At 33.2% G+C, this 72089-nt stretch overlaps 1 long non-coding RNA gene and 1 pseudogene across 1 annotated transcript; both read right to left on the reverse strand.

Annotated features, from left to right (window-relative positions):
* Nucleotides 1-10639: 10639 nt before the first annotated feature.
* Nucleotides 10640-12111, reverse strand: LOC120203605 (annotated as a pseudogene).
* Nucleotides 12112-13659: 1548 nt separating this feature from the next.
* LOC120203606 lies at nucleotides 13660-30789 on the reverse strand. The gene is made up of 7 exons (XR_005523845.1): nucleotides 30659-30789; nucleotides 29624-29868; nucleotides 29468-29542; nucleotides 20436-20486; nucleotides 15569-15994; nucleotides 15139-15360; nucleotides 13660-15044 (listed from the first exon to the last, which is right to left on the reverse strand). It is a non-coding gene; the product is annotated as an uncharacterized LOC120203606 (long non-coding RNA).
* Nucleotides 30790-72089: the final 41300 nt, after the last annotated feature.

Raw genomic sequence — 72089 nt, forward strand, 5'->3', positions numbered from 1 at the left:
TGAGTTAAACCGGTGCTTGAGATTTGATAATGAACTCAAGTATGAGATCAGAAGTCGAGTTGCTACCTATCGGGAGAGTAACTTTGATACCTTCGTTGAGATAGCCAAGACTGTTGAGGAGATAGAGCGAGTGCGTATGGAGCGTATGAGAGATAGAGATTGAGACTGAGACCGATTCAGGAGACCTTTTGATTCTGTTGACTCTCATGCACGCCCCATCAATAGAGGCAGAGGTGAGTCTTTTTAGAGACGCGATGTGAAGTCCAGGCTTGTGGTGTTAGGTTCGTTAGCTGTATCACCTTTTTATCAGGGTGATTCTTCTGGGTTGCAACCTTTGTCGTCACATGAGTATAGTGGGAGACGTCATTTTGGTGAATGGAGGAAAAATTAGGTAATTGTTTTAGATGTGGTTTCGGTTACCATCTCTTGAAGGATTGTCTAGAGCCATCTCGTACTCAGAGTACAATTCAAACTCTAGCAGGGGGTCATAGTCAGGAGTAAATATAAGGATCGACTAGCAGAGGTTGCACTTCTCAGAGTAGGGGTCCAACCAGATCTGAGGCCAGACAGCCTGGGTTGGTTTACACTGTTAGGTGTCGGTAGGACCGCAATAAGCCTGATGTGATTGCAGGTACTGTTACTATTCATTCAGTTCTTTACTTTGTATTATTTGATAATGGATCTACCCATTTCTACGCTTAGAATTGCATTTTTGGGGGCGTTTATATTTCGGTTGAGAATATTGAGAGTTCCTTGACAATTCAGAGTCCTATAGGTCAGTTCATAGAGTTAGATCGTATTTTTAGAGGATGTTCTATAGAGATCAATAGGGAGATCTTTTTGGTCGACCTAATGGTTTACCTTTGGAGAAGTCTGACTTGATTCTTGGCATGGATTGGTTGAATAAGTATCGAGTTAATCTCGATTATAAGACTAAGAGAGTTGTTCTAAAGACTCATAATAACTGGAAGATTGTTATGATTGGGGAACGTCGTGGATTCCTAGAGAATATTGTGTCTGTTTTGGTAGTTGAGAGGATGATCAAGAATGGTTTCGAGGCATTTTTTGTTGATATTCTATATATTAGGAATTCCTGATTTGACATTGAAGACATCTAGACCGTTAAGGAATTTCCCAATGTTTTCTTTGAAGAGTTGTCTGGATTTCCACCGAATAGAGAAGTTGAGTTTGATATTGAAGTCTATTTCAGTTCTACCTCGGTTTCGATGGCTCTTTTCCGTATGGCCCAAAGGGAGCTTAAGGAACTGAAAGTCCAACTCTAGTAGCTATTGGATAGGGGATTTATTCGACTCGGTGTTTCGGAGTTCTACTTCTCTTTGTCAAGAAGAAAGATGGGAAATTGAGACTCTGTATTGATTACAGGAAACTAAATAAGCTTACTGTTAAAAACAAATATCCTCTACCTATGATCGATGATTTGTTTGACCAATTTTAGGGGGTTTCTATCTTCTCGAAGATAGACTTAAGGTCTGGTTTATTACCAACTCAAGGTGAAAGATTTTGATGTATGAAAGACTGCTTTTTGTACTCGATATGGGCATTACGAATTTTTAGTGATGCCATTTGGGTTAACTAATTCCCCTAGTACTTTTATGGATCAGATAAATTGGGTATTTTGACCATAACTGGACCAGTTTATGGTTATGTCAATTGATGTCATATTGGTGTATTCTCGAACTGAAGTAGAACATGATGAGAACTTGAACATTGTTATACAGACTCTGAGGGAACACAAGTTATATGCCAAGTTGAGTAAGTGTGAGTTCTAGCTCAGCGAAATGACTTTTCTGGGGCATGTCATTTCTACTGAGGGTATCTGAGTGGATCCGAGTAAAGTGGAGGTTATTATGAACTGGAAGCAACCCAATAACGTCTCGGAGATCCATAGGGATTTAGCTGGTTATTACCGTCATTTTGTCGAGGGGTTCCCTATTATTGCAAATCCTCTGATGAAACAATTAAGGAAATATGTTCCATTTATCTGGTTTGAGGATCAACAAGCTAGCTTTGAGAAACTAAAGACTATTCTAACTCAAGCCCTTGTGTTGATTCAGCCTGAATGTGAGAATGAGTTTTCTAACTACAATGATGTTTCTCACTCGGGATTAGGATATGTTTTGATGTAAGGTGGGAAGATTGTCGCTTATGTGTCATGTTAGTCAAAGTTTCATGAGAATAACTATCCCACTCATGATCTAAAGTTAGATGTTGTGGTCTTCGTTTTGAAGATCTTGGGGAACTATCTTTCCGGATAACAGTGTTATATCTTGTAACACCCCCAACCCGTATCCGACCCAGATCCGAGTCCGAGGTGTCACATTGTCTTTTCAAAACTCTATTCTTTACAAATTCTGTAAAATCTTAAATTATCATTTAAGAAAATGGGTACTTCATATAATAATTACAATCAAATTGTTTCTTCAAAACCGATAAGAGCATATTCAATTTAAATCTTGTGACTACATGCCACTAAACTCTATAAACAAAATACATATGTTCAATATGTTTCTGATCTGATCATCATAAGGAAGATACTAACATGTCTTGCTCCACGCTACATCCATTCTCACTTCTCAAACCTACGTGTGAAACATTCACATGCTAAGTCGATGACTTAGTGAGACATATAAAACATATAATGAAACTATTCACATATTCATGCAAAAACAATTAGTATTTTTATCGCATACAAAAGCATATATCCTTTCATATAACCAATACACACATATACATATATGATTTCACAAAGAGTACACGTAGCATCATATCAAATTATACATATTATGTACAATCATTTCCATTAATACCAATCTGTACGTTAGTTCTTATTATTTTATACGCTTATCTGCTAACATCATATCATAGCACATATATCACTTTATATTGAAAAAACACATATACTCTGATTATTATTATCCTCATTCCCATTATCATATGATTCCAAAATTATCATTATACATGTCACATAACACAGATTTCAATTCACAAAAGAACACACATATCCTCATAACAATTATTGTTTCTCTTTAAAGCCATGCACTCTTTTGAGAACTTAAGGTATGTGAGTACATAGAGGTTATGCACTATGCTGTCACCACAGCTCGTATAATTCCCACTAGGGGCACGTAGAATTTGTCCCGTATGACCACTATGTCCCGTAGGACTATGTAGAACACATATGTCCCAGAGGACCACTATGTCCCGTAGGACCACGTAGAACCCTCGACTCTTGGCATGCCAACTATACCTATAGCTCTCATAACACATTACATGGGTGTTAACACATTACATGGGTGTTACCTTTTATATCTTTTCACATATTCACGTAGACACATAGTTTACTTTCACGTAGCATAGTTCCATGTAATTCACATTCAATTATCACATAGCTTCTCACTTTTACTTGTATTCTTTTTAACATAACACATGTTTGCATATAAATGCTCTCATACAATCCCTTCATTCAGTTATAACATTTAACCTAGCTTATTACACTATCATGTATTCACATCATTCATTTAGCATACATAGCATATCATGTAACATTCTAGTAGAAACACATATAAGTCATATCACTTTCACATATATATTTCATCTCATGGGATCACATAACCTATTGTCATACATACATACATTTAAATAGGTCACATATAAAGATAAATTCAATCAATTAAACATATGCATTTACTCATATACAATACATTTAGCACCATATCACTACATATTTATGCTTCAGTTATCCCTACATGTTTATGCTTCAGTACCCCTAATCACATAATTTTGGAATTAGACTCATCGCAACTCTTAATTCCCTATACATAACGTACACTTAATATCATGTACTCACATGGTCTCAATGAATACTCATGAGCTCTTGTTCTTCCTTGCGTATTTTACTTTGTCGACCTATCCGAACTTTGCTTTCGATCGATGTCTACACAATCATGTATTGATACTATCAGTATCCAATTAATATACTATAATCTATCATTTCTTAGACTTAAATAAAGATTTATTCCATTTCCATTGAAGTGTATCGGTACATTCTACAGTGTATCGATACATCCTTTTACATGTGTTTCGATGCACTACCCCTGTATCGGTACACAATTTACATTCGATGTTTGTATTTTAATGGGGTGCATCGATGCACTCCTTATGCATCGATGCACAAATTGCATTCGATGTTCATTTATTTGAGAGTGCATCGATACACATTGAAGATGCATCGATGCACACTACCCAGAAATTACATCTTGAGCATGAAATTCACTCTCTTTTCAGCTCAAATCTTCATATTTTGCCTCCTTTATTATTCCTAACTTTCATACACATACTTGCACTCATTTCTACTCAATAATCACTTCTTTAACCTCTATATCCTCTCCTCCTTATGAAATTCAAGAATCATACCCAAATTTTAACATGTTACAAATCACATTCTAACACTTCATACATGTTAATTAGATTGAGGACAAGTTAAATTCACTCTTAAACCTCATTAAAGAACCCTTTTTCAAGATTTCACTTATTCCTCTATTTTATTTAATTCCCTCTATTCTCTTCATCTTATTGTTTCAAAATAATTTAAGCTCTCCTTAAGCTTAATTATCACTTAATAATCAAAACTCAACCTTAAATTTAACCAGAAACTCAAAAATAATAAAAACTCACCTTTAGCTCTTGGTTTTCACGCGTGAAGGAAGAAGAAAGATGAAGAGAACTTTAGAAACCACTTTGTTTCCTCTTCTCTTCCACGTGTTTAATATATAACAATCTTTAATTATTTTTCCTGCAAATGACCATTTTTCCCTTTAATTCATCTAATAATTACTAACATCTTTCAAGTAATATTTCCAAATAATCATTAAATTATTCCATTCTTCTACTTTAGTCATCAAATTCTGAAACTTTACGATTTAGTCACTAACCCATAGTTTAGGATGTTACATATCTATACCGATCATAAGAGTCTGAAGTTTCTGTTTACTCAAAAAGAGTTGAATTTGAGACAGCGCTGGTTGGAACTTCTGTAAGACTATGATTATGAGATAGAGTATCATCAGGGTAAGGCCAATGTGGTGGTTGATGCCTTAAGCCGTAAGGTGATATCTGATTTGAGAGCCTTGTTTACCAGTTTGAGTTTGTTTGATGACTGTGGTATGTTAGCAGAATTACAAGTTAAAACAACTTTTATCGAGGAGATTAATGTCAAACAGCTCCTTACTTTCCATTATTGAGTAGGTTGAGTAGGGAACAAGTTCAGAGTATAATTTTAATCAGAATGGTATTCTGTACTTTCATTGTCATTATTGCGTCCCTAAAGATAATGAGTTAAGATGGGCTATTCTTGAGGAGGCTCATAGTAATCCTTAGGCTATACATCCTCAAGGGGAAAAATTGTACTAAAATCTCAAGAAACGTTAATATTGGGTTGGCATGAAGAAGGATATTTTGGATTTTGTGGCGAGGTTTCTGACTTGTCAGTAGGTTAAGACAGAGCGTCAACATCCGTCTGGGTTGTTACAGTCTATCAATATTCCTGAGTGGAAGTGAGAGCGTATTACGATGGACTTTGTTATTGGTCTTCCTTTAACTCATTACAAAAAGGATTTTGTTTGGGTAATTGTGGATTGACTCACCAAAGCAGCTCATTTTATTCCTATTTAGGTTAATTATTATCCAGACAAGTTGGTTAGATTGTATATATCTGAGATTATTAGACTCCATGGTGTTCCATTATCCATCATCTCCGATCGAAATCTGAGGTTCACTTCTAGGTTTTGGAAGGCTTTTCACGAGGCTTTGGGTACTCATTTGAATTTCAGTACAACTTTTCACCCACAGACTGATAATCAGTATGAGCAAGTTATTCAAGTACTTGAGGATCTATTACGGGGCTGTGTGATTGAGTTATGTGGTAGTTGGGAAGATTTATTGCCCTTAGCCGAGTTTCCTTATAATAATAGTTATCAAACAAGTATTCACATGACATCGTATAAGGTTCTATATGGACGTCGATATCATACACCTATATGTTGATAGAGTTGCATGATAGAAAGACTTTGGGTCCAGCGTTAGTTTGAGAGACTGAGGATATTGTCATATTAATCCATGGTCACCTGAGAAAAGTGTCTGATGGGCAGAAATCATATGCAGATCAACGATGGAAGGATATCAAGTTTGAGGTTGGGTATCAGGTATTTTTAAAGGTATCTCCATAGAAGAAGGTGCTGAGATTTGAACATGAGAGTGAGTTGAGTCCAAGATTTATTGGGTCGTGTCATATTCTGAAGAGAATTGGACCTGTTGCTTATCAGCTTGCGTTGCCTCCCCAGCTCAGTCACATTCATGATGTTTTTCATTTATCCATGTTGACGCGATATCGTCTAGATCTAGGTCACATCATTCAGGTTTGAGAAGGTAAAGTTGAGACATGATTTGTCTTATGAGGAGGAGCCCATTCAGATTTAGATTGGGATGATAGAGTTCTTCGTAATAGGTGTATTATGATGGTCAAAGTTCGATGGAGTAACCGTGGCCCCTCATATTCTACCTGTGAGAAATTAGAGTCGATGGAGGCTCAATTTCTGCATCTATTTCCATCACGTAAATTTTGAGGATGAAATTTCTTTTAAGGGGAGAGTTGTCATGCCCCAAATTAGGGCATAAATTTTTCTTAAAATTTATTTCGACGGCTAAATTAAAATTTTAATTAAATTTGGAGACCATAGTGAAATTTTGATTAAATTTGGATCGAAATTAATAAAGCAACTAAAATTAAAGGACCTACAATATAATTATACCAATTTTCCTAAATGTGGATTTAAAAGCCGCAAATATTAGAAACTTTCTAGCCTTCTCCTCTCTCTCTTTAACATTTCCTCTTTTAGTAGAAAATCTTTAATAAACATTTTGTCGCTGACTATTGTTCCATTTATAACACTCACTCCCCTACCATCGTGTTCCATGAGTCGTCCCAAGTCTACTGGTGTCCATCTTGTTTCCGTTGTTGCGGCGTGTGAGGGGGTGAGGAAGATCAAGTTTTCGACATTATGAAATCAAGATCTCACCTTCATCATTGTGAACCGAGCTTGGTAAGTGTCTCAAAACCCCTTAAAATGTATATAAGATTTTTTTTGTTATTTTTTAATCCACGAAGTCCCCGCACGTGCTCCCACGCACCGCTGCTTCACGTGGGGAAAGTTTATCGCCGGGTGGTCTTCTAGAAATGGGCTGACCCAATCCGACCCACCACATACCCTACCTGATCAGATTTGATCCGAATTGGTGAACTATTGATCGACCGTTAAATGTTGACCGACCGTTGACTATTGACTTCTATTGATTTTTCAGAAAACCTCCATCTTAACATTTTTAGATGTCCTGAATCAAATTTTGTGATATGTTTTGCCAAATTCTAATTGAAATCCCCGAATCGAGCCTGTTAACCCGAAAATACTTAGTATTATTAGTAATTTTGCTTATTTATTTGAGGTTTGAATATAAAATTAATTCGAGAATATATTTTTATGAAGGTGCTAGTGTTTTTCCCAACTGAGGGTCGATTAGATCTGGTGCTTCCCATCTGTCAGATCTGCATTCTTCGAGAGTTACTCGTAGCTTCCCGTAAACTATTTTAATAGAGGTTATTATGATATAAAATTTTCAAATTATAGGATATAGCGTTGTCGTTGATCGTGATCGGCAGACTCGATAGTAGGCTTCCTTATCAGACTACTCAGACTGGTACAAGTGTGTTTCCTGATGGTGTTACATTACTGCTTTAAACTATTTATTTGAACTGTTTTAGATTTTTTATTATACTGAATAATTTTATGACACCATACTTGATTTTTTGAATACTGTTTATCTGATATCTTATTTATTGTATATTTCTAATATTATCTCTGGTTACCTTATTTTTGTATCTGATTTCTGAGTATGGAATAATTTCATGTTTTAATGGATTAAACTACTATTTTCACTCGAATATATACATGTTTATTACTTTCATTATGGGTATTACAAGAGGAAGTATATCAGGCCTAGTCTATGACTTGTAAGACCTTACCGCAGGCTCCTCTGCTTTGTACACAAGGTAAGTCTTTACTGCATATCTTTATGCTATATGTATAAGGTCCTTACCGGGTGTATAGGTGGGTGTATGGTTCTGGGAAACCTACACATTATGGTGATCAGATGGGGGTAGTGTTTATATTTTTAAAGCATGTTTGATGAACTATTTTTTATTGAAGTATTTTATCTGTATGTTTTTATACACCGTAAGGAGCACACTGGGCTTTTAAGCTCATTCTGTAAATTTTAACATTTTCATATAGTAGCAGACCGTATACTAGCAAACTTAGCATCAGGAGGACCGACTACTCCTATTTTTGTACCTCTGTATATCTCTATATGCCTTTTTTATACTTTGGTGACACGTGTTTTTTATGTTTTATATAATTTTCTTTATATATGTGTGTGTGTGTTTATCGTATCAATATTTCTTATGGCTAATTTCATATTATACTATTATATGGATTTTAATATTGTTTTAAATATGAAAAAAATTCTGATACGATATGTAACCGCCTAGGTTTGGTCATAACGTCTAGGCCGGGTCTAAGGGGTTATAAGATACATGTTCCCTTCAGAGCTGATACTGATGTCTGTTTGTAGTTTCCTACCATGTTATGCTAACTCTGAAATTCCAAATTACTTTATTATATCAATGTCTATGGAGTTCCTACATGTTGTCTCAACAATTCTAATTAGAGTAACATTATAGCTTAAACATTCGGTTAAGCTAACAAACCATATTTTTAATCTCTTTGACTGATTCATAATCAAAGATTAAAGATGTCTATCAAACAAGTTAAAATACTCTCAATCCTAGGCTATAATTTTGGTGTTTCGATCGTAAAAACAAGAGGGGGAGATTTTGGTGTTTATTTGAATCGAGAAAAAAATTGATGAATAACGGGGAAGAAAAGGTTTAAGGTGCGTTTGGTTCACGGAATGTAAGATTACCAGTGGGAATAAAAGATTACAAGGGAATAGGATTACTGGGAATGTTACATTACTGTGTTTGGTTGGTTTGGCAGGAATGTAAGATTACAGTGTTTGGTTGAAAGAATAAAAGATTACTGGAATGTATATTTTACCAAATTATCCTTGTTCTATATTTGTTTTTTTAACAAGTGAAATTCTAAATATTTAAATAAAAATTATTTATATAAAAATTCTATTTGTTGATAATATATTACTTGAGTTTTTAAATATATCATGTATGATTTTAATTTTAATTAATATTAAATTTTATATAATTTATGTAAAAATATATTAAAATTTTACATCAACATTTAACTAAATGTTTATATTGTGGAAATTCTTCATAGATATTCATAATAATAAAAAGATGTAAATTATTTTTGTTATCTAAGATATAATATATATTATAACAATAATTTATACAATAATTTATTTATTTATCTTTTATATTTATACTTAATTTTGCATACTTTATCATTATTATTTATCTCATTAATTTATATTACAAAAACATAATTCAAATAAGTAAGAAAATATAACACTAAAAATCATATTGTCTATAATTTTATATTTCACCGTCATTCATCATTTTCTTTGCTAATATTTTAATAAAATTATTAATACTCAGTCCAAATCTGATTTGTACTTAACTCTTGATTACGAAAAGCAAGCAACCCAATAATACTCAATCCTAATATGATTTGTACTTAACTCAGCCATAAAATAACTTGTTCATCCGTCTTTTTTATTTCAATTTTTGGTTTTTAAGTACAGTTTTTCGGATTTCTAATTTTATAACCACTAGATCAGTCGACTCTCAATTGAATTGGTTAGATTGATTGAATTAAAGACCTCGAGACCTCGTTTGGATGTGCGAAACAGAGAAGTGCAAGCTTTGAGGAGGCCGGGGAATGTGTGGGAATCTAGGTGTGTTGGATTTGAGCGTGGATATGCAGGTGGCGAGGACTTCATTGTGGGATCCTTGTGAGGAGAAACTGATTTAACGAAAGACTCAAACTCGTGTACTTGAGGTTAATTTTCCAACCGAACAATAAGAATCGAATTTCAGATCAAACAATTACAATTTTATTAGCATTATTTAGAAGGAATAAACAAGTTCAATGGATTCTACTATCAGTCAGTGTATTTTTTCTCTCGGATCAAACCACATCAACCCAGTGTAACAAAATAACAACCCGATGATTATGTTTAATAACAATGCAGCGTTTCATTTCCTCTTTGGATATTCCCTTGCCCCAAAGATGGTTGATCCAACTCTGACATTGGTACTGCCCATTTCAATAAGCGGAAACAATGAGACAATCCATTAGACAGTCGTTCTCTCATAAGCTTTAAAAGAATTGAATGCTACTTTTATGGGGTTTGGTTAGGGAATATGACACAATAGGTACATGAATATAAAGGTACAAACCTACAAGAGTTCTCAAAATATATGAGAAAATTCGAAAAAAATTAAGTATACTCATATCTAACACAACCAAATTTGAGTAACATAGCATGGTTTTGTGCACGGTATGTGGCAGGAGCACAGACATTGTACAACAATGTTTTAGTACTAAAGCATAGACAAAGCCAATTGCATACAAATCTAAAGTTTTCCTTATCTAGATGGTAATGGGAAAACAATCCTTACAGCTAGCTCAAAGTCGCCAGACATTCCCATTGACAGTTCACATTGTTCTTCTGGTAATCCAAGAGCCTTGCAGACTTCACTTCGACAATTTGTTAATGTCTAGGTATCAAATAAATATTGTTAGAAAAATAAAGAATCAATTGAAAAGGACGGAAAAACCGAGATAAGAAGTTCAACCACCTTGAAATTCTCCGGAGTTGTTGTATAATCAGGCATCCCGATTGTCATCAATCCACAAAATTAAAGATTCGGGCAATTTAGACTAACATGTTTTGCAAGTTTCACACAACCTGAAGGCTCAACACCATATTTTGCTGCAATAACATGATGCAGGAAAATACTATTAAAACGATCTCCAAGTGTTGATAAAAGCAGCTTCTTTGTCAGCAAATATACTTGACCTAATCTAACTAGGTACTTAGCCCCAATGAACTAGGTTCCAATAGCCATGTTGATAGAGCATAGTACGGAACTAGAAGCTAAAGAAACAAGACCAGTTCTATCTAGCAAACTTAAAGACAAATACATGGCAACACGCTTGAACGTGCAAAGCCTTGACACAACTCAACGAAAAGCAATATATTTTCATTGTAATAAAAATAAATTTACTTACATTCCTCTCCACTGGTGTTCACCTGGACTAAGACTTTCAAAGGCTTTCTTTCAAAGTTTCCAACCGCACGATTAAGATGATTTGTAATCTGACCCAAAATGAAGTAAACACAGACATTTTAATCAAAAGTTCCTAAAAACACGTAGCTTTGCTTACCAATCAAAGGCTTCAATTTATTGCTCTGCAAATTCCCAATAAAATGCCACTCTATGTCATCCGGAAGCTGCGATTGCAAGCACGAAAATGATTATTACTTCGGTACTTTATCATTTTCAAAATAGAAATGATTTTTTTGACTAGTTCGATGCTTTTTCTTTTGAATGAAGTGGAGGAAGAACCTGAGGGGCTTTCTCGACAAGTTCTTGGACGTAGTTTTCGCCGAAACATCGATGACTGGCGTCGTAAACTTGGCGAATGAGGGAGACGGGTTTCGTTTTACTGACGGCAACGACGCGGATCCGCTGCGATTCATGACCACATCGCTCGGTGACCTGTTGGACTCTCTGGAGAACTGACCGGAGAGCCGACGCTGCTATTCCGTCAATCGCCGTCGACGAGGCTGCCATCTCTTGTTCTTGTTGATGTTGTGGGTAGAGATCCGGTTTGGACTCTTCCAGATTGTCCATCAGTATTTGTGATTCTTATTTCCTTCGCTATTGACTGTATTGTCCAAACCAAATTAATCTCAAGGAAATGGGTTTTCCATGAAAGAGGTTTATAGAGCATCTCAAGAAGAACCGAAAAGATGAAAATGAAGAGAGGGAAGAAAATAACAAAGAGAGCGCGAAGGCAAAAACAATGCTTGGGAGAAAATGAAGGGTATTTTAGTCGAGCACATGGGAATAAAAGAATACCTAATAAAAGTAAGAGATTAACATTCCGGTAAAAAGAGAAAATTTTTTACTGTTGGGAATATATCATTACTCCCTATTGGAAATATTTCCCATCCAAATATGGGAATTTGAATCTGGAAAAAAAATTCTCATCAGGAATCTTGAATTTCATGATCCAATTATCTCCTTAAGGTTTTGGATTTTGATAAAAAAAATACAAAAAGAATGATTTTTTTGTGTTTTTATCGAATATGATGTTTTCAGATGAATATAGAAGAACAGAGGCTGATATTTTGATTTGATCGAAATTTTTGAAGTTTTCTAGGTTATTAGTGTTTGTGTATAAGAAATCTAGAGAGATGGTAGAGAATGCATGATAAGTAAATGCTAATAATTACTAATCATCTGTAAGGAGACGTGAGCAATATATACTTCTCAATTTGTAGTCGTTGGAGGATGTTTGGAGCCGTTGGGTGTTATGAACTCGGGCATTTATTGCTCACCTGAAACATTTTTTTAATTACCACTGTTAAACTTGAAAATTTTAACTTGAAATATGTTACGAAAAGAAGGTTGCAACTTGATTTGTTTTCAAAAGTTATAAAATTTCGTTTTGCAGTGCCATATTTTAGGTTGCGCCGTTTGCTCAGATTTTAAGTTGAGCCCTTATTAGGATAAATTTTCTTTGAAAAAGAGGTTGTGAATGGATTTGTTAGTGAGTGCGCTATAAAAATTTCGATTTCAGGTTCATATTTTAAGTTACGTTGTTTAATCATATTTTAGGTTGCGGCTTGAATAAATTATGATTTTTTTCAGCATTTTTTTAAATCAAAGTATCAAACCTCGAAGAATAAGTATGAATTTTTAAAATTTCAAATTCTATTTCCAGAAAATTTTCCTAAAATATCGACCTAAGGTCAATATTAGTTCAAGTCAAATATGAACTTAAGTAAATATTAGTTCAAGTAGGTTGGGCTAATAACAAGTCGAGTTAACAAAAATCATGTCAATTACATGTCAGATTAATAACAAGTCGAGTAAAATCGGATCTCAAGTCGTTTCAAATCGGGTTATATTATATATTTACCAGTTTCACGTCAGAATTCTTAACCAACTCACGAGAAAAACACTCGACGAATTGGCCTCGCCTTTATTCCAATCAAAAACCTAGTTTGCATTTTATTCCTCGTTTGTGACCAGTGCCAAAATATGAGATCATAACAATGAAATTAAATGAAGTGCAGAGAAGACACTTATAACTATACGCCAAAGACTCTTCTCAACTAGAAAGAAGCATCTCTAGCAATGCCAGCACACAGAATAGAATCAAATTGAAAGTTACTTAAAGTTGATAAAAGCACATCCTATACCATGTGCTGCTCTCACTGGTGTGAATATGTGTCATAACATTAGAAGTTACTCAAAGTTGATGTTAAATGTTTGAAATTTATAAGAAAACAAAAAGCGCAGCCTAGACCATGTTATCATCCAAAGAAAAAGAATAAAACAGGGGCTCATCAATTATGCTGTTAATAGGTGTTTGTATGATTCCACCAGCTGCAACAGTCACCCAATGAAGATATTCCTTAGCTTCACGACTAGCACAGAAAATGTCAACATCTTCAAATACTGTCACTAAATCACCAATAATTAGAAAACAACTTACTAATAACCATAGGCAGAACAAGAAATTCAACCTTTATAAGCAACAGCAAAAAAATATTCTACCTTTACAACCACACAGAAGAATCAAATAGTGACCCAATTCTTCTTCTTCTATGGATTTAACACAATAAATTTCATTAATCAACATGGAGGTCATCTTTTTCTTTTTTGGTTATTGGGAAGGATATTTTCTTGAGAGACATTACCAGTATGCTTCTTAGATATGCAGCCTCGATGACTCTCCATGGGGACATCATGACCCGGAGGTGCATAATGATTCATCTGTTCCTCCAGACCCTCCTCCCCTATTAGCATGTCATCCCTTGTATCCTCCGGCTCCATGGGGACATTATGTTCCAGAGGTGAACTGGGCTAATCCTAGCCCAAACCCTCCTCTTCCATGAGCACATCATCACCCGGATCCTCATGCTCCTTGGGGACATTATGTTCTAGAGGTGAAATGGGTTCATCCTGCCTCAGAACCTCCTCCCCCATGAGCTCATCATCCCCCGAACCCTCTTGCTCAATGGTAACATCAAGTCTCAGAGGTGAAATGGGCTTATCCTGCCTCAGACCCTCCTCTCCCATGAGCTCATCATCACCTGGATCCTCCCGCTCCTTGGGGACATTATGTTCCAGAGGTGAAATGGGCTCATCCAGCCCTAGACCCTCCTCCCCTATGAGCTCATCATCCCCTAGATCGTTCGGCTCCATGTGGATATCATGTGCTGCAGGTGCATTCGACTCATCCTGCCCCAGATGTTGCAACTGTCCCTGACCTTACTACTCATCTTTTCTATATATGAACTTTCCAAAAAAATAAAAAAAAGAATATAAAGGAAGAAATAAACAAGAAAAAAGGAAGCCATAGGGGACACAAGATTACCTTTAAGATACAAAGATATCCAACGATTCTCCCAGTATGATTTGAATTGCTTGCAAACATCGTTCCAATTTTGCTTACGTCTTTTCCTAGATCTTTTACTTTGACGATCATTATATATTTTGTGGAGAGAAATGGAAGCCTTCTTAAAGACTCGAATATTATGAGATGCATGCAGTTGCTTTTGTATCGAGACAGCAGGATCATGGAAGACTGCCTTCTCCATAAATATAATAGATGTGAAAGCACATTCTAGGGGGGATCACGATATATGAGAGACAAGAATTCTATGGGTAGCCTAGCATATGGTGTCCATTCAACCTGTTTTAAACATTATTAGGAAAGACTGAAAAATTAAAGGCATTTGAAAAGATTAAAATTAAATCATTAACAAGGGAAAATTGATATCACTTACAGCATTTTCCGTTAACCTTCTAAAATATTTACGAAATAGAGAACAAGGCCGTCGGTTTCTTTTATCCATGGATGCATTATACAGCTTATCATGCCAACCAACCATCAAAATGAAGTTATCTGGACGATTTTGCATATCTCGGTCTATTTCATCTGTAGATACTTCTCCCATGTGTTTTAGCAACCAAGTTGCAACCTTCGGTATAACCTCTGATATAAACGCCTAAAAAAAAGAACAGCAAAATGTTAATCCACATGGAATAAAGAGAAAAACTACTAAACGTATAATGTGCTAATATAACTTTTAATTTGATCAATTTCTTTCAAAAAAGATAGATAAAATGGTGAAACTGTCTTTGAAGAAGAGGGGACTACAATTGACCCTAATATATAGAGCACCACTGGTCGAAGATATTGGTTCTATTTGTCACCTTTGAGTTTATCTTCATTCAAGCTCTCAAAATTTTCACGGAGCCACGTCATTGTAATTTCATTCTTATTTTTTCCAAAGCAATTTTCCATACACAACTTCTTGACATCCAGGCCTTTTTCGTTTTCTACAATAGGTTTATCGTCTATGGGTAGATCGGTAATTCTGAGAACATCGCCCAATCCCATAAATAGTTTTAAAGAATTATCCTGTCCAAATCTAAAGCATCTTTCGTCTTCATCATACGCCCCACCGCTGTTGTTGTTAAGCCTTTAAAAATATTTTACAGGTTTTGTGAGGATCATAAGGTTCTCGAACCCCGATCCAAACAATTTATCCGCTACAGTCTTGTGGAATTCAAATTTCTCTGGTAACAAATTCTCGGGACTTTCAACAACTTCAAGGTTTTGGACATCCATTTTCCCACCTGAAATAGTAAAACATGCTATAAAAAAGTTTATATACTTCAGTAGCATAACATCTCAAAGCATGTCAAAGTACCATTTGATATAATAGAAACATATAGCATTTGACCTTTCGGAGTAACTTCTACCAACTTCAGACTCCGAAATTCAAGTAATTCAATATGGGTAGACCATGTACTTTAAAAAGGGAAAATCAACCAAAAACATTAAATATAACAAAATTGTTCTTATATTTTACCTGTTGGTTTTGCATATTTCCAACATCGAATTTTCAACGATTATGGTGGAAAATAAAACAAAAAATATGGACAGACATAGTTTTCAAATGAATCGTTTAATTGATTATTTTCAAATTTCAAATTAGCATATCAAATATATATAACAAATGCCTCACAAGTGTGTGTTAAAGACACTTATCAAGCAATTGCCAGCTTCAAGAGCTGAAAATACAAAGGGAAAAATATTTCTACTTAATTTCACATGTGGAATAATGTATATTAACTAACCAAGTACACACTATACTATGCCTAAACTCTAAAATAGTTTGTAATTTTTAGCAATGATATAATATTTAGAGATGCAAGCAAGCATTACTCCAAAAGTGATCCTAAATTGGTGCTACTAAACACTATTTTCGGTAATATCCGAGGTTTACAATATGGTTCAGCTAAAGGATGTTCCTCCTCTTTCGAACTAAAACCCTAAAACTAATAAATTTTGTCTATGAAGTCAATAGTATTTTGATTCCTTTTGTCTCCCAAGTCAACGACATCATGATTCCTTTTGTAATAGTATTTTGATTCAATCGAAAAAGTTGTCCAACTTTTGAGAAGAAAATGCAAACTTAAGGCCAACGGGCAACCCGTATAAACCGCAGTTCGTGCGGGTTTCGGATTTTAAAAAATAAAATTCGTTTAAATTACGAGTTTATTAATCCGGATCGTTAAATTTATGGGTTTAATGAGCTGTTTAATTTAATTTTTTTAATTTATTTTATGTTTTACGGAAGATAATTCACGTTTAGCCCAATTCACATTTTATGTGCATTTTAGCCATAACCCAATTCACGTATGTGCACTAAAATCTGAAGTCCAATTCACGTTTTAATTTGATGATATCCAATTTTAAAGTTCGAACGTATTAATTATACCTATGGTAACGTATAGGGGTGTAAATGAGCCGAGTCGAGCTCGAGTATTACCGAGCTCGACTCGAACTCGAAAACTTTAAATGTAAGCTCGACTCGACTCAAAAACTCATGAACCTAAAATTTTCAAACTCGACTCAATCTCGAAAGATAAAATTAAAACTCGACTCGAACTCGAAAAGACTCGAACTAAAAAAAAATTAAAAACTCGAGACTCGAGCTCAATTTAGAGCTCGATTCAAGCTCGACTTTGAACTCTTTTAAAGCTCGAAAACGAATTAATTTTCAATTGCCGAAACCTATCCCTTTTATACACTCTCTTTATCCCTTCCCCAACCGATGTGGGATATGAACTACTCCAACCAAAAGGGGAAAAAACTTCAACTGTAAATCAGCTTCTTCCCACCACTCCATTAAGCTGAGATCCTCTAATTTCCTTCATTTCTTTCATCTAGTAGTTTAATTCTCTGTTTAATCTCCTTTTCAACTGAAAAAAAAGTAATTTTCCTCTGGAAAAGTTCGATCTTCAGCTAGTTCAATTATCCATGTCGTCGGATATAAGCTAGATATGCTTCTCTGCTATCTGTAGTTTTCTCACTTTCTCTTCAACGAATCAAAAATATTTTCGTTCTAAAGATGGACGGATGCGGAAATGACTTCAACGGAGTTAATTGCGACGAGAGCTTCATATTTGATCTCATGAGTTTGATCTTGTAATTGGCATCTGAGACGAAAACTTCTTAAAAGTCATTTCTTTTTTTTTTCTCCTTTTTCTGTCATTAGGCGTCTTGGAATGGGAAGAGATAGTTTGTTACTGCCAACAGTTGGACTGCCAATTAAACCACGAGCAGGGTTAAGGAGAAAACAGGCTGGAAGAGGCTCTTACAGAGGAATCTAGGGGCTTTATTGCAAACAAAAGATAGGTTGGGGGAGCGTTTTTTATTGAAAATTTCGCTGCTTTTAGTTGAGGTGGGGGGCCTTTTGAACAAAATCAAAGAATTGGTTTCTGCTTTTGGGGAGAGATAGGGATGGGCAGTAGTACAATTAGCAGTGGATTACACCAGATACTGAGAAGTATCTGTAGTTAAAGTAGTTAAAGAAATAATATGTAAGGATGCAATCAGTTGAACATAAGGTCTTGTTACCCCCCCCCCAACCCAATCCTCTGTTAAATTTTATTGTGATTATGATAAGTACCAAATTTATGTATCTGTAGCTTATGCAAAAGTCCAATTAGTTCTTATTCCTTGTTATGCAGGATTGTTGGACAAGTGGCAGTTTCTGGAAAGCATCAATGGACATTTGCAGATAAGCACGTTAACAGCTCCTGCTCATCGTTTGAGGTGAGGAGCTTACCAAGCATTGATGTCTAACATACTGTTTCAGAGTTGATTTTATTTTCAATACTCACTCTGTTTGCTGCCTTAATTTGATTTGAATTTCAGTTATCTGATGATTGGGAAAGTCAGTTATCTGAATTTAATCATCATTCTAAAGTTAATATATTTAGTTTAAATTAGTTATCACATTTAGATTTTTCTTAATTTAGTCCCTGTTTAAGTTTGTTTTCTTTAATTAGTTTTGTATATTTATTTTGCATGTTGATATGTTTATGTATAAGTATACGATCGATTTATTTAGGAGCCACATAACATCATTTTGCATAATTTGTATGTTACCTTCATGTGCATAACTTAACTTCTATCACATAATCAGATTTAGGTTTTAGGGTTTATAATTTATGGTTTGTGATTTAGGGTTTATTATAAAGACATTAACTAATCAACTTGGTATCGATTTAGGAGGTAAGTATAATTTAGGGTTTATGGTTTATGGTTCATTGCAAAGATATTAATTAAAATTTGAGGGTAGTTGTATTATAGAATTTTTAATATATTTTTAAATTTTTATAAATATCAATAGTGTATTTTTAATAATGTAATTTTAAAAAATCTAAAATTATAATATAACATTTTTTCGAGCTGCTCATGAGCTTTTCGAGTCGAATTTCGAGTAGCTCGTTTAGGCTCGTTAAGAACTCGAGTCGAGCTCGAGCTCGAGTCGAGTCCATTCGATTCGAGTATTTATCGAGCCTTGATCAAGTCGATCTTGAGTAGCTTGCGATCTGTCTCGTCTCATTTACAGCCCTAGTAGCATAATATGATAACATAAGCAAAAAGGTTTCCATCTTTTTATATACATATTTACCATTTATAACTAATACCATCAATATATATATAAATAAGCCATACAACGTTTATTATACTCCAATAATTAATCATAAGAAAATCTATATACATATACGTTAAAAAAATAGGAAAAAAACAAATCAAAGTATTAAACCATGTATAAATATAATAATTAAATTAAAAAGGTAAAGTAACATAATATTCAAATACGCAAATAATATATAAAACTTGAGGCAGTAATAAAAAAACATACATAAAATTAGAGTGCAAAATTAAAATAATAAACTATATTTGAGGATTATATTGCTTTAATTCAAAAGTGGGTAGAGCCCTTACACGATTAGCACATTAAAACTTGTCATGGTTGTCTTAAATCCCTAAAATATGTTGTTTTGTGTGACTTATATTATATATACGCCGTATTAAAATTTTAGGAACCATAGCCTCATTTTTTTTGTTTCCCTTCTTCGTCGTTTCTCTTTATCTCCCCATCTTATCTCTTTTTTCACATAAACAGTAAACGGGTAAGCCCGTTAGCCTGCGGGTTAAATGGAACTTTAAATTTTTAGTCATAACATTGATTTCAAACATTAACATTGTATCAACATCTAAGTTGTCAAAATAATCCACTAATTTTCCAATAAAAGTTGTCCTAGGTATCCTAACAATAAAACCACCATGTTGTATCACAATACTAAACTTCTTTGAATTATTCAAAAATGATCCTATAGTATTGTTAAAACTATTTGAAAAAGACAATACAAGTCTGAGCCAGTATACAAATTGCTATTGCTATCAATAGAGAAAAGCAACATATAACTTTTAAGGGGAAAAATGACACTAACTTAAATTTACATTATACAATTCACCAAATAGTAGGAGAAATAAAAAGACCCCACAATAAATATGGTCTGAGATTTACCCTACAACGACCAAAAAAGACCCCACTATTACAGTTGGAGGAGAAGAATAAAGTCATAAGAAAGAGGAAAATGGTAATTCAGATGAAGGGTTAGGGATTGCAAGTCTCAAATTGGGAAATTAGGATTAAAAAGGGTAATGTGAGATGCGCAGGGAAGATTAAAGTGATATAAGAACCAGATTTACCTGATATGAAGGAATCGGGCCAGGGAACAAGAACAAACCAAAGGAGGATACCTGCACAAGACCATTAAGCATGTTAATAGTAATGCAAGATGGGAAAACCATTTCGTACAATTATAAACAAATAATATCATAAACAACCGAATTATTCGATCACCTATTGAACGAATGGGAATTTTCTTTTTATAAACCTAAACTTTTTTCTCTATTTTCTCTCGTTTATTCTATTCTCTCAGCCTAAACCATAACAAATTGGTATTAGGAGCCTTAATTCTTGGCACAAAGAATTCATATATGCCAAAGAAGAATCAATCAATGGCTGGACCCTATGATTTGTTTTCACTTCAAAAGAAAATTGAAGACTTAAAAACATTAGTAAAGCAAGCAAACGAGGAAACTAATCCTCCTAAATGGTGGGAAACACAAAATGAACGTACTGCAACCTTGGAGAATAGGATGAACACCAATCAAAGATATATAGAACTTTTGAAGATTCTGATTGAAAGGAACGAGGAGCACGCGTAATCTGTTTCTAAAAGCGAGCAGGTACATACTCCTATTGATATTAAAGCAATGGGGAAGAAACCTATTATTGTGATAGTTATTAATGATAAATCTCATTTATCCTATAAAATGGATGAGCCTGACATTCTTAAATCCAAATAAGATGATTTTCAATCTGTAAAACCTATAAAATGGATGAGAATAGTGGCTTCAAACACACCCTAGGTGGGTCGAATGAGGATAAAAAAGGCTAACAGAGATCTTTTAATAGTTCAGCTTCTATGTTGCATAGGCCTAAAGTAAAGTTACCCTTCTTTGATGGGGTAAACCCGAGATGATGGATCCAAAAGTGTCACAAGTACTTTAATGTATGAAGTTCATGAGGAACAGTGAGTGGAAGTAGCACGATGTATCTGCAAGGTCAGGAAAAAACTTGGTTTGATGGATATATAATGCAGAAACACCGTGTGCATTGGCATGAGTTCAAAGCAGACCTTTTTCAGAGATTTAATAAACAATAATTTCTAGATATCATTGAGGAGCTCAGCAAGTTCATACAAAGAGGAACTATAGATGAATACCAGGATAAGTTTGAAGAGTTGAAGCCGTATATGTTAATGCTAAACCCTACCCTGGGGGACGAATTCTGTCTTGATGTTTATTAGTGGCCTGAAGAAATAACTAAAGCATAGGGTAAAAACTTTAAACCCTACCAGTGTAGCTGAGGCTAGTAGGCAAGCAAAGCTATACGAACTCTCTATAGAATTTGAAAATAATATTCAGAAAATGAATTTCAGAAAACAACCCTACCCAACCCCAACTACTTTCATAAAACCTGCAACCATTCCTACTGTTTCCAAACCTAGCATCAACACCCAAACCAAACCAAGTCTGCTTGAATATAGAAGGCATAATAGTATATGCTTTAAATGTGGTGACAAGTTCACACCAGGACATCAATATAAGAACTGTCAGTTGAATATGATGGAATAATGAGAGCCACTACAGTCTGATGTGACATAGGGAGGAATATGGAGGAAGAATTAATTCAAGGCGATGACACCTTAGAAATCTCTATTAATGCAATTACTGGTTGTTTGGGTCATAATACCTTGAGAATTCAAGGATTGTTGAATGGTAAACCCTTGAATATTTTATTGGATTGTGGGAGCACTAATAGTTTCTTAACTCCCAGATGGACCAAGGAAGTATTGAATGTAGTGACTATTCACCCTCTGACTATAACAGTGGCAAATGGACAACAATTATTCAGTTAAGCTAAATGCAACAAGGTCACTTAGTCAATGTAGGGGCATAAATTTACAAATGATTTTAAGGTGTTGTAATTGGGTGGGAGTGATATGGTGTTGGGAGTAGATTGGCTGAAACTATTCAGTCCAATCCTACGGACTTCAACCACATGACAATAACCTTCAATAAAGATGATGATCATATTCTAATTATAGGCCACTAACCCTTTACCTTATCACGACCTATTTCTGGGGCTACATTGCATAAACTCACAACTTCAGATCCTGACATAATGGGACATATTTTCATGGTTACAATGGAGACATCTAAACCAGTAATTCCTAAGGAACTCCAACCCTTATATAGTCTGAATATGTTTTTAAAGAACATCAAGTCGCGCCTCTTAGAAAAACTCATGATCATTCCATACAACTTAAACCAGATCTACACCAGTCAACCTAAGACCATACATATTTTCTTATCACCAGAAGATAGAAGTGGAGAAATATATTGCTATTATGCTTTCTTCTTCAATTATTCAGCCAAGCAAAAACCCTTTTTCTCCACCATGCTTGCTAGTAAATAAAAGGATGGTTCTTGGCATTTTTGTGTGGATTATAGAGAGCTTAACAACAAAACCATGAAAAACAAATTTCCTATTGTAGACACTCATTTTTGTCCGGGTCTACAAAAACATTTTATTATATTATATATATATTTATTTATTTTTATTATTATTAATATATTTTTTATTTTTTTTATTTTTGCATGCCCCACACTCAACCTCGATTTAGTGAGATTCAAAAAATAAACCAACGTATTTGAGTCCTATTGAAACACTAAAACCGAAGTATTTTGAGTCCAAGTAGGACTCTAAATCTGAGCTAAAAATAGGTTTCTTTAGACTATAAATAGACTTAACCATCAAGAGGAAAGACACAGAGAAAAACGTGGAACCAAAATCAGAAGAAGGGGCAACGATTTGAAAAAACTGAGAGAAGAAAATGAAAAAACAATAAGCGTGGAGGATCCAAAGCCAGTATCTAAAAGCACGAGGAGTGGCAGGGCATTTTCATTGCAAATCCAGTTTCTCTACATGCAAAAGATGGGAGATGTAATAAATTTTGACTTATTCTTTTTATTTCATTTTTTATTTATTTACTTTATATATTTTTTTCATTTTCTCCTAATTTTAATATTTTTTATTTCTTTTTTACATTGTTATATATATATATATTTCATTTTTTATTAATATTATTATATTAATATTTTTTATTATTCTTTTCTCATGTTTATTTTTATTTTTACAATCCAACACTTTTGACTTTTTAGGGATACTTTCAATCGATCAAAGATAATTAATTCAAATTGAATTTTTAAATTTAAATTTAAATTTGAATTTTCGCAATTAAAGACAATCGGTAAATTAATTGGTACCGAAAGGGCTGTTCAAGGGTGCTAATCCTTCCTTGACCGTAACCGACTCCCGAACCCGACACGTTTCTAGTATAACGTAGATCAGATAAGATGGTGTCTGACCTACCTAAATTCATTTTTAATGGTCGGTGGAGACTCCAATTCATTTAATCCAAGTCGAAGCCCAATTCGGGGCCCAACCGATAGACGGCTCCGACAGCTTGGCGACTCTGCTGGGGACAGGTAAGTGAGTCAGGCCGAAATTAATTTCCGGTTGTCTTTTTTAGTGAAAATTACAAGTTTAAATTTTAATTTATTTATTCGATTCTTATTATTTATCTTTGATTATTTTTTCAAATAAATATTTGTACTAACGTTTTTTAATGATTTCATATATTTTTCAAAATTGTTATCTCTAGCTCTATACCCGAGCTCCGAACCCTTTTAAGTGGGGGCGAAAGCGATGCCTTCGTGGGAATTTATTCTCCGTATGGACATAAGGGAATGTATCCTCTCGAGTTTAACTTAGTCCACATAAGCTTGATATGGGCTTAGGACTAAGGGTCTGGCAAGCCCAAGGGGGCACCAGCAAGAAGAACTCGAGTACCTTTTTTAGAACCTAAACCGGGAGAGTATAGGGAATTAGAGTTCACCCTAAAACCTCATTCTAAACTCTAGGCTGCTTTGTTTCATGCCTTACTTTCTGTTTAAAGCATGCGAACTAGACAAATATGCGGTTAGGATTTGTTTGAAATAAGCATGTGGGATAGAGATCATGTCCGGGTAGGAATTAAAGCATGTGGGGTAAACATCATGTGGGGTAGGACTTTTATTTTTCATGATTATTTTTTATTATTTTCATCTCACTAACTCTTTTCATTTTTATTTTATTTTCATCACTTGCATCATTTAAAAGTGGAGTTGATCCACAAAAAATGTGTTTGTTAAACATGAATAACATGTATTAATGGACAAAGGGGTTGTAATATAAGAGATGAAAATACAGAGGACAGTCTACAAGACGACTATGTGTCGCATTCAATCCAGAAGACGTGGTACCCACAATTGAAGAGTGTATCACTCTGCTGCATTATAAAGGACTCAGAATGAACCGGGTCTACATCAAGCACAATGAAAGTCTATCTTTGAAGAACTGACTGACAGAGGTTGCAGGGGCAAGATGAAGGGAGTCCTTTCAAAGACAACAATGGCAAAATGATAGCTGAAATTGGAGACCCTTGCTGACGAATTCAAGAAACAGACAAATGAACTTCACATAGTTCCTATCAATTGAGGGCTCCAATGATGTATTCGTTGGGAACAAGTTCAACAAAAGATAAATGCCAGAGATGCAGTAATTCGAGACTACTTAGGCCAGTAAAAAAAGTAACTCAACATTTGCACGGTTCATCCAGGAAGCCAGAGCGGTTCGACAGGTTATTCAACCGGTGACAGACGAAGGCAAAAGACTAGTCAACATGTCAAAAACTGTCAGGATATTTTTATCTCTTAAAAGATAAAATACTTTTGTCCCCAATAAGGATTATTTCTAATAACAGACACATTTTTTGATCAATGTCTCGAACATTGCATGCATCATGCATTCTTGCATATTTCGCATTATTTTTCTTTTTTATTACATTCACATGTCTCATAAAAAATGTGAACATTTTGATTCTATTCCCAAGACCTACAAAGAGCTTTACCAGCAACTTCTTGACACCCATGTAGTGTCACCATACCTGGTGGAAACCATGAAGTCCCCATACCCCAAGTGGTATGACGAGAATGCTCATTGTGAATATCACGGCGGTGTCTCAGGGCACACAATTAAGAATTGTTACGCATTCAAGAGAGTCGTGCAGAAGATGCGTAACCAGAACTGGATCGACTTCAACAACTTGGGGCCATCCAAGTGAGGAAGATCATTTTCTCATTTGAGGCATTCTGTTTGAATTTGTTTTTCATTTTTTTCTCAAGTTTTTGTAAGGACTTTTAAATAAATTTATGTCACTTTAAAGACGTTAAGCAATGAATCACATTTGCAAACTTGCAATTCTTTGAATATCATCTGAATTAAGAAACTCTGTAAATAGTTCAAAGTTACAAATCTTTGACGAAGTAACATGATTTAAAACAAGGAATTTGACTTTACCCAGAATATGCACTCAAACACCGTACCCTACTCTTGCAATAAACCAATATAACCTTTTCTTTCATAAGGTGCGACAACATGGGGCATCCTTTTGCATGTGACATTACTATACTTTTTTTTAAGACGTTCAGTGATGATGATGATCTTTACAGATGGAATAGTCGAGTAATCAAATCTAGTTTAGGTCAGTTGTTTGGAAATTGAACTCTAAAAATGAGATTCCTTGACTTTCAACAACACCTAGACTATAACAGGTTCTTCTTGACAAACTTAAGAAATTAAATCCGTAAAGTTGAGCTATTCCACTAAGAATTGGTTATAGAGGAAACTTGAAAGCCTTGGCTTTATGAGTAGATTACGTTTAAACCATTACATTGCTCGAACACTTGACAATTCGTTGTTTACTCCACTGCTATTGTCCGACCGAAGACTTTGTGATGAGATGAACCCTTCAGTTAACTTGATAAAACTGATTATAATGTTAAGTTGTCCCTCTAAAGCAATTGGTTAAACGCCCCTGCTTTATGGATTCAGCTAGTCAGATAACGGCAAATTAAATCAAATTTATCTAAGCAAAAAAATTTCAGTAATGATGAACTAAGGTTGACCAAGATTTTTAAATCGAGAAGAACACTCAGGTCTTTAAATCGAGAAGAAGACCAAGGTTGACCAAGATTAGCAACAAAGAGTCACTTTCCGATTCACCCACGATTTCAACTTCAAGAAGAATGATATCGTGCCCAATGGATCGACTTGGTGTCACAACAAATACTATCAAGTCTCAAATCAAAGAGAACCAGACAAAAACTGGTTGTATTTTTCATCTTTGCCCTATTCTTGTTAACACAAAAATGCGCAAAGAGGGGCAGTTGTAGACACCCGTTTTTGTTCGGGTCTACAAAAATATTTTATTATATTATATATATATATATTTATTATTATTAATATATATTTTTATTTTTTTATTTTTGCAGGCCCCGCACTCAACCCCGATTTAGTAAGATTCAAAAAATAAACCAACGAATTTGAGTCCTATTGAAACACTAAAACCGAAGCATTTTGAGTCCAAGTAGGACTCTAAATCTGAGCTAAAAATATGTTTCTTTAGACTATAAATAGACTCAACCATCAAGAGAAAAGACACAGAGAAAAACGTGAAACCAAAATCAGAGAAAGGGGCAACGATTTGGAAAAACTGAGGGAAGAAAAAGAAAAAAAAAAGCGTGGAGGATCCAAAGCCAGTATCTAAAAGCACGATGAGTGGCAGTGCATTTTCATTTCAAATCCAGTTTCTCTACACGTAAAACATGGGAGATGTAACAACTTTTGACTTATTCTTTTTATTTTATTCTTTATTTATATATATATTTTTCATTTTCTCCTAATTTTAATATTTTTTATTTCTTTTTACATTGTTTATATATATATATATATATTCATTTTTATTAATATTATTATATTAATATTTTTTATTATTCTTTTCTCATGTTTATTTTCATTTTTACAATACAACACTTTTGACTTTTTAGGGATACTTTCAATCGATCAAAGATAATTAATTCGAATTGAATTTTAAATTTTGATTTTCGCGATTAAGACAACCGATGAATTAATTGGTACCGAAAGGGCGGTTCAAGGGTGCTAATCCTTCCTTGACCGTAACTGACTCCTGAACCTGACATGTTTCTGGTATAACGCAGATCATGTAAGATGGTGTACAACCTACCTAAATTCGTTTTTAATGGTCGGTGGCGGCTCCAATTCATTTAATCCAAGTCGAAGCCCAATTCAGGGCCCAACCGAAATACGGTTTTGACACCTATACTTATGGTTGAAGATCTGTTAGATGAACTATATGGGGCATCTATTTCTCTAGGATAGATGTGCGTTCGGGTTATTGGTAAATCAGAATCAAAGAAAAGGATATCTACAAGACTGCATTCAGAACTTATCATGGCCATTTTGAATTTAAATTAATGTCATTTGGCCTTACTAGTGCTCCAGTTACATTCCAGTCTCTCATGAATGCACTATTCCATTCTTATCTTAAGAAATTTGTCATTTTTATGACAATTTGGTGTGTAGTAAAACTATAGCAGAAAATGTACACCACTTGCAACTAGTTTTGCAAACAGTTCAAGACAACAAGCTATTTGCCAAAAAGACCAAGTGTTTCTTTGATCAATCTCATATGGAGTATTTGGGGCATGTAATTTTTTTAAAAAGGGGTTTCCACTTATCCATCTAAGGTTGATGCAATGCAAAACTAGCCTATACCTTAGAGTTTAAAATCTCAGAGATTTCTTGGGATTGACTGGATATTATAGACGTTTCATAAAGAGTTATGGTGAGATAAGCAAATCTTTAACTCAAATGTTGAAAAATGACTGTTTTATTTGGTCACCTACAACGTTGGAGGCTTTTGAAACTCTGAAGTTAGCCATGTGCAATGCCCAGTTTTAGCCTTGCATAATTTCTCTAAATGCTTCTATTTAGAAATTGATGCTAGCTATTCAATAACTGAGGATGTTATGTCTCAAGAAGGAAAACCCATAACCTATTTGAGTAAAGCTCTAAGTCCTAAACATGCTAATTTTTCTATCTATGAGAGGGAGTATTTAACAACACTATTGGTTGTATCCAAATAGACATATTATTTGGAAAGAGGGCCTTTTATAATTAAAACAGACCATAACCTCTCAAATACCTCTTGTAGCAGAAACTGACTACCACCTCTCAAAAGAGGGGCCTCACCAAATTGCTAGTGTTGGATTACAAAAGAGGGGCCTCATCATATTGTGTAGATGTCCTATCAAGGCAATTTGAAGAGTAGGGAGTAATTTTTTTAGATGGGCATTAGTACAAATATTCTTACTTGGGTTGATGAAGTGGAAAGCACTTATAAAGATGTTGATTTTGCTTCAGAAATGATAAGGAAATTGACTGTGCAACCATCTTCTAATAATGACTGGAAGTTTGCAATTATTGTTTTAAGATATAAAACAATGGTTTATGTTGGCAGTAAAGGCAATTTGAGAATTCAGATAGTTCAGGCTTTCTATGACTCTCCTAAGGGGGCCATTTTGGGATTCAAGCAACCTACCAAAGAATTCATTCTTATTTTTACTGGTCGGGGCTCAAGAAGATGGTTGTTTATGTTCAGAGGTGTGATGTTTGTCAACAAATCAACGTGGAGAATGTCTCTAAACCAAGTTTATTTTTTGATGGTCAAACTGAAAGATGGTTAAACTGAAAGGGTAAACCAATGCCTAGAACAGTACCTAAGGGGTTCTATTTTTTCAAACCTACCCTATGAGCTATGTGGTTATCTCATGCAGAGTGGTGGTACAATACCACTTATCATACAACTCTTCAATTGACACCGTTGGAAGCCCTTTATGGTTATAAACCCCGTTGTTGACATGGCAAACATAGACAAATGTGAACAGTGCCAATGAACTATTGGGAAGCGTGAACAATTGAGGATATAATCAAAAACGAATTGCAGGCAACACAAAACTGGATGAAACAACATGCAGACAAGAAAACGACAGAACGAGAATTCAAACTGGGAGAGGAAGTGTACCTAATGCTGCAACCCTATAGACAAACTTCTATGGTCCTTTGAAGTATTTTGAAGTTAGCAGCTAAGTTATATGACATAAAATTTTGGAGAGAATTGGAAAAGTTGCATATCGCCTCGATTTACCTGAAACTTCTCGAATACATCCCGTTTTACATGTGAGCTTATTGAAGAAGTGTATTGGTGACTCCACAACTCCACCTACAATAGAAATGAATGGTCAATTGAAGATTTTTCCTGAGGCAATTTTGGGAAAAAGAGTAGTCAACAGATAGAATCGACCTTTGACTTAGTTACTTGTGCGATGGATAAATCTTGATGAATCACATGACACTTGGGAGGATTACTTCATCCTTCATATGCAGTTTCCTAGTTTGATCCTTGGGGACAAGGATTGTTTCTTGGGGCAAGTATTGTTACAATCGGAGGAGGAGAAGAAGAAAGTCACGAGGAAGAGGAAATTGAGAATTCAAGAAAGTCACGAGAAAAAGGAATTTGGGAATCCATATGAAGGGCAAGTGTACGATCTATAAAAAAAGTTTTAAATTATAAATAGATGTAAAAAAAATCATAAATAAAGATAATACTTAATAGAAAATTAGAAAATAAAATTCATAAGTAAATAACAATATTAACTCTAGAACAATAAAATCCATAAACAATCCATAATATTAAGTCTAAAACAATAAAATCTATAAACAAACCATAATATTTAGTATAAAACAATAAAATTCATAAACAAATCAATTGAGTTCAAAGATCATGCATCAATTGAATGGAATTTAACACTTGGAAAGCTAGAACTTGCAATCAAATATGTCTACTTATAAAATTAAAGAAAAGATTCAACTACCAAAATTTTAATAAGTTTAATCTAGATTAAAAGATACAATACAATTTCATTTTTATCAACTTTCATTTTCCAAAATACAATAATGAAATTTAAATGTAGATGGATTAAAAATCGAATTGGTAAAAATTTGAATTTTTGAAGAAAAAATCGAATTAGTTGAATCAATTTAATCAACATCATCCTATTCATGTTTTTGTTTTAGGCATTCTATCAAACATCTAACCGACATATATGTCAAACTCTTGTCAGTTTGGCTCTAATAAAATACCAAAACTAAAAGTTTCAGTCATAAATGTTATTATGTCAAGTTGAAAATTACATATATAAGATTTGGGTTATCTCGACTTCACACAAATTTTGGGCTCTAATAAAATACCAGAATTAAAAGTTTTAGACATAAATGTCAAGTTTAAAGAACAAAAATTTGGCCAAAAATAATTAAGAGAATTTTTGGAAGAGCTTACCTATCACCAACTCCATCGAGAGAAAGAAAGGATTTGAAAGTGGCAACTAGCAAAAGTTTTATCGAGCTTAACTTGAGACGACGAGAAAGAAGAAATTGAGGAGAAGCTGTCAAAATTAGGTGGAGACCTTATTCAGGTAGTTTACCCTTATTTTTAAAAAGATAGTAGCACCTGGATTTATTTTCAAATGCTATAAATAATTTCGATTCATGGAATCATATTTAAGGTTGAAATTATATTATTTATTAAATGATTTAAAATTTTTGATTCTGAGGTTCATATTTTATGTTGCGCCCTTATGAGAATAAATTTTAAATTTATTTTTAGCACATTTTTTAACTAAAGTATCGTTTTTCATAAAATATTTTGAATTTATTTTTCAAAATAAACCCTTCATTTCACCTTATTTTTCAATCTAAAATCTTGACAAGTGGGACATTGCTATTGATTAAAGTGTGGTCATTTACTAACATTAGAGTGATTTTTATACCACCTTTATTTGATTTTGCCTTCTCCTTTATTCAATTCAATTTCACTTTATTTCTTTTGCTTCTCATACATCTCCTCCCTCGAGTCTTTTCAATTATTTATTTCTTCTTCTTCATCATTAAAGTCTAAAGACTTTTCATTAAAGGTTTTTTCCTTCAAGGCTTCTCATACACTCAACCGCCCATCACCTTCATTTGTCCCCAACCATTTCATTTCTATGGATCAACCCCTCGCCTCTATCATTGCTCTGTCGTTGATTCATTGTCCTTGGACTCCAGTCCCAACTTATTCTCATTTTAGGTTATGTTTGCTTCTAATTTGATGAAATAAAGGGTTTATAGAGTTATTTAATCATGGTGCAATTAAGCATTTCAAACATATACATTTTTATACAAGTAGAATTATGCATAAATCTTCACTTCACTTTTTTCTTTGTTTCTCCACTGAACTCTATTCCTCTCAAATTAGTCACGATGTGACAATAAAGGGATACTTAGCGGGTTCCGATAGGGTACCTTATATTCGGATCGGGGTCACGTGGGTAACAATCAGACCCAACCCATGTGTATCTCCAGGGATATATTAGGTTGATACTTACAAATGTAATATTGGGAATTAGGTTGATACTTAAAACTTTAAGCATGTGAATCAAGAGTTTTCTTTCTTATACTAAAGCTCGGGACTAAGGGTCATGATCTTTTATTTGAACACTTAGGCTCATACCTATTTCTCCATCGAAATATAAACCTCTTATATGGTGGCGCAATTGATGTGGAAAGATGGAGGAATCCATCAACTGGTTTGAACCATATAAAAGACAAAATTCTACACATAAAATTTGCATATCAATTATATCATGTATCCATATGCAGAATTATGTGAAACTCTTCACTTCACTTTTTTCCTTGTTTGTCTATCGAACTCTATTCCTCTTAAATTGGTCACAATGTGATAACAAGGGGATTATTACTAGGTTCTGGTAGGGGTGCCTTATATTCGGGTCGGGGTCGGGGTCAGGTGCAATAAAAATCATACCCAACCTATGTGCATCCCTAGGACTGTCTTAGGTTGATACTTACAAGTGTAATCCTGGGAATTAGTTTTATACTTAAAAGTGTAAGCGTGAGAATAAAGAGTCTTATTCCTTATATTAATGCTCGGGACTAAGGGTTACAAGCTTTTTTTTGAACGCTTAGGCTCATACTTGTTTCTCAATCAAAATCTTAATGGAGGAATCCATCAATTAATATGAACCATATAAAACACATAACTCTACATGTTGTTGAGTTAATCGAATGGATGAAATAGCCAAGAAGGGGTAAATTGGCAAATATTTTTTTGGTGGAAGCTTGAAGAGAAAATATAAAATAAATAAATAAACACAAGAATTTAGAGTGGTTCGACTTTATAAACCAAAGTCTACATCCACTACCTTAGTTATCCACACTAAGGATTTTCATAAATTCACTAATTTGTAGCTACCTTTAAGGATAAGGTATAACCTTACAACTCCCTCAAGAATTATACCCCAAATTCTTGAGACACTCTCTCAAAGAGAAAATTACAAATTGTAAACTTATAAAATCCTCACTAAGAATGTGTTTGCACAATTCAAGAACAAATAAGAACACTTGAGAAATAAATACAAATGAGTACAAAAAGTGTTCTTTGAAAGCAAAAGGAATGTTGACTTAATTTTGGCTCAATTTTTTTGCTTTTGGATTTCTCTTTGATCTCTTGTTTTCACATATGACTTGGAATCTTATTTTTATACTCCCTCTATCAATTCTAACTGTTTGGGTTGTTGGGGGAAATGTTGTCCAGAAGCTTGTAGTATTGATACTCGGGCTTTGAGTATCGATACTCCCTGTTTTAAATACAAAATATAGTCATTGAGGAAATGTAGTGTCAATACTAGTACAAGGGATATAGTACTACTATAATAAGTAGTATCAATACTGGGACTAGTATCGGTACCAAATGAGTATACTGGAATTTAAAAATTTTAAAAACAAAAGGGTAGTATCTGTAATACCATGTGGAGTATCGATACTACTATGAAAAGTAGTATCAGTACTGGAATATTATCGGTACCAAAATAACATTCTGTTTTGACAAATCTACAAAAAAATATTGGTACTACATTAGTAGTATCAGTACTACTGCATAATTTTGGGCTTCAGCATCGATAGTTGTATCGATACTATTCTTGTAGTATCGGTACAACTAAAAATGAATTTTTGACTCAACTGATGATCGAAACCCTTAGTAAAATTTATTTCAAAAAATATTTCAAGTATAAGACTTAATTTTTCAATAGAGTGAGGAGTAAAATATAGTTTTTAAATTTAAAAACAATTTATATATTCGAATGATAGAATCAAATATAATCTTAAAATTTGTTAAAACTATTTAACTTTTTTTGTATATCAAAATATCAAAGTGTGTTCAATAATCTTCACCTTTTTAATATAACAAAATTTTTAAGAAATTTTAAGATTTTCTTGAAAATTTTCTTGAAAATACTCCCCTTACTGTAACATTTCTCCCCTTTTTGTTAAATCAAAAAGTTAAAAAAATAAACAAAATAAATAACAAGGCTGTGAAGACCAAAAGTGTCGAACGAGTTAGTCAATATAATCAATATCCATAGGCAATAGGCATGGTAAAAAAAGTAAACATGTTTCAAAATATCTGAAATATTATAAAAAAATACAATAAACATCCATAAAGCATAAAAACCCAACAAACTATCCAAAGCATAAAAGAAATACCAAATCCAAAATATCAAAGTGTAATAAAAGCATCCATGATAAAATTCAAAGTATGATAGTGCAAGAACAACTCAAAAGCAACTTAGCAAAGCAAAATCGATCAGGCATCCGATAGTGGAGGATGATCAGGATCCAAAGGTGGTGCACAAAAAGAAGCAAAGTCTCGAGAAAGCATTGAGCCTATCTGTCACCATATCGAATCAAGAGAGGATGTCACATCGGGAATCTACATGCATCACTTGCAGTGCCAACTGTTGAGAAGCTATCTTGGACACCTGAGTTCCTAAGGTAATAAAGTGGGACTCCATGGAAGCAAATCTCAAGTCCAACGTCTCCATCATGGACTGAAGGTAAGGAGGCATCTCACCACCAGCTCTAGAAGGCTCGTCAGGAACATGATTCACCAGATCATCAACATCATGCAACACGTCATCGTCTTGGGGTTGAAATTGAGCCGCTCTGGAGGAACTCTTACCTTTTGGCCCTTTTTCTTTCCTTTACCATGTGTCTCCAACATGTTCCCAACCTGACTTACAAAAAGATTTGAGATCAATTAAGGTGGTCAAGGGGATGAAAGTATCAAGATCGACTCGAAGATCGACTTTGAAAAGGAAATGGCTTAGAAGACAACCATAAACAAGAGACTCGACCCTCTTAGAAGGAACATTGTTAATGGTGTCAACTAATTCACTGAAAACAAATTGAGCAACGTTAATCATTTTTTTTTGCTAAAAGTATTGAAGCCACCAAATGTCAACAATGTGGAGAGAAGGGTATTTAACTTTGGATGGTCGTAACCACCAAGAGATAATTAAATGCAAGAATCTCTCATGAAAATCAAGGACACTATTATTTTTCCCTACTTCTAAGGTGGAATGGGCATAGTCTTTCTCATTGTCAATACTGGTGTTATCAATAACAATGGGATGGGCAATGGTGTCAGAATCAATAATGTTGTATCGCCCCAAAAGATATGAGTGAATACTTTTGGTATGGGTGTGTGCTTCATTTTGTATACAAACTGCATTGGAATAGAAAATGCAGATGAGTTGGTGATAAATAACTTGTTTTATTTTGAAGGTATTATCAAGTTTCCATGCTTTAAGAAGGGGAAGATATTTAAACTTAATGGCGTTCATATCCAGAATGGAAGGAATACGCTCACCCCTAAGGACATAAGTCTCAAAATGACTAGTATACCTTAAATAAAGGTTTTGACAATTAGGTTCATTAAAGCTAGAATTCAAGATGGTTAGCTCATTAGGATTGGGGTTAGGATTTGGAGGAGGGTTAAGAGGTTAGTTAGCTAGAGAATAGGAGGACCGAGGATGTTTATGAAATATTTTAAAGGTCGGGATAAAGGGAAACCTGCAAAGAAAAACAATATACATGTGTGCAACCAATCAATCCCAAAACTCAATATGAGTCCACAATTTAAGACATTAAATAAATAAACTAAATTGTAAAAATAATGGGGTTAAAAAATTACTTTTAAGAAAAGTGTGTACAAAAAAACATATATGTATATGGAAATAATGTGATATGGCATTATATATGTATTGTGGATATAGAATATAAGAATCTTTTTTAATTTCAAATTAAAAAATAGAAAATTTTTGCATATTCAAGTAAAAAAATAGTAGATTCTACTGTAAAAATGCAATGTAAGAAAATCCCATTAGTTAATTTAAGAAAAACTAACTAAAATTAAGCCTAAATTCAAAAAAAAAAGTTAGGGTTTAAAAAAATTACCTTGAAGAGTTTGATTGAGATGGAATATATGATGAATGCATGACTTAGAAAAAGAATTCTAATATAAGAGTTGAAAAAGGGCGATGATTTCACCCAATCATGAAGAAAGTTTGTAAAAATTTGAAAAATGGAAGAGAGGATTTTCGGTGGCAGTGTGACTAGGGCTTGGAATAAAACTGGGAATTTTCAGGCTATTATATTCAAAACCCAAAGAGGAGTATCGATACTAAATAAAGAGCATCGATACTTCACAATAAAGATTTAATGGTATCAATACTGAGTATTGATACCCTATAGAGGTTGCATGAACAATATCGGTACTTAAAGAACAATATCGATACTGAAAAAAGAACAATATTGGTACTGGAGGAACAACATAGATACTAGCACAAAATGGTCAAAAATGTAGCAAATGAGTCAACAAATGTAATTTTTAATGTCAATTAAGCACATACAACATATATGACTATACGAGACATAAAATTATGACCAAGATACAAGCATTCATTTATTTATGCAAGGTTAAACAACAAAAACACCTATGAATGCTAAAGATGCATGAGAGTTCTAGATAAAGAGCACCAAAAGTTTAAAAATCATAATGCATACTTTAGAACATCAATAATGGTATAGGCAACTCTAAATAGGTAAGGAAATATGTTCAAGAAAACAAATACACATTCAAGCATAATTTAAACATTTTATCAATTTTCATACAAATCCTAAGCTCCCCTAACTAACTTCATAGAAGGCATCAAAGAGGTCATGTTGCATGCTTTTTCCATAAAATAATAAAAGTGCATAAATTATTTAAACACAAAGTCAAGGTAGGTTTGTTAGACCTAATTCTCTCCTAAGTGCCCAAAATCTCTTTGCTTAAAGGTTTTGTAAAAATGTCAGCCACTTGATGCAAAGTATATGCATACTCTACAACTATATCTTCCTTTAAGACATGATCTCTAATGAAATGATGTTTAATTTATATGCTCTTAGTTCTAGAATGTTGGATGGGATTTTTAGTGAGACAAATAACACTAGTATTGTTACACTTTATAGGAATGGTACCCACATTGATTCCATAGTCTAAAAGTTGTTGTTTAGTCCATTAAACTTGTGTACAACAACTACCGACCGAAAAAATAATCCGATTCTGTGGTAGATAATGTGGCACTATTTTGTTTCTTTGAAAACCATGAAATTAGCATATTTCTTAAGAATTAACATGTACCGGAGATAATTTTTCTATCTAATTTGCAACCTCCATAATCCACATCCGATAAAGCATGCAATCTAAAGTTAGAGTCTCTAGGATACCAAAGTCTTATGCTAGGAGTATCCTTAAGGTATATAAAGATTCCCTTAATGGCTTGTAAATGTGTCTCCTTAGGACATGATTGAAATCTAGCACATAAGCAAACACTAAACATAATGTCCGATATACTTACGGTAAGATAAAGCAATGATCCAATCATAGAGCTTTAAAGTTTAACATCTACACACTTACCTTCTTTATCCTTGTCAAGCTTTATAAATTAGCTATATGAGTGGCTTAGGGTTTCATATTTTCCAATCAAAACCTCTTGAGCATATCCTTGATGTAATTTGCTTGATTTATGAAAATACTATCTTTTCTTTGCTTGATTTAGAGCCCCAACAAAAATGAAAGCTCCCCCATCATGCTCATCTCAAATTCACCTTGCATTAGCTTAGCAAATTCTTGGCAAAGAATATCATTAGTAGAACAAAAAAACAATATCATAAACATAAATTTGAACTACTAATAAATCTTTACCTTTACTTTTATGAACAAGGTAGTGTCAACCTTCCATTTTGAAAAATCTTTTTCAATAAGAAAATTTGGCAACCTTTCATACTAAGCTCTAGGATCTTGTTTTATACCATATAAAGTTTTTGTCAATTTGAAAACATGATTTGGAAATTTTGAATCCTCAAAACCGGGAGGTTGTTTCACGTACACTTCTTTTATAAAACCATTTAAAAATGCACTTTTAACATCCATTTGATATAAGGTTAAACCATGATAACATGCAAATGCTAATAACATTCTAATAGCCTCCATCCTAGCTACAAGAGCATAAGTTTCATCAAAATATGTTCCCTCTTCTTGATTGTACCTTTGAGCAACAAGTCTAGCCTTGTTCCTCACTATATTATCACTATCATCTAATTTATTCCTAAATACCCATTAAGTACCTATAGTAGACTTATTACTAGACTTTTGAACTAATGTCCACACTTGAATTCTCTCAAATTGATTTAACTCTTCTTGCATAGTAATCAAATGTTCATCATTTAATGCTTCTTTGATATTCTTAGGCTCTATGCATGAGATAAATGCAACATGATTAAAAATATTTTAAGAGAAGATCCAGTGGTTTCCCCTTTGGATGGATCACCCAAAATTTCACCATCCTTGACATAGTTGTACTCCCTTGGGTATGTGACTTCCCTTTCCTCTAGAGATAAATTCTTGAAGTCATCTTGAGTTTCCTCATTCTGTACTTCTTTCAATTATGATTCACTAACTTTATTTTCATTTAAGATACCTACATTATCATCAATACAAGAATCTTTCCTTGAAAGGGGTTATCATCGAAAACAATATGAATTGACTATTCTACCACTAAAGTTCTTTTATTAAAAATTTGATAAGCTTTAGAATTTAAAGAGTAACCAAGAAAAACCATTTCATCACTTTTTGCATCAAATTTGCAATATTGTCTTTTCCATTATTTAAAACAAAACACTTGCATCCAAAAGGATGAAAGTAACTAATGTTAGGCTTTTTATTTTTGAAAAGTTCATATGGAGTTTTGTTTAAAATAGGTCTAACCATTACTATATTAATCACATAACAAACGGTATTTGTGGCTTCCGCACAGAAATACTTTGGCAAATTGTTTTCACAAAGCATGATCCTAACCATTTCTTCTAAAGTTCTATTTTTCCTCTCAACAACTCCATTTTGTTGAGAGGTTCTAGGGGTTGAAAAATTATGGCTAATTCCATCAGAGTTACAAAAATCACCAAAACCAATATTTTCAAATTCGGTTCCATGGTCACTCCTAACACTTGAAATTGAGTAACCTTTTTCATTTTTTATTATTTTAGAGAAAGTGATGAAATTTTCTAAAGCTTCATCTTTTTTACTAAAGGAAAGAACCCAAGTAAACCTAGAGTAGTATCTACCAATATGAATTCATATTGTTTTCTACCCAAGCTAGTAGTTTTAATAGGTCCAAAAAGATTTATATAGATCAATTGTAATACTCTACTAGATGATAAATCATTAACTGGTTTAAAAGAAGTTCTTTTGTGTTTTCCTTTAGCATATGCATCACAAATTTTATCAAGATCAAATTTTATCTTAGGCAAGTCTCTTACTAAATTGCTTTGAACAAGTTTTTTTAAAACACTCATGCTAGTATGACCAAGTTTCCTATTCCACAACCAACAATCATGCTCATCTTTTGTTGAAAACATTTTGTTAATTAATTTTTATAAATTTTAAGATTATATTCGATTTAATTATTCGAATATATACAATTATTACTTAAAGTTTCAAAACGTCAATTTTTACTCCTTACTTAATGAAAAACTGAGATCTATAATGTAAATATTTTTGAAAGAATTTTACTAAAGGTTTCAAACTTTAATCGAGTCAAAAACTCAATTTTAATATGGTAGTATCGATACTGGTAAGTAGTACCGATACCGTGCTTACAAAACCTCAAAATGGTACCGATACAATGTTAATATAGTAGTATCGATACTACAGGTGTAGTACCGATACTACTCCTTTGGTTTTAACTCTGAAATTTTCCAGAATCTCAAAATGGTACCAATACCAATGTCTGGTATCGATAGTACTCTATACAGTAGTATCAATACTCATTGAGATAGTATCGATATTGTTGTCTTCCAACGGTCAAATTTTTCATATTTATTGTAGGTAGTATCGATACTATAGATATAGTACCGATACCAATAGCTTCTAAGCAGCATTTAATGCGGGAAAACTGTCCCCAACGGCTCTATTCACTCCCACAACAACTCAAACGGTTAGAATTGATTGAGGGAGTATATGAACAAGATGCTAAGCCATTTGTGATGACAAGAAACAAGAGAGAAAGCCAAAAACTTCAAGTGTGAGCTAAATCAAGTCAACATTCTTCAATATTCTTTTTGCTTTCAAATAACACTTCTTGTACTTATTTGTATTCATTTCTCAAGTGTTCTTATTTGTTATTGAATTGTGCAAACACATTCCTTGTGAGGTTTTTATAAGTTTGCAAATTTGTAATTTTTCTTTTTGAGAGAGTGTCTCAAGAATTTGAGGTATAATTCTTGAGGGAGTTGTAAGGTTACACTTTAACCTCAAAGGTAGATACAAATTAGTGAATTTGTGAAAATCCTTAGTGTGGATAGCTAAGGTAGTGAACGTAGACTTTGGTTGAGAAAGTCGAACCACTCTAAATCGTTGTGGAATTTGTTTAAAATTTTCTTTTAAGCTTCCACAAAATTTTAATTGCCAATTCACCCCCTCTTGGCTATTTCATTTTTTCGATTGACTCAACAATTGGTATCAAAGCTAGTCTCATTGGAAGGTTTAACCACTTCTTGAGAAGATCCTAAAGGAGTTCAATCGTCATCCAAGTCATCCATGGCCTCTACATCAAATTTTGAAATTGTTTGTGATTCTCAACCCATCAATAAGCCTCCATACTTCAATGGAGCCAACTATGCCTATTGGAAGAATATGATGAAGCTCTTTATTCAAGCTAGTGATTTGGGAGCATGGAGCATCATGATGAAATGTTACCCTACTCCAACTAGAGATATGGAGATGTGGAGTGAAGAAGAGAACAGATTGTTCCAGCTCAACGCAAAGGCAATGCACATTCTATTTTGTGCACTTGGGCCCGATGAATATGGAAGAGTATCATCTTGTTCAAATGCCAATGAGATATGGGACAAACTTGAAGTTACTCATGAAGGTACAAATGAGGTAAGAGAAACTAAAATTAGTCTTCTTAATCATAACTACGAAAACTTCAAGATAAGACCGAATAAAGACATAAAATCCATGACCGATTGATTTTTGGTTATTATAAATGGTCTCAAAGGCTTTGGAGAAGATATTCCAAATGAGAAGCTAGTTAGAAAAATGATCTACAGCCTTCCCAAGTTATGGTAATCCAAGAAGACCGCCATAGTTGAAATAAAGAATCTAAAGACTCTCACCTTAGATGAGCTCATTGGATCTTTGGTTACTCATGAAATGATGGTAAAAGAAGAAGAAGATCAAGAAAATAAAGATGAAGAAAATAAGGAAATGGAAAAGAATAAAAAGATTGGGGTTGCTCTAAAATCCACTAAAGATGAGAGTGACTCAAATGATGAAGATGAAGATGAAAAGAACAAAAAAACAAAGAAATGACCAAATAGAACAAGCATGTAACAAATACAAAAGATTTAAAAGGAAAAATGGAGATCTTACAGTTGAAATGAAGCAGAACTACAAATAAAAACCAGTAAAATAGGGGATGAAGATCTTACAGTTGAAATGAAATAGAACGGAGAAAGGTAGGTGAAGAAATAAAGGGAAGAAGAACGATTTACAGTGTTCGATCTGCTTGGAATCAACCAGTTTCAGCTACACGGAACTTTGTAGGCTTTCCAAGAAAACCAACTTGAAGAAGCTACTGACCATTACTGATTATATATATATAAAAGTAAACAAAAGTGGAAAGTGTATGAGATTTTGAAATAGAATTATGTTGACAAATGAGAAGAGCGACAACTTTCCTGGTATAAGTTATATGTCAAATTTATGATAATTCACCAAACAATAATAACGCCAGTCGGGAACCCATGAAGAAATGGCAATGTTTTCCAAAAGATTCAAAAGATTCATGAAGTCAAACAAAGAAAGGAGATTTCAAAGGAAAGAAAGCTTCAAGAATGAATCCAAAGAGAATGACCCCATAATTTGCTATGAATGCAAAAAGTCAGGGCATGTTAAATTTGACTGCCTACAATTAAAGAAATGGTCCTCCAAGAAGAAACACAAAGCACATGTAGCTACATGGAGTGATGATGAGTCATCCAATGAAGAGGAAGAAAAAGTAGTTAACTTGTGTCTCATGGCTATCGAGGGATAATCTAAGGTAACCTCTAACTCATTAGATTAAATTAATATTCCTTTGATGAGTTTCAAGAGGCTTATGATGAGTTGGCCTCATAATTTGAGATCATGATTTCAAAACATAAGAAAAATATTTCAAAATTGAAAAATGAAAATGATCTCTTATCCAAGACCAACAATGAACTTGAAAGTAGGGTCAAGGATATGCAAGTCAAACTAGAGGAGTTTGAAAAGAAAAAACATGACTTGCACAACCTACTTTCAAAAGTTCATGATGATCATCAAAAGAAACTTGATGATCTTAAAGCTTCTTTTAACAAAGTTGTAACAAATCGATTTGAAAAAGGAAAAAATTCAAAATCCAACTATGTTAGAAATAGATTTAGACCATACAATCATAGAGGTCCCCAAAGAACCTCAAATGGGAAAGTTATTGGAAGTATATGGGTCCCTAAAGGACTCATTACTACTATCGACAAGGATATCCTAGAAAAATGGATACCTAAGGGGATTAGATTATTGGGAACTAATGTCTATGGACCCAAAATAATTTGGGTACCAAAAATCAAAACTTAATCTAAGGAGCATTGCTACAAGGCATAAAAAAAGCTCAAACTCATGGTACCTTGATAGTGGATGCTCAAGACACATGACCGGTGATAAGAGCCGGTTCTTGGAGCTTAATGCTAAAAGTGGAGGCATAGTAACCTTTGGTGACAACTCAAAAGTTCACATTGAAGGAATATGTTCTATTGATAATAACACTCCATACTTATTGAAAATTTTTATATGTAAATGGGTTAAAGCATATATTAGTCAATTATGTGACAAGGGATACAATGTCTTATTCGAGTCTAATGATTGCAAAATTTTGACATTGCATCTAATATGATTATGCTTGTTGGTCATAGAATAGGAAACATTTAGATGATGCATCTAGATAATATTGACATGTCTAATATATGCTTAGTTACTAAATATGAGCATGATTATTGGTTGTGGCATAGGAAACTTGGACATGATAGTATGAGTGTTTTGCAAAAACTTGTTCAAGGAAATTTAGTAAGAGGCTTGCCAAAATTGAAATTTAATCATGATAAAATTTGTGATGTATGTGCTAAAGGAAAACATAAAAGAAATTCCTTTAAACCTATTAATGATGTATAATCTAGTAAAGTATTACAATTGATCCATATAGATCTTTTTTAGGCCTATTAGAACTACTAGCTTGGGTGGAAAACAATATGCATTTGTATTGGTTGATGACTACTCTAGGTTTACTTGGGTTCTTTTCTTAAGTACTAAAGATGAAGCTTTAGAAAATTTCACCACTTTCTCAAAAATAATCCAAAATGAAAAGGGTTACTCTATTTCAAGTGTTAGGAGTGATCATGAAACTGAATTTGAAAATCTTGGATTTGGTATTTTTGTAATTCAAATGGAATTACCCATAATTTTTCAGCCCCTAGAACCCCTCAACAAAATGGAGTTGTTGAGAGGAAAAATAGAACTTTAGAGGAAATGACTAGGACCATGCTTTGTGAAAACAACTTGCCAAAATATTTTTGGGCAGAAGCCACAAATACTGCTTGTTATGTAACTAATAGAGTAATGATTAGGCCTATTTTAAAGAAAACACCATATGAAATTTTCAAAAATAAAAAGCCTAACATTAGTTATTTTCATCCTTTTGGATGCAAGTGTTTTATTTTAAATAATAAAAAAGATAATATTGGAAAATTTGATGCTAAAAGTGATGAAGGAATTTTTCTTGGTTACTCTTTAAATTCTAAAGCTTATCGAGTGTTTAATAAAAGAACTTTAGTGGTAGAAAAGGCAATACATGTTTTTTATGATAATCCCCTTCCGAAGAAGGATTCTTATGTTGATGATGGTGTAGGTATATTAAATCCAAATGACATGGGAGAATCATCATCGAAAGAAAAAGTGAAGAAAGAGGAAATTCAAGATTCTTTCGAGAATCTAACTATAGAGGAAAGGGAAGTCACATACCCAAGGGAGTACAACTATCTCAAGGATGGTAAGATTTTGGGTGATATATCCAAAGGGGTAACCACTAGATCTTCTCTTAAAAACATTTGTAATTATGTTGCATTTATCTCATGCATAGAGCTTAAGAATATCAAAGAAACATTAAATGCAAGATGAGTTAAATCAATTTGAGAAAAGTCAAGTATGGACATTAGTTGAACGGCCTAGTAATAAGTCTACTATAGAAACTAAATGGGTATTTAGGAATAAACTAGATGAAAGTGGTAATATAGTGAGAAATAAGGCTAGACTTGTTTCTCAAGGGTATACTCAATAAGAGGGCATAGATTTTGATGCAACATACGCCCCTGTAGCTAGGATGGAAGCAATTAGAATGTTATTATCATTTACATGTTTTCATGGATTTACATTATTTCAAATGGATGTTAAAAGTGCATTTTTAAATGTTTTATAAAAAAAGAAGTGTATGTGGAACAACCTCTCGGGTTTGAGGATTCAAAATTTCCAAATCATGTTTTTAAATTAACAAAAGCTTTGTATGGTTTAAAACAAGCTCCTAGATCTTGGTATGAAAGATTATCAAATTTTCTTATTGAAAGAGGTTTTTCAAAAGGAAAGATTGACACTACATTGTTTATAAAATGCAAAGGTAAAGATTTGTTAGTAGTTAAATTTATGTTGATGATATAATTTTTTGTTCTACTAATGATGTTCTTTGCCAAGAATTTGCTAAGCTGATGCAATGTGAATTTGAGATGAGCATGATGACGGAACTTTTATTTTTCTTGGGGCTCCAAATCAAGTAAAGAAAAGATGGCATCTTCATCAATCAAGCAAAATACATCAAATATATGCTCAAGAAGTTTGGATTGGAAAATGTGAAACCCCAAGCAGCTCCTATGAGCTCATCTACAAAGATTGAAAAAGATGAAGAATGTAAGTGTGTTGATGTTAAACTTTATGTCTATTATTGGATCTTTGCTTTATCTTACAGCAACTAGATCGGACATTATGTTTAGTGTTTGCTTATGTGTTAGATTTCAATCATGCCTTAAGGAATATCACTTACAAGCCATTAAGAGAATCTTTAGATACCTTAAGGACACTCCTAGCATAGGACTTTGGTATCCTAGAGACTAGCTTTAGCTTGCATGCCTTCTCGGATGTGGATTATGGAGGTTGCAAATTAGATAGGAAAAACACCTCTGGTATATGTCAATTCCTAGGAAATATGTTAATTTCTTGGTTTTCAAAGAAACAAAATAGTGTTGCACTATCTACCACCAAAGCGGAATATATTTCTGCTGGTAGATGTTGGGCACAAGTTTTATGGATGAAACAACAACTTTTAGACTATGGAATTGATGTGGGTACCATTCCTATTAAATGTGAATACTAGTGCTATTTGTCTCACTAAAAATCTCATCCAACACTCTAGAACTAAGCACATTGAAATTAGAAATCATTTCATTAGAGATTATGTCTCAAAAGAAGATATAGTTCTAGAATATGTAAATACTTTGTACCAAGTAGAAGATATTTTTACAAAACCTTTAGATAAAGAAAGATTTTGGACACTTAGGAGAGAATTAGGTCTAACCAACCTACCTTGATTTTGTGTTTAAAATAACTTTTTCACTTTTATGAATAAAGAAAAATGCATGCAAAAATGACTTTTTAATATCTTCTATGCTATTAGTTAGGGGGAGTTTATGATTTTTCATGAAAATTAACAATGTGTTCAATTTATGCTTAAGTGTATGATTATTGGCTTGAACATAATTGATTTTCTCAATTAAAGTTGCCTATACCATTATTCTTGTTAAAAATTGTATCATATGTTTATATTTGTAAATTTTTGAACCATTTTGTGCACTTAGTATCGATATTGTTCATATAGTATTGATACTGTTCTTGCTTAGTTTCGATATTGTTCATCCAATACCGATACACTTGTTAGGGTATCGATACCATGGTATCGATACTACTCAAAATATGCCTTGAAGTTTCGATACTCCTCGAGGAGTACCAATACCACTATACGGGTTTAGGCTATAAATCCCTAAAAAAACACATCTTTTGCCTTCAAATCCTAAAACAAACTCTCAACCATTCTCTCTTTCTCTCAAACCCCCAAATCTACATTACTTCAATCCAACTCTTTCAAGTCAGATTTTTATTGTTCTTCAACTTCTAAACCTGCTACTATCATCAAACTCGTGCATTCGACATCAAAATTCCTTCTCAATCCAACTTTCAAGGTAATCTTTTTTTAAAAATCCTATTTTATTTCTTTTCAAATATAGTACTAGTCTTAGATGGTTTTAGTTTAAATTAGTGAATGGGCTTCACTTATTTTGTAGTTTTGCACTAGATTCTACATTTTGTTTCTTCAAAATCTTCAAAATTTTGAAAATTTTAATTTTAAAAAATTGTTTAGTTTAATTATATATGTATATTATTGTTTTTCACAAAATTATACTATTATTTTTCATAAAATTGTTTTCACAAAATTTTTAGCCCATTATAATTTAGTTCTAGGTTACCTTAAATTGAGGACTCATAATGAGTTTTGGGATTAATTGTTTGCATACATATGTTGTTTCTTTGCAGGTATACTATTCTGATTTTAGTAACATGTCTCATAAACGCCCTAGGTCATCCTCTAGTCGTGCCAACCCACCTCCAAATCCTCCTCCCAATCCTCAAGAAATGACTATAAAAAGCTCGTGTTTTAACAAACCTAGTCATAGAAACCTCTATTCTAGGTACGTTAATCACTTTGAGTCATACTTTATTAGGGGTGAGCGTCTTCCCTCTTCTAAGGCGATGCAACAAATGAACTTTAGATATCTTCCAATTCTACAAGCTTGGAAATTCGACAACACTTGTAAAGTCAAACTCATTGTCTATAACCAACTTGTCTGTATTTTTTATTCCAATGTGGTTTGCGTCCAAAATGAATCTCGTACTCAAACCAGAAGTATTCATTCCTATCTCTTGGCTGAATACATTACTATTGATTCATATTCTATAGCTCGTGCTTTTGGTTTAGAATATATAGGAATAGATAACGAGCGAGATTTTGTACCTTCACCATATCAAGTAGGAAAGAGTGTGAGTGTCCTAGACTATCACGAAGGATTCATACACTTAATAATCTCTTGGTGGTTTTAACCATCCGGAGGTAAATACTCAACTTTTTGTAGTATAGATATATGGTGGATACTTTGTCTACAAAATAATAAAAGAATAAATCTTGCTCAAATCATCTTTGGAGAGCTAGTAGAAACCGTCAATAATGTACCTTTTAAGAGAGTTGAATCTTTAGTATACGGTTGTCTACCTAGTAATATGTTCATCAAAGATAGTCTTAAAGTAGACCTAGATGTTTCCATCCCTTTAAGTACAGAAATAGACTTTACCTCTCTTAGAAAATCAGATAGACTGGGGACAACACAAATTGGACAAGATCAACCAAGAAGACTCCCGGTGCAAATTCTTCACGAGCATCTCTGGCTTCGGCTCCTCAACTTGATGATGTTTTACAAGATGTCAATGATCCTGTAAATCATGTTCCCGACGATGAGCCTCCTAGCGAAAGTAGTACGATGCCTCCATACTTTCGATCGCTTATAGAGACATTGGATCTAAGGTTCGCATCCATGGAGTCCCACTTTACTGCTATGGGAACTAAGTTGTCCGAGCTTCAATGGGATACTCGAACTACATTCAACACAATGAATAATAGATTTAATGCAGTGGATGATAGGCTTGACGCGCTTACTAGAGATATGACATCTTTTAGAGCACATCGATCCGATCTCGATCCTCCATCGGATGTTTGAGCTTACTACTCTTTGCTAGTTATTCTTAGGTTGGTTTCCTATTGTGAACCTTGAATGTTATTTGATATTTTTTTGGATTTGGTTGAATATTTATGTTTGTGGATTATTGATTTTATTTATAAGACTTTACATTTCTTATTCATCATTTTGCATCATAGTATGTTTATGACTATGCCCAAATCCATATTGAATATTGTTAATGTTGACTAACCTCTTTTGGCTACCTTGATCTTCACAGTTATACTTATATCTTCTTTATACTATATGAGTCTTTTTTATTTAACAAAAAGGGGGAGAAATATTAAAGTAAGGGGGAGTAATTTTTCAAAAGAAAATCTTAAAATTTCTAAAATGTTTTGTTATATCAAAAAGGGGGAGATAGTTGAAAACATTTTGATATTTTGATATACCAAACAATTTTGTTAATTAATTTTTATAAATTTTAAGATTATATTCAATTCAATTATTTGAATATATACAATTATTACTTAAAGTTTAAAACGTCAATTTTTACTTCTTACTTAATGAAAAATTGAGATCTATACTGGAAATATTTTTGAAAGAATTTTTACTAAAGGTCTCGAACTTTAATCGAGTCAAAAACTCAATTTTAATATGGTAGTACCAATACTGCTAAGGTAGTACTGATACCGTGCTTACAGAACCTCAAAATGTTACTGATACCATGCATGGTATCGATACCATGTTAATATAGTAGTATCAATACTACAGGTGTAGTACCGATACTACTCCTTTGGTTTTGACTTTGAAATTTTCCAGAATCTCAAAATAATACCGATACCTATGTCAAGTATCGATACTACTCTATATAGTAGTATCGATACTCCTTGAGACAATATCGATACAGTTGTCTTCCAACGGTTAAATATTTCATATTTATTGCAGGTAGTATCAATACTATAGATATAGTACCGATACCAATAGTTTTTGAGCAGCATTTATTGCGGGAAAACTACCCCCAACGACTCTATTCACTCCCACAACAACTCAAACAGTTGGAATTGATTAAGGGAGTATAAGAACAAGATCCTAAGCCATTTGTGATGACAAGAAATAAGAGAGAAAGCCAAAAACTTCAAGTGTGAGCTAAATCAAGTCAACATTCTTCAATATTCTTTTTTCTTTCAAATAACACTTCTTGTAGTTATTTGTATTCATTTCCTCAAGTGTTCTTATTTGTTCTTGAATTGTGCAAACACATTCCTTGTGAGGTTTTTATAAGTTTGCAAATTTGTAATTTTTCTCTTTGAGATAGTGTCTTAAGAATTTGAGGTATAATTCTTGAGAGAGTTGTAAGGTTACACCTTATCCTCAAAGGTATATACAAATGAGTGAATTTGTGAAAATCCTTAGTGTGAATAGCTAAAGGTAGTGGACGTAGACTTTGGTTGAGAAAATCGAACCACTCTAAATCGCTGTGCAATTTGTTTAATTTTTTCTTTCAAGTTTCCACAAAATTTTAATTGTCAATTCACCCCCTCTTGGCTATTTCATTCTTTCGATTAACTCAACATCTTTAGCAACCAAACATATATTAGAAATATCAATATTATCTAGATGCACCATGTAAATATTTCATATCCTGTGAACTACGAGCATAATCATATTAGATTCAATGTCAACAATTTTGCAACCATTAGACTCAAATAAGACATTATATCCCTTATCACATAATTGACTAATACTAAGAAGATTATGCTTTAACACATTCACATATAAAACATTTTCAAAAAGAATGGAAGAGTTGTTACTAATAGAACCAATTCCTTCAATGTGACCTTTTGAGTTGTCACCAAAGGTTACTACTCCTCCACTTTTAGCTTTAAGCTCCAAGAATTGGCTCTTATCACTGGTCATGTGTCTTAAGTATCCACTATTAAGGTACCACGAGTTTGAACTTTTGTTTTGTTCCTTGTAGCAATGCTCCTCCACCTACAAACATAGATCAAGTTTTGATTTTTGGTACCCAAATTCCATTGGTTCCATAGGCATTAGTTCCCAGTAATCTAGTCCCCTTAGGTATCCATTTTTCTAGGATATCCTTGTCCTTAGTAGTAAGGAGTCCTTTGGGGACCCATATACTTCTAACAACTTTCCCATTTGAGGTTCATTGGGGACCTCTATGATTGTATGATCTAAAGTTATTTCTAACATAGTTAGATTTAGAAGTTTGTCCTTTTTCCAAAACGATTTGTTCCAACTTTGTTAAAAGAAGCCTTACTATCATCAAGTTTCTTTTGATGATCATCATGAACCTTTGAAAGTAGGTTGTGCAAGTCATGATTTTTCTTTTCAAACTCTTCAAGTTTGATTTGCATATACTTAACCTTACTTTTAAGTTCATTGTTGGTCTTAGATAAGAGATCATTTTTATTTTTTTCAATTTTGAAATATTTTTCATGATCTCAAATTTCGAGGCCAACAAATCATAAGCCTCGTACAACACATCAAAAGAATATTCATTAAATGTAGATGAGTTAGAGGATCAACTCTTCTTTAATTGTGGGCATTCAAATTTGACATGCCCAGGCTTTTTGCACTCATAGCAAATTATATGATCTTTATCCTTGAATTCATTCTTAAATCCCTCTTTTCTTTGGAATCTTCTTTCTTTGTTGGACTTCATGAATCTCTTGAATCTTTCACCAAACATTTCTATTTCTTCATCTTCGTCTTCATCTTCATCATTTGAGTCACTATTTTCTTTGGTGGACTTGAGAGCAACACCAATCTTTTTCTTCTTTTCCATTTCCTTATTTTATTCATCTTTATTCTTTTGTTATTCTTCTTCCTTCACCATCATCTCATGAGTAAGAAAAGATCCAACGAGCTCATCCAGGGTAAGGGTCTTTAGATTCTTCGCTTCCACTATAGCGCTATTCTTGGATTACCATGAATTGGGAAGACTATAGATCATATTTATAACGAGCTCTTTATTAGGAATGACCTCTCCAAAGCCTTTGAGACCATTGAAAATAAATAAAAATTGATCGGTCATGGTTTTAATATCTTCATAATGTCTCATCTTGAAGTTTTCATAGTTATGGTTGAGAAGACTAATTTTAGTTTCTCTTACCTCATTTGTTCCTTCATGAGTAACTTCAAGTTTATCAACTTCAAGTTTATCTCATATCTCTTTGCCATTGGTACAAGATTATACTCTCCCATATTCATCGTGGCCAAGTGCACAAAATAAAATATTCATTCCTTTGCATTGAGTTGGAACTATTTCTTTTCTTCTTCACTCCACATCTTCATTTCTCTAGTTGGAGTAGAGTGACCTTTTATCATGATGCCCCATGCTCCCAAATCATTTTCGTGAATAAAGAATTTCATTCTCTTATTCCAATAGGCATAGTTGGCTCCATTGAAGTATGGAGGCTTGTTGATGGGTTGAGAGTCATTAAATTATCGAAATTTGATGCAGAAGTCATAGATGACTTGGATGATGATTGAACTCTTCTAGGATCTTCTCAAGAGGTGGTTAAACCTTCTAATGAGTCTAGCTCCGATACCAATTGTTGAGTCAATCGAATTAATGAAATAGCCAAGTGGGGTAAGTTAGCAAATAAAAATTTTGGTGGAAGCTTGAAGACAAAATATAAAAAATTAAACATAAGATTTAGAGTGGTTCGGCTTTATAAACCAAAGTCTACATCCACTACCTTAGCTATCCACACTAAGGATTTTCACAAATTCACTAATTTATAGCTACCTTTGATGATAATATGTAACCTTACAACTCCTTCAAGAATTATAATACCCCAAATTCTTGAGACACTCTCTCAAAGAGAAAATTACAAATTGAAAACTTATAAAATCCTCACTAGAAATGTGTTTGCACAATTAAAGAATAATTAAAAACACTTGAGAAATAAATACAAATGATCGCAAAAGTGTTCTTTGAAAGCAAAAGGAATATTGAAGAATGTTGACTTGATTTTGGCTCAAATTTGTTGTTTGTGGCTTTCTCTTTGATCTCTTGTTTTCACATATGACTTGGAATCTTTTTTTTATACCCCTCTATTCATTCTAATTGTTTGGGTTGTTGTGAGAATGAATAGAGTCGTTGGGAGGTAGTTTCTCACAATAAATGTTATCCTGAAGCTTGTAGTATCGGTACTCCGACTTTGAGTATTGATACTTCATGCATTAAATACAAAATATAGCTGTTGGGGAAAGGTAGTATCGATACTGGTACAAGGGGTATTTGTACTACTATAATAAGTAGTATCGATACTAGACTAGTATCGGTACCAAATGAGTATACTGGAATTTGACAATTTCAAAAACAAAAGGGTATTATCGATATTACCATGTGGAGTATTAATACTACTATGAAAATTATAATTGGTACTGGAATAGTATCGTTACCAAAACAACATTTTGTTTTGACAAATCTACATATAGTATCGGTATTGTATTAGTAGTATCGGTCCTACTGCATAATTTTGGGTTTCAACATCGATAGTTGTATCAATACTTCATGAACAATATCAATATTGTCTATGTAGTATCGGTACAACTATACTTAAAATGATTTTTTGACTCGACTGAAGTTCGAAACCCTTAGTAAAATTTATTTAAAAAATATTTCCAATACAAGACTCAATTTTCAATAGAGTGAGGAGTAAAATGGAGTTTTTAAACTTAAAAACAATTTATATATTCGAATGATCAAATAGAATATAATCTCAAAATTTGTTAAACTTTTTAACATTTTTGGTATATCAGACGTATTCATTTTTACACGTTTAGAATTAAGTGTAAATATTCACTTCACTTTTTGTCTTGTTTCTCCACCGAACTCTATTCCTATTAAATTAGTCACAATGTGACAATAAGGCGATACTTAGCGGGTTCGGGTGGGGGTGCCTTATATTCGGGTCAGGGTCGGGTGGGGTAAATATCAAACCCAATCGATGTGCATCCCTTGGACTAACTTAGGTTGATACTTACATCTAATCCTAAGAATTAGGTTGATATTGTAAGCATGAGAATCAAGAGTTTTCTTCCTTACACTAAAGCTCGGGACTAAGAGTCATGAACTTTTATTTGAACGCTTAGGCTCGTACTTATTTCTCCATCGAAATCCATCAACTGGTTTGAACCACATAAAACACAATTTTATACGCAAAATTAAGCATTTCAGACGTGTAACTCCCTAATTTTGTCTAAATCATGCAAGTCATAGTGGAGGCAATTGAAGATTTATTCTTGGGGCCACTAACAAATTCATTCAAATCAAATATGGGAATGAGTTGAATTTTGGGATCCATTTGGTTGAAAAGTAATTATTGGGTAACCGGGTACAAGATTTGAGTTGAAAGACTAGTGTCAAAGCCTAAATTGTAACCTCTATTATTAAAAACCAAAATCCACAATTATAAATCCAGATTAAATGTCCAAAACCAATTGTCCAAATTATACTTTACATATCCAACCACATCAGAATTGACCCAATTACATAGCCCATCACCAACCCAAAGCCTAAATATCTACCCCATAACCCATCACATAACCCACAAGATTAAGCCCAACTTTCTTAAGTCTGCAAAAGCCCTAGCAAGGGTTATCCTCAAGCCACGCCGCCAGTAGCCCCTGGCCTCATCTCCATGTCACCCATGGCCCCTTACTTCTCCAGCTGGTCCCCTGCTCCACGCCAGCTCATGCAACTAGTGGTCCCAAGCAAGCCCCCTGTCCAGGCCCCCCTCTCCTCGTCGACAGTACGTGCAAGAACATACAAACAAAAGCAAAATGAGACTTTTTCATTTTTCTGAACCACTGTAAATTGGGTTATATAAAAAAAAAACCATAGATATTTGAAAAGGTTCCTCTCCTTCTGCCCGAATAGATGCTACATATTTTTTCTAAAAAGAAGCGTTGTAACAGGAGGTCTTCCTCCCCCCATTCAAAAACAAGCAATATATATAAAAAAATAACTTCAAATGTATTCAACCCTTTTTCCAGCAGCCATGTCTTGTTTATTTTGAACCATAAAACAAAATAGGAGGCCTCGTTACTTGGGTTGTGTGGGTTCGTCGCCGGTTTTGTTGCCGTCGGTGCTAGGAGGCCGAGGGGTAGGAGCTTTTGAGGCTAAGATTTGTTGCATGTTTGTTGGGTTTAGTTTTAGGAGTTAGGAGTAAAAAGGGGCGTTTCGTTTAGGTTCTTATCGGGTTTTGCTTCGAACGACCACCGTTTATGGTGGCCGGTGAGACGACCTCTAGTTTTGTGGGGGGTTTGGTTCGAAGAAAATAGAAAAGGGGAGAGCTTTCGGTCCTTTCGGGTTCGTTTAGGTCTCTCTCAGTGATTATCGGGGCCTGTCGGAGCGAGGAGGCCACCGATAGACGGTGGCCGGGGCGTCGCCGGCGAAGGGCCTTGGGTTCTTTAGTGGGAGGCGGCCGCGTGTTCTTTTAGAGGTAGAGGAGATTTAGTTTGCCTTTAGTTTTTAGGGTTTGGCTTATGAAACTAAAGTGAAGCAAAGAAGGATATTAGATTTTAATTTCATTTTTCTGGGTGAATCCTTCTTAGGGCCCTGAAACGTAGGGTCATTTTTACAAAATAGTCACCATTTCATTTTTTTTTCTTTTCATTTGTTTTGATTTTAGCATTTTGATTTCATTTTTTTTTAATTTTGGTAACTTATCTATGTTTCATTTAGTTTAACTTCGATATGCTGCTTCTGTTTGTTTATGTTTTACTCACTTATTTACATTTCATTTATTTTAGTCTTGGCATGGTTTTTTTTGTTTGTTTTCAATTTATTCAACATTGTGCTTTTTTCTTTGTTTTAAATTAATTGTTGTTTTTTATTTTATTTTATTTTATTTTGGTCACTGATATTAAAATGTTGATATTGAATATTTAATATGACCTCGCGGTGACTCACCCTAGAGTATGATTCACGATATTTATGGTCCGATAAAATTTTAACTTCTAGCCGCTAACTTATTAATTTACTAACCGCTAAATTTTTAAAATATATTCAAATCATTTTACGACCTCACGATAACCCATCCTCGGATATGATTCACGTTATTTATGGTCCGGGTAAAATAAAAAATCAATCCCTAACTCTTACTTTTATTTGATTAATTTATTTTTTGTCATTTAAATTTTTGCCTTTTAAATTTTTGTTATTTTAAGTTCCGTCTTAAATTATCATTGTTTACATTTTAGTCCTTTAATTTCCAATTTTAATTTCTTAATGTTTGGGCTTTATATTCTGTTTTATTCCAATTTAACCATTATGTTTGCTCTTTGATTTTGACTATGCATCTCTTAATTATTTTAATTTAGCCATTTTATGTGTGTCAATTGCCTTTAATTTTTGCTTGCCAATTTTAATTTAGTTTATTTTAGCCCTAGAATCTTAGATTTATATTTATATTTATATTTTTTAGGTCCTAATCTAGGCTTTTCTCTTTAAATTTAGTCCTTAGAATTAGACCTTTTTTTTAATTTAGTCCCTAATTTCATAATTATTCAATTTATAACTAGTCCTTTAATGTAGGAAAATTTTTAATTTGGTCCTCTCTTATGCTCGAGGTTCCATTTTAACTATTCTAATCAAAAATTGAGTAAAATTAATTAGATAAATTATTAGAACCTTCACTTTAAGCTTAATTTCATATTTAGTCTTTTTATTTAAGAGAATTCTTAATTTGGTCGTCGTCTATGCTCGAGGTTCCATTTTAATTATTCGATTCGATATTTGGTTACAAATTGATTAGGTTTAACATTAGAGCCTTCGTGTTTAGGTTTATCTTTTAGGTTCTTTAAATTTCATAACTTGACACTTTAAGTTAGAGAGAATCCTTAATTAATTCATTTAGTATATCAGGTTCAATAATTGATTGTTTGATTGCATATTGTTTTAAAAATAAGGCAATGTTCATTTATTAGGGATTTAGTAGTGTATCTCCCGCTTTAGCCCGGGGATGATTGCTATTTATTCTCGAAATAAATCAACACCCTTTTTAAAACCCCACATCATGATTCTAAATCATTAAGGCAATGTTCATTTATTGTGATTGATAACGAAGCTTCCGCTTTTGCTTGGGTTGGTCGTTATTAGTCTTGGTAAATCAATATCATTTTTCAAAATATGCATACATAGTAACTTTTAAATTAAATAAAATTCTGAACTCAAAATTTCCAATTTTTTAAAATATAGGGTAATCGACTAGCTACCAATTTTGGGCACCGCGGGGGTGCTAATCATTCCCCACGCGTAACTGAATCCCGAACCTGATTTTTGATTTCGCAGACCAAAACATGGAATTTTTTTGATAAAATAAAATAACTTACCTGATTTTATGTGTTTCAATCTCACTTTAAAAATGATTGGTGGTGGCTCTCATCTTTTCATTAAAACCATTTATTCTCCAAAAACATCATATCGGTCTTTCCATCGAAAATCAGTTACAAAAAGATGTATTCATTTTTACACGTTTAGAATAATGCGTGAATATTCACTTCACTTTTTGCCTTGTTTCTCCATTGAACTCTACTCCTCTTATATTCAGGTCAGGGTCGGGTGGAGTAAAAATCAGACTCAACCCATGCACATCCCTAGAACTATCTTAGGTTGATACTTACAAGTGTAATCATGAGAATTAGGTTGATAATTAAAAGAGTAAGCATGAGAATTAAGCGTTTTCTTACTTACACTAAAGCTAAGGACTAAGAGTCATGAGCTTTTATTTGAACGCATAGGCTCATACTTGTTTCTCCATCAGAAACTTAATGGAGGAATCCATCAACCTATCTGAACCATATAAAACACATAATTCTAAAGTTAAAATTAAGCAGTTCAGACGTGTTCATTTTTACACATTTAGAATTATGTGTAAATCTACACTTCACGTTTTTCCTTGTTTATCCATCGAACTCTATTCCTCTTAAATTGGCCACGATGTGACAATAAGGGATACTTAGCGTGTAATCCTAGGAATTAGGTTGGTACTTAAAATATTAAGCATGAGAATCAAGAGTTTTCTTTCTTATACTATAGCTCAGGACTAAAGGTCATGAGCTTTATTGAACGCTTAGGCTCATACTTGATTCTCCATTGGAATCTTAATGGAGGAATCCATAAACTGGTCTAAACCATATAAAACACATTATTCTACAGGTGAAATTAAGTATTTCAAACGTATTCATTTTTATACGGGTAAAATTGTGTAAATCTTCACTTCACTTTTAGCATTGTTTCTTCACCGGACTCTATTCCTCTTAAATTGATCACAATGTCACAATAAGGGTATACTTAGCGAGTTTCGGTGGTAGTATCTTATATTTGGGTCAGGGTTGGCTCGGGTAGAAATCAGACCCAACCTTTGTGCATCCCTAGGACTATCTTATGTTGATACTTACAAGGGTAATCCTAGGAATTAGGTTGATACTTAAAAGTGTAAGCATGAGAATCAAGAGTTTTCTTCCTTATACTAAAGCTTGGTATTAAGGGTTGCGAGCTTTTGTTTGAACGAATAGGACAATAATTGTTTCTCCATTAGAATATAAACCTCTAGTATGGTGGCACTATTGATACAGGAATATGGAGGAACCCATCACCTTGTCTAAATCATATAAAACATATAAATCTTCACTTCACTTTTTTCCTTGTTTCTTCACCAGACTGTGCTCCTCTTAAATCGGCCACGACGTGACAATAAGGGGATACTTAGCGAGTTCCATTGGAGTTCCTTATATTCAGATTGGGTAAAAACGAACCCAACCCATTCTAATCCCTAGGACTATCTTAGGTTGATATTTACAAGTTTAATCATGGGAATTAGGTTGATACATAAAAGTGTAAGCATGAGAGTTAAGAGTTTTCTTCTTTATACTAAAGCTCAAAACTAAGGGTCACGAGATTTTATTTGAACGCTTAGGTTCATAGTTGTTTCTCCCTCGGAATCTAAACCTCTTTATGGTGACGTAATTAATGCAAAAATATGGAATATATCAACAAGTCTGAACCATATAAAATAATTAATTCTACTGGTAATATTATACCTTTCAGGAATTATGCGTAAATCTTCACTTCACTTTTTTGCCTTGTTTCTACACCGAACTCTATTCCTCTTAAATAGGTCACGATGTAACAATAAGGGGATATTTAGCGAGTTCCGATGGCAGTGCCTTATATTTAGGTCGGGGTCGAGTGAGGTAAAAATCAGACTCAATCCATGTGCATTCCTTGGACTATCTTAGGTTGATACTTACAAGTGTAATCATGGGAATTAGGTTTATACTTAAAAGTGTAAGCATGGGAATCAAGAGTTTTCTTTCATATACTAAAGCTCAGGACTAAAGGCCAGCTTTTATTTTAACACTTAGGCTCATACTTGTTTCTCCATCAGAATATAACCCTCTTATATGGTGGCGCATTGATGCGAAAATATGGAGGAATGCATCAACTGGTCCGAACCATATAAAACACATAATTCTACATGCAAAATAATACATTTCAGACGTATCCATTTTATAGGTTTGGATTAATGTGTAAATCTTCTCTTCACTTATTACCTTGTTTATCCACGAGACTCTTTTCCTCTTAAATTCATCATAATGTGACAATAAGGGGATACTTAGTGGGTTCTAGTGGGGATGCCTTATATTCGGGTGGGGTAAAAGTCAGACCCAACTCATGCACATCCCTAGGACTATCATAGGTTAATAGTTACAAGTGTGATTATGGGAATTAGGTTTATACTTAAAAGTGAAAATATGAGAATCAAGAATTTTCCTCCTTATACCAAAGCTTGGGACTAAGGATCATAAGCTTTTATTTCAACGCTTAGGGTCATACTTATTTCTCCATCAGAATCTAAACCTCTTCTACGGTGGCGTTATTGATGCGAACAGATAGAGGAATCCATCAACTGGTCCAAACCATATAAAACACATAATTTTACATGTAAAATAATGCATTTAAGACGTATTCATTTTTACATGTTTGGAATTATGTTTAAATCTTCACTTCACTTTTTGCCTTGTTTCTCTACTAGACTCTATTCCTCTTAAATCGATCATGATGTGACAATAAAGGGATACTTAATGGGTTCCGATGGTGGTGCCTTATATTCAGGTTAAGGTTGGGTGGTGTAAAAATTAAACCCAACCCATGTGTATCCCTATAACTATCTTAGGTTGATACTTACATGTGTGATACTGGGAATTAGGTTTATATGCAAAAGTTTAAGCATGAGAGTCAAGAGTTTTCTTTCTTATACTAAAGCTCGGGACTAAGGGTTGCAAGCTTTTATTTGAACTCTTAGGCTCATACTTGTTTCTCCATCAGAATATAAACATCTTATATGGTAGCATCGTTAATGCGGAAAGATGGAGGAATCCAATAACTAGTCTGAACCATATAAAACACATTATTCTACATATAAAATTTTTCATTCTAGACCTATCTATTTTTGCAAGTGTGGAATTAAGCGTAAATCTTCACTTCATTTTTTGCTTTATTTCTCGACCAGAATGTATTTCGGTTAAATTTGTCACGATGTGACAATAATGGATACTTATCGGGTTCTAGTGGGGCTACCTTATATTCAGGTTGGCTAAAAATCAGTCCCAACCCATGCGCATCCCTTGGACTATCTTAGGTTGGTACTTAAAAATGTAAGCATGTGAATCAAAAAATTTTCCTTATACTAAAGCTTGGCATTAAGGGTTGCCATATTTTATTTGAACACTTAGGCTCATACTTGTTTCTCTATCAGAATCTAAACCCATCCTATGGTGGCATCATTGATGCGGAAAGATGAAGGAATCCATTAACTGGTTGGAACCATATAAAACACTTAATTCTACATTTAAATTTATGCATTTCAGACATATGCTTATTTACAAGTTTGGAATAATGTGTAAATCTTCACTTTACTTTTTGCCTTATTTCTCCAGTGGATCTATTCCTCTTAAATGGGTCATGATGTGACAATAAGAGGATACTTAACGGGTTCCAGTAGGGGTGCCTTATATTCTAGTGGGATAAAAATCAGACCCAACCCATGCACATTCCTAGGACAATATTAGGTTGATACTTACAAGTGTAATCCTGAAAATTAGGTTAAGATTTAAAAGTGTAAGCATGGGAGTCAAGAGTTTTCTTCCTTACACTAAAGCTCAAGACTAAGAGTTGCAAGTTGTTATTTGAATGCTTAGGCTCATCATTGTTACTCTATCAGAATCTAAACCTCTGATATGGTGGTGTCACTGATGTGAAAATATGGAATCCAACAACTGGTCTAAACCACATTAAACAAAAAATTCTACATTTAAAATTATCAATGTAGTCGTATCCTTTTTTATGTTTGTGGAATTATGCGTAAATCTTCACTTCATTTTTTGTCTTGTTTCTCCATCGGACTCTATTCCTCTTAAATGGACCATGATGTGATAATAAAAGGATACTTAGCAAGTTTGTAAAACCCATTTGCCGTATACTTTATCGCATAGGAGTCCAGGATGTCACATAATTATTTCAATGCAGTCCTCTTTTGAAAACCAGTAAAATTTTGTTTTTTTCTAAAATAATTCAATTATTATTAAAGAACTTAAGATGTTTCATTTCAATAGCATTAAAAATCATTTAACTAAAATATTAATCAGTTAATCTTTATTATTAAATAGTAATAATAAATAATATCCATCAAAACCAAATTCAAACATAACTATTTTTAAATATCACAACCATTTAGTATACATGCCAACTAGTATTATCATCATTGAAAAAAGATGTCATTCTGATTCTAGAGCGGACCTAATCTTCAAAATTTGATCCTTACTCCGAACGATCTTCTTTTCCTACGTGTGAAAATCATCACACGCTAAGTATACACTTAGTGAGGCATTAAGTTACTACTAAAATATTAATATCATTAAAATAAAAATAGTAATAAAACATATTATAACAAAATATAATGCATGTATAATTAAATTAACCGTCTTTTAAAATATGTCAGTGATTCAAAGAATCATAATAAAACATTTAAAGTCAAAACAGAGTTCCCAAAGCAACATCATTTTTAATTCAAGTCGTTAAGCTTATTTCATTTTAACTTATTTCAAAATGAGTTTTTCATTTCATATCATATCATAGAATGTTCCATTCACTTATTTTATTTCATAGCATGTATCATTCATTTAAATTTCATTTTGTAGCTTGTATCATTCACTTTCATCTCATAGCATATACTTTTCACTTTTTCATTTCATAGCCCAATGTAAACCACTAAGAATACAAGGTATTTGAGTCAAATGAGCATATACATAAGTAGCACCACAATTACATAAGTAATGTCAGACGTGCTAGGTACCACTGATAGTAGCATCACCGTCACTCAAACGTCAGACATGCTAGGTACCATTCATAATAGACCACCATCACACAAACGTCAGACGTGCTAATTATCACTAATAGTAGCACCACCATCACAAATACTCCAAACATGCTAAATCATCGTTAATAGTAGCACCACCCTCACAAAGACGTCAGACGTGGTAAGTCATCATTAATAGTAACATCACCGTCACAAAGATGTCAGACGTGTTAAATGCTCCACCTCTATACCAATGATTCTCAATGCATTTACAATGGGAATTTTCTTTAAATCCTTTATCATTCATTTATCATAATATCTTCAAACATCTTCACAATCAAGTATCATATATCATTCACTCATCATAATCTTTTTAAATATTAACAAAATCAAGCACCATACAATATAAATCTTAATACACATACAAAGGGCTTTTTCATCATATTCACATATCATTTAAATATCAAAGTATTCATAAATACGAATATATCAAAATATAATATAAAAATGCCTTGGACAGTTCACACTCGAAATCATTCATAAGAAATCATTTAGGAAATAACACAAAATATATAATAAAATGATTTGAAATCAACTTCTTTTCAAATCATTTGAGGTTGACTTATCGCAAGTGTTCCTCATGTCATACTTATATAGAATAAGTAAAATGCACTCACCTGGGAATGTCTCACTAGTAACCTTAGTGTTTCTAGCTTCACTCTTGAACTTTTTCTTTAGCTATAAGCTTTCTTTGATCTCGATTTTGATCACAATCTTCATGTTCATCATTTATACATCACATACATTCCAAAGCACAATCTACTAATAAAATTCACAAAAAAAAATCTATTGTTACTTATTCAATACTGAATCCATTTCAAAACATTAATGTTAAGCATTAAAATGAATTCTTTTAGAATTCTTTTAAAATTCTTCTCAACATTTCCAGTTTGTTCAAAATGGTCCTTTTCCATTTAAATTCAATTTCAACAATCCAAAAACATAATCAATCATTCTAATCATACATTTAAACATTACTCTTCAACTTCTAATCCATTCCACTTCAATTTTAAAATTTCCATATTCTGATAACTTGCACTACCTTTAAAGAATCATTATTCTATATTAATCTACACACTGGAATTTAATTATGTTTCTTCCATTTAAAACTAGACTCAAATACAAATCTAACCATATAAAGAACACATTGTAATTTGACTTGTACAATTTATAGTGAATTTTCTAATACAATTTATGTTTTGAGCATAATCTACTGCCTTGTTTTCTAGCCTATCATTGATAAAAAAAATCATATATTTCATTAGACAATTCGTAATCGATCCCCATTTATTTTAAACAAAACTATATTGACATAAAAAAACAAAGATATAAAAATCACCTTATAATAATTTTTATAGAATTTCTGGTGATTTTTCAAACTTACTAACAGATTCAAAAATCTAAACAATTTTCATTGTTTTGTATCCTTAATTTCTTCACCAATTCTTACAACTTGCACTTTGGTCCTTAAACTTTAACAAACATCCAAATTGGTCCAAATAAATTTCTAAATCTTACATAATCATCCATTCATCAATTCTAACCTCAAAATAAAATTTCACAAATTTTTCCCTATAAACTTCATCTTGGCCAAAACTACCATAACAACTTGGACTTGATTTCCAACTTGATTCAAGCATGAATTCAACTTATAAACATTATTTCCAATACTTTATAATTAATCCAATGTTAATTTCAATTCAAACAACCAATTTCATCATAAACCAAGCATGACCGAATATGATATAAGCATTTCTAGGTGGTTTCAATCATCATACAAGCATAGAAATGATTCTCCAACATTAACTACATCATAATCCATCCTTAAACATAAAAACCTAACATCCCCTTCATCCATCCAATTCAAGAACTTAAGGTTTTAGGCATGAAATTCATTAACAAATGGCACCAAATGATAGAGAATTTCAAGTAGAACAATTTTATATTTCATGCCTTCATCCAAATTCCTAATAAATTGGCTTGAAAAATCAAAAGAAAATTTTTCTTACCTTTAGAGAAGATCACGACATGGAGAGAAAGATAGCCAAATTCTTCATCTTTCTTTTATTAAATAAATGAATTAAAAATTTATTTACCCTTAAAATTAAATATCTTTACCAATTTACCCTTGAATTTTAAGATAATTACTAAGTTACCATTCTTTCAACATCCCTTACATCATCACCAAACAAACAATTTATTTTTTTCCAATTTTACCCTTGTAATTTTCCAAAAATTACAATCTAGTCACTTAAATCCAACGATTCATATTAAATATGGAAAAATTATCTTAAATCAAATTATCCACATTAAATCCTTCTAAATTAAGATATGGAAATGACATTCTTAACCTTGCCTTATCATCCATCAAAATATCTCAAAAATCTGATTCGATTCGATTATCTGAATTATGAGCACGTCAACTCTTCCGTTAAATGTTAACGACAAGTGACTTGATTGAATGCATTTAAATAGTTGGGTGACCTTATTGAAAAATTGTCAAAATGAAAAGTGACAATAGTTAGATGGTCAATGGTATAATTTACCCAAAACAATTATGGAAAATAATGTATTTAAGATTTTATTTTAAATAATTTACCTTTAGATTTTTAACTAATTTATACTTGTGTAAATTATAACAACACAAAAACTATCCTCACAATCTTAATACATAAGTACACAAAAGAAAATATTTAACTACAATAGAAAAACCATTATGTGAAAATTATTACAACACAAAAACTATTCTCATAAATGAATTCACACATTTTTCCAACAAATCTTAGATTACATGCCTAAAACAGATAAATAAATTAGGGAATAATATAATAAAAAAGGATGATGTTGTCACGTTCGACGAGCACGGATAAGTATCGTTAATGATGAGCACCATTAAATTAATTTATAAAACATTAAATTATAAAGTATCAAACATATTATTATAAACTAGTTAAAAATCTAAATATAATTTAATTAAAAATTATTTATAAAACATTATTTTCTAGGGTAAACTATACCATTGACCACCTATCTATTTACCCTTTTACTTTAACCACCATTTTTCAATTTGTCAATCGGTTCACCTAACTATTTGAATCTCGTCAATTAAGCCACCTACCGTTAAATATTAACGAAGGAGAGGACGTGGCAATTAATAAAATTTGTATAGTTACACATTTAGTCTTCATTACTTACACATTCTATTAATTTGATCTTAACTTTTATTTAATTCAATAAATTTAATCTTCAACCCAATGGTGACATGTGCCACTGTGTGATTGGTTGTTTTTAATATTTTTATTTAATAAATTTTCCATCCAATCAAATAGTGCCACGTGTCACCAATTGAATGAATGAAAAATAAATTAAATCAATAACCGCTGCTGGTAGGGTTTGAACATGGGACGTAAGCCAAAAAATTGAGTTCCTTAATGACTAAGTTGAACCACTAAATTTTTATGATATATAGAACATAATATATATAATTATAATATCGTTAATGGTAATAAATAACCTTATAAGGACTCAAACATGAAATAATTGAATATTAAGAATATATATATATATATATATATATATATATCAAATATTATAATTGATTAATAAATGAATATGTTTTATTTATGTTTTAAATCACATTTAATTCAAAAATTAAAATAAAAGTTATTTTTATTTTTATTGTTCATTAAAATGATTTAAAATATAAATAAAATACATTCACATATTAATCAACTATAATATTTGTGTATATATATCATATTATCGTATTATTTAATTATTCCATGTTAAAGTTATTATTAGGTCATTTTCCTTTTTTATTGTCATTAACTATATGTATTATGTCGTGATAGGTTTGTCATTTGAATGGTGCAGCCCAGTGGTTGCTTTGTTTTCTTCCTCTCCTCACGTCTTGGGTTCAAACCCCTCCAGTAATGGTTATTGATTCAATTTATTTTTCTATTCATTCAATTGGTGACATGTGACACCATTTGATTGGATGAAAGATTTATTAAATTAAAAAAATATTAAAACATCCAATCACATAGTGACACATGTCACCATCTGATTGAAGATTAAATTTATTGAATTAATTAAAAGTTAGCACCAAATTAATAGTATGTGTAAGTAATGAGGACTAAATATATAATTATACAAATTTTATTAACTATACAACACCCATCTCCCGTATACCCATACGTATACGAGGCACATATGTCACATTACTAATATTAATGTTCTTAATATGAAAACACGTAAAATTTTGTTTCATTTTATAAAAAATTTAACTTACTTAAAATAAAACATATCTTAACTTAAATAAACAACAAAATAGATGTTTAAACACTTTATTATTTTAAAAACGTTTAATTTAAATACTTATCAGAGTGTTTTTATTAAATCATATTACATGCCAACTAAAATATAACAAAAAGTAGACAAGTATGTCATACAGTTACTGATGAGGCAACTCTGACTGGATGTCTAAAAGATCTCCTTACTCAGCTGTATTTAACCTTTGAGCTATGGAGGAAAGTTAAGCACGGGAAGAAGAAGAAGAAATTGAGTTGACCAAGTTTTTCTTCCCTTTTCCCCCACTCTATACTTTAATACCTTAAAAGAATGAATTTAAAATTCATCTAATTCCCATTTGACTAAAATGTCCATTTATTCCTCCATTACTACAATTTAGCTTTAAACTATTATTCCCAAATCATTCTTATCTTTTATAAATTACTCAAATAAATTTTAAATCTTAAATCCTTTCAATAAAGTTCCTACTTCAACATTTTGGGGCATTACAATTCTCCCCTTAATAAAATTCATCCCCAAATTTTAAAGAAATACATGAAGCAAAGAGATGTGGGAACTGCTTTTTCATATTCTCATCTCTATCCCAGGTAGCCTCTTCCACCTTATGGTTCTGCCAATGCACTTTGACTAATGGAATCCTTTTACTATGCAATTCCTTAGTTTCTTTCGCCAAAATTCGTACCGGTTCTTCTTCATACGTCAAATCTGGTCGAATTTATATCTCTTCAAGAGTGATAACATGTGAGGGATCTGATCTGTACCTCCTAAGCATCAATACATGGAAAACATTATGGATATTGTCCATATCCGGAGGCAGAGCTAATTGATAAGCCACGGGTCCAATCCTTTTCAATATCTCATACGGTCCAATAAATATCGGACTTAGCTTTCATTTTCGCCCAAATCGTAATACCTTCTTCCAAGGCGATACTTTTAAAAATACTTTATCTCCCTCCTGGTATTCTATTTCTTTTCTTTTTTAAATCCGCATAAGACTTCTGTCTATCTGAGGCTATCTTTAGATTACTCTGAATAATCTTTACTTTATCTTCCATATATTTCATCAAATCTGGACCAACCAATTCCCGATCTTTCAATTCAAACCAATTTAAGGGTGTTCTACGTTTTCCACCATATAGAACTTCATACGGGGCCATCTTAATACTGGATTGATAACTATTATTATACACAAATTCTGCTAAAGGTAGATATCTTTCCCAAGATCCCTTAAATTCAATCACACATCCCCTAAGCATATCCTCCAGTATCTGAATAGATCTCTCTAACTGCCCATCTGTTTGGGGATGAAAAGTTGTACTAAAGTTCAGTCGAGTACCCAATGCTTTATACAAAGACTTCCAAAATCTTAAAGTAAACTTGGGGTCTCGATCGGACACAATCGAAATCAAAACTCCGTGCAGTCTAACTGTCTCTTTTATAGACAGCTCTGCATACATATTCATTGGGTAGTCTACTTGAACTGGAATGAAATGAGTCATTTTGGTCAATCTGTCTACAATTACCCAATCGAGTTATTTTTACTCGGTGACAACGGTAGCCCTGAAATAAAATCCATCGTGACTCGCTCCCACTTCCACTCAGGAATAGATATAGACTACAGTAACCCAGATGACACTTGATGTTCAGCTTTCACTTGTTGACATGTCAAACATTTGGCAACAAACTCTTTGATAGCTCTTTTCATGCCAGGCTACCAGTAACGACTTTTCAAATCCTGATACATCTTATTCCTGCCTGGGTGCATAGTCAAAGGGCTATAATGAGCTTCGTAAAGAATATATCTCCTCAGATCTACATCATCGAGAATATAAAGTCTTCCCCGGTAATATAAACTTTCATCATCTTTTCTTTCAAAATCTTTGTTCTCTTCTTTTTTAATCGACGCCAATTTCATCAAACACTTTTTATCTCTCCCTTGCAGTTCTTTTACTCGGTCCAGAAACATCGGTTTTAACTTTAATTCGGCAATCACATCACCATCTCTATCCACGGATATACGTGCGTCTAAAGCCCACAAAGCTGTAAAATTTTTGCGACTGAGTGCATCCGCTACTACATTAGCTTTTCCCGGATGGTATTCAATAATCAAATCATAATCTTTTAAAAGCTCTATCCATCTTCTTTCCTTAAATTCAGCTCTTTTTGAGTCAGAAAATATTTTAGACTTTTATGATCTGTGTAAACACGACAACGCTCACCATACAAATAATGGCGCTAGATTTTTAAAGCAAAAACCACTGCAACCAATTCTAAATCATGTGTCGGGTAATTTCGCTCATGAGTCTTCACTTGTCTGGAGGCATAAGCCACAACCTTCCCTTCTTGCATCAGCACACAACCTAACCAATTATAGGAAGCATCACTATACATGACATATTCTTTACCCGACTCAGGTTGCACAAGCACTGGAGCCTCAGTTACAATTCTCTTTAACCTCTCAAAGCTTTTTTGGCACTTCTCAATCCAAACAAATGGCACATCCTTTCGTAAAGGCCTAGTTAGCGGTAGAGATAACATTGAAATATTCTTCACAAACTGTTTGTAATAACCCGCAAGTCCTAAGAAACTCTGAACTTCCGTAATATTCTTGGGAGATTGCCAATCTACTATGGTTTGAATATTCTTGGGGTCCACTCTAATACCTTCTGCTGACACTATATGACCAAGAAAAGAAATCTTAGACAACCAAAATTCACATTTGGATAGTTTAGCATATAACTTCTTATCACGAAGTATCTGAAGGACCACTTGAAGATTAGCATCATGATCCTCCTTTGGCTTGGAATAGACAAGGATATCATCTATAAACACTACCACAAACTGATCCAAGTATGGTTGGAAAATTTTGTTCATTAAATCCATAAATGCATCAGGAGCATTTGTTAATCCAAACGACATTACTATAAATTCGTAATATTCGTACTGAGTTCGAAAAGTCATCTTAGAAATATCCTCCTTTTCGATCCTTAACTGATGGTACCCTGACCTTATATCTATCTTAGAGAATACTGATGCACCTTTCAATTGGTCAAATAGATCATCAATCCTCGAAAGAGGATACTTATTCTTTATTGTTACCTTATTCAGTTGACGATAGTCAATACATAACTGCATAAACCCATCTTTTTTTTCACAAATAACACAGGAGCTCCCCACAGAGAGACACTAGGTCGGATAAATCCTTTCTCAAGTAATTCTTGTAATTAAGCCTTTAGTTCCCTTAACTCCATTGGAGACATCCGATACGGAGCCATAGAAACAGGTTCAGTACCCCGATAAACCTCTATTCTAAAATTAACTTCACAATCTGGAGGTAAACCCGGTAACTCATCAGGAAAATCTTCTAGAAACTCCCTAACTGTGGGAATATCATGCAGTCGCACACCCGATAATCGAGTGTCTATCACGCTAGCAAGAAAAGCAACACATTCTTTTGACAACATTTTCTTTGCGGCTATAGCTAGTATCACATTTGACATGGACTGTGACTTCTCCCCTATCACCACAATTTCATATCCTTTCGCATCCTTTAAGAATAATTGCTTCTGACGACAATCTACCCATCCATGGTGTGGAGACAACCAATCCATGCCCAAGATGATTTCAAACTAACAAAGGGCAACTCTATCAAATTTGCCAAGAATACTACCCCTTGAATCTTAATTGGATATTTCCTACACACCTTAGTTACCCTTGCACTTTAACCCATAGGATTTATCGCTATCATTTCAATAGCAATTGGTTCTAAAGGAACTCATCTAGCTCTAATCAGTTCGGTACTAATGTATGAATGTGAAGAATCAGGATCTACTAGAAAAAAAAATAGGCTCATCAAAAAGGTGAAATGTGACCGTTATGATCTTCGGATCATTTCGATCATCATTAGTCTTAATATTATATACTCGAGACACTCCCCGAGTATCTTGTCTTTGACCAGCCTCAGATTGACCACCAGATCTTCCTCTCCCTCTACTTCTATTAGGTGCTGCTACTGATCTCTTAGATTGTACTGACCTGTTACCATATTTCTTCGAGCAATTTCTAGCAAAGTGACTCTTTTCACCATAATTTAAACAAACATCGGAAATCAACCTACATACTCCTCCGTGTAACTTGCCGCATGTCTGACATCGAGGTTTTTCTCCATGAGCTCTACCCGAGCTAGCAGCATAGGATTGGGACTGCTTAGTTTTTCGTGAAGCTGCAGAATGATCAGTTCTAATGGTGAATTGATAACCTGAGCCCTTACCCCTTTTTGCATACTGTACAGATGAAGACATTCCGATTTTTTCCTGTCTACATACTCTGTTCTACCGCTAGAGTCTCCTCTTGAGCCCTTTCAATCGCCTTCACTCTATTTATTACTTCTTGTAGGCTAGACAAATTTAATGCCAACATCATTTCCTTTAGCTTCGGCCTTAAACCCTCAATGAACCAATCTCGGTGAGCTTTATCATTTGGAACAACTTCTGTAGCATAAAGACTAAGTTTATTATATTCGGTCTCGTATTCATGCACCACCCGATCCCCTTGTTTTAAGCTCAAAAACCTCAGTAACATCGATCTCATGAACTGCTCCCCAATATACTTATTTTTGAACTCCTCTTGGAAGAACTGCCAGTTCACCAGCTCGGGCAACGTATACATCGTCGTGTTTGTCCACCATACCCGAGCCAACCCTCTGAGTAATGAAACAACTCCACCCAGTTTCTCATGATCAGAGCACTGCAAACTTTCCAACATTGTCTTAACGTCATTCAACCATAAGTTCGCATTCATCGGGCCTTCACTTTCTTTTCCCCTAAACTCAGGAGCTCCCAAACTTCTTAACTCCTTTGGGATTAGCATTCGCGGTACTAGAGGAGCAGGGGGAGGCGGAGGAGGTTGAAATTGTGTTAGAATAGCGTCAAGAGCTTGCATAAAAGTTTCAAATTCTGAAACAAGCATGCCTGAGGTACCGGTGCACTGGCATTATCAGACGGAATCGGATGTTCGCTATTCTCTTCGTAGCTCTCACTACCCGATTCGTCTTTACTCTCACGCAAAACCGCTCTTCTTGAGTTTGTAGAATCAGATATCTATCATATCATTCATAAAATAGTAATTACGTTAGTAAGGAGAGACATCTTTCATATTCATTCTATACCATATCAGTAACCTTGACAATCTTAGTGGCATGTAAAATCTTTTTATATAAAATTACACTTGATTCGGCCGAGAATCGGCTAAACCTATTGCTCTAATACCAATAAATGTAACACCCATCTCCCGTATACCCATAAGTATACGAGGCACAGATGTCACATTACTAATATTAATGTTCTTAATACGAAAACACGTAAAATTTTGTTTCAGTTTTATAAAACATTTAACCTACTTAAAATAACACATATCTTAACTTAAATAAACAACAAAAGAGATGTTTAAACACTTCATCATTTTACAACCGTTTAATCTAAATACTTATCAGAGTGTTTTTACTAAATCATATTACATGCCAACTAAAATATAACAAAAAGTAGACAAGTATGTCATACGGTTACTGATGAGACAACTCTAACTAGATGTCCAAAAGATCTCCTTACTCAGCTGTATTTAACTTTTGAGCTATGAAGGAAAGTTAAGCACGGGAAGAAGAAGAGGAAATGGAGTTGACCAAGTTTTTCTCCCCTTTTCCCCTACTCTATACTTTAATACCTTAAAAGAATGAATTTAAAATTCATCTAATTCCCATTTGCCTAAAATGTCCCTTTATTCCTCCATTACTACAATTTAGCTTTAAACTATTATTCCTAAATCATTCTTATCTTTTATAAATTACTCAAATAAATTCTCAAATCTTAAATCCTTTCAATAAAGTCCCTAATTCAACATTTTGGACCATTACAAACTACCACGTCATCTCCTCCGTTAATATTTAACGACAGGTGGCTTGATTGACCAATATTTAAATAGTTAGGTGATTCGATTGACAAAATTGAAAAATCAGTGGTTAAAGTAAAATGGGTAAATAGTTAGGTGGTCAATGGTATAATTTACTCTAAAAACAAATGTTTTATAAATATTATATTTTAATTAAATTACATTTATATTTTTAACTAATTTATTAATATACGTTTATTACTTTATAATTTAACGTTTTATAAATTAATTTAATTGTACTCATCGTTAACGGCACTCATCCACACTCGATGAGCATTGTAGAATTTTTCTAATTAAAAATACAAAAAAAATTATTTGTAAACACTTTAAATAGAGAAAAAAATTATGATTGTTGTCAAAGATCATTAGAGAAATCATTATGTGAAAGTTATTATTACGCAAAAACTATTCTCACAGTCTTAATACATAAGTACACCAGAGAAAATACTATGTTTCGATTTCAATGAAATATAAATTCGTAAATAAATATTCTAATTTAATTGAATATAAATCCTTAAATAATATAATAGTATCCTATTAATATTTAAAATTTAAATAATTCACATAGTATCCTTTTAATTCGAAATATTTAAATAAATATGTCACCTTTAACAAAAATTCAATTAGCAAATTCATCCATGAATTCACAAAATTTTCCAGCAAGCCTGACCAATTCCCCTTTAGATTGCATGCCTAAAATAGATAAAGAAACTA

Source organism: Hibiscus syriacus, unplaced genomic scaffold (assembly GCF_006381635.1).
Source record: "Hibiscus syriacus cultivar Baekdansim isolate YM2019G1 unplaced genomic scaffold, ASM638163v2 tig00010204_pilon, whole genome shotgun sequence".
In the NCBI taxonomy this organism is placed as follows: domain Eukaryota; kingdom Viridiplantae; phylum Streptophyta; class Magnoliopsida; order Malvales; family Malvaceae; genus Hibiscus; species Hibiscus syriacus.